Raw genomic sequence first — 72089 nt, 5'->3', positions numbered from 1 at the left:
AAAATCTTGTGTTTGCACTTAACAACCCTAGTTGGTAACCAAGTAACCCAGTGTAAGTATCTGTCTGGTGACGAAAACTTTAAAGCACTTTTTGTAAGTCGCTCTGGATAAGAGTGTCTTCCAAATGCCCAAACGTAAATGTAAACACAATCTACTGTGAAGGCACCTTACAAAGGACTTTATCTTGTTTGCTTTACTACAGGGGCACCATAGAGGGCATTTTAGCATATTTACTCCACTGTGGGGCCACTATTGTGTTTGCTGTAATGTGGGAGCTCCTGAGAGGGCACTTTATTGTGTTTGCTCCATTATAGGGCCACCTCAGAGAGAAATTTATCCTGTTTTCCTCTACTGTGGGGTACCTCAGAGATCACATTATCATACAGTGCCTTACAAAAGTTTTCATACCTGTTGAATTTTTCCACGTTTTGTCATGTTACAACCACAAACTCAAATGCAGTTTTTGAGATTTTATATTCAAGTTCAAGTAGGCTTTATTGTCACTTCAACCATATACAGTTAGTACGCAGTGAAACGAAACAACGATCCTCCAGGACGAAGGTGCTACATGCAACATAAATTTACAACATAAATTAACAGAAAAGCTAAAACTAGCTAAATAAGAGGCCTAGTTAGCTGGCTAGCGGAGACAAGACAGATTGACCTGACAACATAAATTTTTTTAACAACATAAATTTAACAACATAAATTAACAAAGACTAACTAGCTAACCCAGAGAGGAAGAATATACTTTTTTTTTTTACAGACAACATAAAGTGCACATGCAAATGTGCAAACAAGAGCAGCAAAGTGACGGTGTGACAAACACAACATGACATAATACTTTGTGGTGTCGAGGTGGTGAGCTGAGGTAGTGCAGAACCAGTAAATGTTTCTTAAAGAAGCAGCAAGAATTAGGAAGTTAGTGCAAAAAGTAATCCAGTAATGAATATTGTACAAAGAAGAGCATTTACAGGTTGGTTTGTACAATAGTTTGGTAGTGTAGGTCAGTGTGTTTGCGCTTGTGTTGATTAGAGGTAGTTGAGTTAAGCTGAGTGATAATGTGTGTGTGTGTGTGTGTGTTGTGTGAGTGTATGTGTGTTTATGAGTCCAGTCCCTTTTTGTTGGGAAGACGGATGGCTTGTGGAAAAAGCTGTTGCACAGTCTGGATGTGTGTGCCCGAATGCTTTGGTACCTTTTTCCAGAGGGCAGGAGTATGAAGTGTGTGTGAGAGGGGTGTGTCCGATCAACCACAATGCTGGTGGCTTTGCGGATGCAGCGTGTAGTGTAGATGTCTTCAATAGAGGGGAGAGAGACCTCGATGATCTTCTCTGCTGTCCTAACTATCCGCTGTAGGGTCTTGCGATCTGATTCTCATGACCAATGATTCTCAATGGCACTATTCTCAAACCAGATGTTGGAGCCATTAATTGTAACATTTCTTTGCCCACTGGGTGGCACTGTGACACTGTTTAATGGGAGCACCGGTGTAAGAGCCAGGTGTGTGTTTGGTAATTAGGAAGCACACAGTTTTTGACCGCACAACAGAGTAGCATGTGGAGGCAACAATTTGTAATACTGTGTCATTGGATATGGATTGAAAACATTGATGAATATTTTCAACAAGTGGATTTAAAACAATTGTTAATAGAGCACGAGTAAAGTAATACATATTATCGCATTGACATCGTTTTCATGGTCTCTGTTTGTACGCGTCAAAGAACTTCCTTTAATATTACCAACGAAGCGGCTTATTGGAAAGCCGTTACACCAGACATTGATGCAGCTGTTCAGGATGCTTGCTATAGAAGGTGGTCAGGATCGGTGATACACTTGATCTTAGCCAATAGGCAGAGAAGCGATGTAATGGACCAACATAAAATGCCATATAACTATGAAGTGGAAGGAAATGATGATTAAGGATACTTATTTACAAATAAAAATTTTAAACATGTACATTGTTATAATGTATGTTTATGCGGTCGTCACATATTTGTAGGTAGTCGGCATGTGAACTGATTTGACAGGTTATTTTCTGTTTGAATTGCTGTTTACCTTGTTTCACCTGGAGAAAAAATGTGTGTGCTGTAAAACTGGAACTGTTGAACTGAGTTGAGCCAAATGTGGAAAATGTTTGTTTTTCTCATCATTTTTCTGGTTAAAAAGGAATATTTTGAAGCACATATTTTGAAGTACATTTTAATGTCAAATTAATAATGTATTTACACAGACTAGAATCATAGTTCTCCAAAGATGCTGTAATGTTGATGATGAAGATAATAAAGAGCAGCTGGGCTACAGTGACAAGTACCTGATAATAAAAGTACCGAGGTGAATGATGATGAAGATCCAGAGCCACCTGATATAAAAGACAGTCTGAGGCAATTTGTACTTTGTATGCATTTATTTTCATCCACCTTGCTAAAAAAGTGGTTGAACTAGGTGTTTATTTTGTAGTTTATCATCATAATGGTTAGATATATTTTCTGTTTGTAATAATTTTATCACAAATAAAATTAATAAATACATTTCTGTAGACATAATTGTGTTTTCTTATTATTGGCAATGATCAAAATATTTTAATTTAATTTACAACTTTTTCATTATCTACTGAACCATCAATGAGCCAACGCTGGGCCAACGTATTCACTTCCTTTGGCCCAACATTGGCCCTTCAGCAGTGGATCTAATTTAAATTCCAACTTTGCCATTACTTCATGAACAAACATTGGGCCAAACTTGTAATTATCTACTGAACCAACGTTGTGCCAATCTGTCTTTGGCCCCACCAATAAGCCAACAGGCCAAAGGACAAAATAACATTGGGCCAACCACTGATGCCAACATCGGCCCAACTTATGCACTGCTGTTTGCCCAGTGTTGGTTCTTCAGCAGTGTGCTATCTGGATGGTAGTCTCCTGGGATAGGCTCCAGGCTTGCCACGACCCTGTTCAGGATATCTGGCATAGAGAATGAGTAGATCAATGAATAACCTTTCTCTCAATATAATATCAGGCCAATATAATATGGTGCTGCTCTGTAGTCTGGCACAGAACTGTTTGCAAACATATTGAAGCATTTGGAAAGATTATAAAGAAACAAGAGATCCTATGGTCAACAATACCCACTGTACAGGCTGAAATTTTGCACCCAGTTTTGTTAAAAGACTTTTATTGCATGTCAGAGTGTTGGAATTCTTTGTTGCAAAATGCAGCCACACTTAAGAACATTTTACTCATATTAATTTACATATGTTTACCTTAGCTGGTTAACACAATCAAATTCAAATTTTATTTGTCACGTACACAGTCATACACAGTACGATATGCAGTGAAATGCTTTTTCGACTACCAGTGACCTTAAAATAAAAACTTAAACATAAGAATAAATATAAATAAAAGGTAATACGGTAGAAAATAAAGTTAACTGGTAAAATATACTGTACAAGTAAAAATAAAGACATATTGCAGTAAAATAAATATTGCAGAAAAATGAAATTAACTGTGCTACCTAAAATAAAATAAGAATAAAAATATACTGTACAAATAAGAACAAAATATATATAATATAGAAATATGAAAGAAGAAAATAGAGATTTGTCCATAAGTAATTAAAAAAATGGCTGAGGTGTGCAAATATGCATAAAGTGACTGACTTCTTAAAGTGTCTTATTATTAAAGTGATTTGTGCAATGGTCCATAATGAAAGTATAAAGTATATAGTGCAAAAATTGTGCATGAATGTGTACATACTGTCCATGAATGCCCACTGTTGGATGTAAAAGAGATGATATTAGTGCTGTATTGTGTTGTGGTTGAGAGACTTTATGGCCTGCGGGAATAAGCTCCTCCTCAATCTCTCTGTATTGGTCTTCAGGGAGCGGAATCTTCCCAGACCGCAACAGAGGGAACAGTCCATTGTTGGGATGGCTGAGGTCCTTAACCATCTTCCTGGCCTTAGTCCAGCACCGTTTTCTGTAGATCAAGTGCAGGTCAGGGAGCTCGGTGCGGATGATTCGTTCAGCTGAACGCACCTCCCTTTGTAGAGCTCGTCTGTCCTGCATGGTGCTGTTCCCGAATCAGGTTGTGATGTTTCCCGTCAGGATGCTCTCTATATTTACATTTAGGCATTTGGCAGACGTTCTTATCCAGAGCGACTTACAAAAAGTGCTTTAATGTTAACATAATTGGATACATACTTACACTGGGTTAACTAGGTTAATAACTAAGTGCCATTAGTCCAACACAACTAAGAAGAGGGTTTTTTTTTTTTCGGGGGGGAGGGGGGGGGAGAGGTTAGTCCAAGTACTGGAGAAACAGATGCGTCCTGAGTCGTCGTCGTTTAAAGATAGTCAAAGTCTCTGATGTACGGACATCTAGAGGAAGTTCATTCCACCACCTAGGTGCCAGAACAGAAAAGAGCCTGGATGAATGCCGCCCTCGATCCCTGAGAGATGGTGGGATGAGGCGAGCAGTGCTGGAGGATCGGAGGTAACGTGGTGCAGTGCGTGGTGTAATTAGCGCAGAGATGTAAGTGGGTGCTGGGCCATTTTTAGCTTTGTAGGCAAGCATCAGTGTTTTGAATTTGATGCGGGCAGCTACAGGAAGCCAGTGCAGGGAGCGGAAGAGTGGGGTGGTGTGGGAGAACTTGGGGAGGTTAAAAACGAGACGTGCTGCTGCATTCTGGATCAGTTGCAGAGGACAAATCGTGGACAGAGGCAGGCCTGCCAGGAGTGAGTTGCAGTAGTCCAGTCTTGAAATAACAAGGGACTGAACAAGCACCTGAGTAGCCTGTGAAGAAAGAAATGGGCGAATTCTTCTGATATTGTAAAGAAGAAATCGACAAGAGCGAGTAAGGTTAGCGATGTGTGGGGAAAATGACAAATGATTGTCCACGGTTACCCCAAGATTGCGGGCGGTGGCTGAAGGAGTGATTTGGTTGTTGTCCAGGGATATCACAAGGTCTTGTCCTGGAGATGAGTCACAAGGGATAAACAACAGTTCGGTTTTACTGAGATTGAGCTTCAGCTGATGAGCAGCCATCCAAAATGAGATGTCTGCCAGACATGCTGAGATCCGGGTGGAAACCTGAGTGTCAGAGGGAGGAAAGGAGAGAACAAGTTGGGTGTCGTCTGCATAACAGTGGTATGAGAATCCATGCGATGATATGACCTTACCAAGAGACCGGGTATAGAGGGAGAACAGAAGAGGACCAAGTACTGAGCCCTGCGGGACACCAGTAGAGAGTCTACGTGGGGCAGATGTAGATCCCCTCCATGTTACCTTATATGACCTATCTTTTAGGTAAGAAGCAAACCATTGCGACGCTGTTCCACAAATTCCAATGCTTGTAAGAATAGATAATAGAATCTTGTGGTTCACCGTGTCAAATGCAGCTGACAGGTCCAGGAGGATGAGGACAGATGACAGTTTAGCAGATCTAGCAGCATGGAGCTTCTCAGTGACTGACAGAAGGGCAGTCTCTGTGGAATGTGCCACTTTGAATCCAGATTGGTTTGGGTCATTAAGGTTGTTCTGTGAGAGATAAAGAGACTTTTGATTATAAACGGCTCTTTCAAGAATTTTGGAAATAAAAGAGAGCAGTGATACCGGGCGATAGTTGTTAACTTCTGATGGGTCCAGGCAGGGTTTCTTGAGGATAGGAATAACACTCGCCTTCTTAAAAGCGGCGGGAACATGACCAGATGATATGGATTGGTTGATGATGGGTGTGGTGAAGGGAAGGAGGTCCCGTGAGATGGCCTGGAGCATTGTGGAAGGGATAGGGTCTAATGAACAGGTGGTGGGGTTAGATGACGAGATGATCTGTTGAATCTCATCAGATGACAGGTTGGAAAATTCTGCCAAAGGAGGGAAGGAAAGGTCCTGAGGTTCTGCCGTAGGAGCTTGTTTAAGAGCGAAGGACTGGCGGATTGCTGCAATCTTCCCATCGTAGAATGTGGCAAAATCGTCAGCAGTCAGAGAGGAAGGGGCAGGAGGAGTCGGTGGGTTGAGTAGTGAGGAGAAGATGTTGTGGAGTTTGCCAGGATCATGTGCAGAGGCTTCCAACTTTTGTCTGAAGAAGGTAGTTACCTCGCAGAAGTCACATCACATGAGAATTTGGAAAGAAGAGTCTGGTAAGAGAGGAGAAGGAGTCTGGGTCTGGGAGGAATGATAGGGTGTATGAAGACACAGAGGAAGGGGAGACAGAGTGAAGGTTTTTGTGGGTAAAAGAGACATTTTGGTGGTTAGGTTTACATAGAATGGGAAGGGTTATGGTGAAGGATACCAGGTAATGATCAGATTTATGAAGAGGAATAGTAGTGATATCTGTGACTGGGGAAGGGCGGCAGAAAACAAGGTCGAGAGAATTTCCTGCCTTGTGTGTAGGAGGGCAGCTGTTTAGAGTTAAAGAGAAGGAGTTAAGGAGAGGGAGAAGGAAAGAGGATTGGAGTTTATCAGATGGAAGGTTGAAATCTCCTAGAACAGTGAGAGGAGTGTTAGCAAAAGGAAAAAGACTAAGAAGTATGTCCATTTCATCTAGAAAGTTTCCTAGAGAGCCAGGAGGACGGTAAATAACTAAGATGTGGAGGTTAATTGGAGAGGTTACCTTAACTGCATGAAATTCAAATGATGAAAAACTGAGATGAGACAGGGTGATAGGCAAGAAGGACCATCTCTTGGACAACAGGAGACCCGTACCACCACCTCTGCCAGTTTCTCGTGGAGTGTGAGAGAATACATAGGCAGAGGATAGGGCAGCCGGTGTAGCTGAGTTCTGTGGAGATATCCAGGTCTCAGTTAGTGCTAGAAAGTCAAAAGAGTAATGGGTAGCTAGGGCAGAGATAAAGTCTGCTTTCTTTACAGCAGATTGGCAGTTCCAGAGCCCACCTACCACCAGTGCAGGACAATGAGACAGTACTGGAGGGTAGATGAGGTTTCTGGGAGATCTGCCTCTGCTGTGTGAGTAAAAGCATCTTGGTCTGTGAGAACTGACAGAGATAGGTTGAAGACACATGCTAGACTGAGGTAACTGTCTATAAAAACTTGTAACTTCTTGGTAAACAAGAGTTTAAGTCAATTCTCTGTGCACTACCTTTGTTGCAGGATATTCTTATAAACCGCTTATAAAGCGGAGACACCTTCAATATATGTAGCTAAGCCCTGCCCACAATTCACACCTTAAGGAAGCCTGAAACTACTCTTGATTAAATACCTGAGAACAAATTGCTTTAGACCTACTTCAATCACACTGCAATCAACACTACCAAACAGCAAAAACTAGGTACAGTATACAGTATGAACTAATTGTGTTTTTAAAAACAGTACAAAAGTTAAAAACCTACCTTACCAGTGGAGAAGAATCCAATTTAGAAAACTAAAGCACACTAAAGTTTGAGCTAGATCCACCTTCAATATATGTAGCTAAGCCCTGCCCACAATTCACACCTTAAGGAAGCCTGAAACTACTCTTGATTAATTACCTGAGAACAAATTGCTTTAGACCTACTTCAATCACACTGCAATCAACACTACCAAACAGCAAAAACTAGGTACAGTATACAGTATGAACTAATTGTGTTTTCAAAAACAGTACAAAAGTTAAAAACCTACCTTACCAGTGGAGAAGAATCCAATTTAGAAAACTAAAGCACACTTTAGTGATCCAGCTCTCTATGGTGCAGGAGTAGAAATTCCTTAGCACCTTGGAGGGCAGTCTAATGTCTCTCAAGCATCTGAGGTAGCAGAGACGCTGCCGGGCCTTTTTTACCACTTTGTTGATGTGACAGGACCATGACAGGTCCTGCGTGATGTGAACACCGAGGTATCGAAAGCTGTCCACTCTCTCCACTGGGCTGCTGTTGATGACAGGGGTCTGGTAGTTCCTCTCCTGCTTTGTACAAAAGTCCACAATCAGCTCCTTTGTCTTGCTGACGTTTAGGAGGAGATTGTTCCTCTGGCACCATTTCTCCAGATTTCCTATCACCTCTAGGTAGGCCGACTCATCGTTGTTGGCGATCAGGCCCACCACGACAGTGTCATCAGCAAACTTGATGACGGCGGTGGAGTTGGTAGTCACCACGCAGTCGTGGGTGTACAAAGAGTACAGCAGGGGGCTCAGAACACAGCCCTGGGGTGCTCCAGTGCTGAGAGTGAGGGAGGCTAAGACATGGATGCCCATCCTTACTGCCTGTGGTCTGCCAGTTAGGAAGTTGGAGATCCACTGACACATAGATGAGCTGAGTCCCAGGTGCTCCAGCTTGGTGGTGAGTTTGGAGGGAATTATGGTATTAAATGCAGAGCTGTAGTCGATGAAGAGCATTTTCACATAATTCCCTTTCCTAGCGTCCAGGTGAGTGAGTGATGTGTGGAGGAGATGAGAGATGGCATCATCAGTAGAACGGTTGTGGCGGTATGCAAACTGTAGTGGGTCGAGTGTGTCTGGTGGTGAAGAAATTATGAAGTCTCTGACCAGGCGTTCAAAGCACTTCATCACTACTGAGGTGAGGGCTACAGGGCGATAGTCATTAAGAGAAGCAGGTTGAGGTTTCTTTGGGACAGGAACAATGATGGACTCTTTGAAGCATGTGGGGATCACTGACTGAGATAAAGAGAGGTTGAATATCTCAGTGAACACAGGTGCTAGCTGGTCTGCGCAGGCTCTGAGAATACGACCTGAGATGCCGTCTGGTCCTGCTGCTTTCCTGGTGTTCACTCTCTTGAAGGCTCTCCTCACGTCATGCTCGGTGATGATGAACGCGTTTCCGGTGCTGGCAGTGTCTTCCTGTCTGCAGCCGTTAGCGCCGCTAGCATTAGCATCGCTAGCGTCTTTAGCTGCAGCCCCGAAGCGAGCATAGAAAGTGTTCAGCTCGTCTGCCAGACTCGCGTCCGCGTTCGTCACACCGGTTGTTGGTGCTTTATAGTCCGTAATTGTCCTTAATCCCTGCCACAGGCTCCTAGAGTCACTCTGTTGGAGCTGTGACTCTAGTTTCCTCCCGTAGCGCTGCTTCGCCTCTTTCACCGCCTTCCGGACGCTGTATGACACAGCCTTGTACGGTTCCATGTCCCCGGACGCGAGTCTCGTGTTGTAGGCAGCGGTGCAAGATTTCAGAGCGTCGCGGATGGTTTTATCCACCCACGGCTTCTGGTTGGGAAACGTTTTAATAGTCTTTTTTTCCACGGTATCATCCGCTAGTTTTCCCGATTAATCCCACAACCGCTTGTAAACACGCTGACGTCATCATCGGAGCTGTTCCTGAACATGTCCCAGTCTGCGTCATCGAGTGCAACCTGTAACGCGGCCACCGATTGGTCCGTCCAGCGCGCGACCTCCCTCTGAACCGGAACTTCCTGTTTCAGCCTTTGTTTGTATTTTGGCATGAGGAAGATGGCGGCGTGGTCGGATTTACCAAACGGTGGGCAAGATTGTGCCTTGTAGCCGTCCTTGACCTTAACAATTATCCAGTGTCCTTTCGCCGCTGGTGGGGCAGGTGATATGCTGATAAAAGTTCGGCGCTGAGCGTTTGAGGTTGGCACTGTTAAAGTCCCCCGCTACAATAAGCGCAGCGTCCCGGTGCTGTGTTTGGTGCTGTGTGAGTGCCTCATGCTGCTCGCATAAGGCAGTGTCCGTGTCTGCTTGTGGTGGAATATAAACGGCGCTGATTATGACCGATGTAAACTCCCGAGGTATATAAAAAGGACGACACATGATGGAGTTCCAGATTTGGTGTGCAGGAGCGTGTGAGAGGAACAACGTTCGCGCTGTTGCACCAGCTGCTGTTTACCATTAAACACACGCCGCCTCCCCTTGACTTCCCCAAGTCCCGTGTCCTGTCCATGCGGTGAACCGAGAAGAACTCGGCCGGCTGGATGGTGTGGTCCGGCACCGCTGGGTTCAGCCATGTCTCGGTGAAGCAGAGGAGATTGCAGTCCCGAATGTCTCTCTGGAACTTTATCCTGGCCCTGAGGTCATCGAGCTTGTTTTCCAGTGACTGGACATTGGCGAGCAGGATGCTAGGCAGAGGTGTGCGGTGTGCACGGGCTCTCAGCCTGTTCCTGACGCCAGCTCGTTTCCCTCGGGGCTGCCGCTTCGCGTCGCGTCCATTGTTCTCCCTCAGGATCTCACTTGGCCAGCTCGGATCCGGAGTACATTGTATACCAATAGAAACAAGAGTGTCTCTATCATAACTAATGTACTCCATGGTGATGATTTAGCCGGTTTAAAGTTACTGAAAGATATCTTAAAAAATGAAAACAAAGTAAAATAGGTCGGAGCAGTCGTGACGGCAGCTGACCTCACCGGCACCATCTTGGATCCCTGCCTTCACTATCTTCTGCTGCAGGTTGAATTACTGCTTCACACGCTCATCGGATAGTCTCATTTTCTGATTCGCACTTTTAAGTCAGAATGTAAAACAACATGTCCATTTAAAATAACCAGGGGACAAATATTTCGAACAATCACTCTTAGGGTTGGGTACCGAAAACCGGTGCCAATACCTCACCAGTACCTATATATCCAATATGTACCGAACTGAAACAGAACGCAAATTTCGGTGCCACTTAAAACTTTACAAAACATTGTTGCAGTAATGTTACTGTCCATTTTATTTTTGTACTGTAGATTAAGTATATTAGATTAGATTAAAAATTAAAAGTGGAAATCATCAGGAAATAAGAGACCATCCGAGATGCACGTGAATGCAGCAACTAACGTTACACTCGCTCTGATGGCACCAGGTGGTCTACCGCTATCTTAGCTTGCTAAAATAAACAGCTTTAGTTAAAATGCCTAAAACTAAACGGTCGAAAGTGTGGCTATATTTCACAAAAAAGGATTCCGACACCGCAGTGTGCAGCAAATGTTTCACAGCAGTTGCGTGTAAAGGGGGAAACACGTCAAATCTTATAAAACATTTGCGGGCACACGGTATAAACTTAAAAGTAGAGGGATGCACCATGTTTTACAGCTGGCACTATCACACCGATAGGACAACCCCATCCTTAGTCATACCAACCAAAGCAAAAAGGAGTCCACAGATTATGATGACGACAGCAGCCTTTAGTAGTAGGCTAATTTAATGTTAATTGCAAAATGCAAATCTTGCATTCATGCTAACAAGTAGTCAAACGATTTGTAAAATACTAATACAACATGGATTCTGTTTATAATTATGGCTTTTTAGCTAGTACTAGTAGTACTACAACAGTGACCCCATTGACTATTGCAAAGAAGGCTAATTTGACTAAGGAGAAAGTGGAGGAACTTCACAGGGCTGTGACCAAATTTGTGGTCAAGGGACTGCATTCTTTTTCCACTGTGGAATACCCATGTTTATATATATATATATATACTGTAACTGGCAGACCACAGGCAGTAATAATGGGCAGACATGTATCAGTGTTCCTCACCCTCAGCATTGAAGCACTCAGGGTTGTGTTCTGAGACCCTGCTGTACTCATTGTACACCTACAACTGCATAGCTACTACCAACTCTACCACCATCATTAAGTTTCCTGACAACACCATCGTGATGGGCATGATCTCTTACAACGACGAGATGGCCTACCTGGAGGTTATTATTGATTAACAATCTGGAGATCTAGTGCCAGAGTAACTAATTACCTGACTAGCTGAGACAAAAGAGATTAACATTATATATTAACAGAAACTGTCTAAGTCCTATACAGAAAAGATAACATACAGTGCACATGCAATGTGCAAACAAACGCGACAACATGACAACATAATACGAACATGCCTAGGAACTCCTGCACCATAAAAAGCATCCTGATGGGAAATATCACAACCTGGTTTGGGACCAGATCCATGCAGGACAGAAAAGTTTTACAGAGAGAACCTGTGGTCATGTGGAAGGACTTCAGCCACCGCAACAATAGACTATTCCCTCTGTTGCAGTCAGGAAAGTGTTTCCACTGCCTGAATGCCAACACAGAGACTGGGGAGGAGCTTCTTCCCACAGGCTATACAGACTCTCAATCACAACACCACATACTGTAGGACTTAACACTCTGATCTGCTTTCTCACAAATAATCTAACTAGCCATCAAGTTGCTCATCACACATTACATATGACACATTTGCACATTTTGCACACCACAGAACTCTACATTCTCTACATACTCTATATTCCACTTTAACTCTTCTATATTTTATTATATTTTATTACATTTCTATATTCCTATTTTTATTCTACTATTTTAGATTTTATTATACGTACATAATGTAAATTTAAAGTTAAAGTTTTTTTCCCATAATTTTTCCAAATTTGTAAGATTCTCTTATTTCTCTTATTTCATACTGAAACTTTCCTTTTTTAATTTTTAGGTCATCAGCAGTCATATAAGCATTTCACTTCATATCATACTGTGTATGACTGTGTATGCGACAAAATTTTAATTTGAATGTTTTGTCGTCAATGTCAGTGCACTTAAATTAGAGTTTTATAAAGGTTATGTAGATAATATAGTTTTATAATATAGTTTTATGCACATTAATCTGACAATAAATGTGGCACAGACACTTTTTTTGATGCACACCCCCAGTCTGTTTTCTAGCTATGCTAGCATTTCACATGATAAAATCTAATGGCTTACTGTGTTATTTACTTTGCTTAAATTCAAGGCAAATAAGAAACACCTACATATAATTTAAATTCAAAATTTGTACTCCAATTTTAGTCAGGCCTGTATGGTAGAATGGCCAGAGAGTCTCATCAGACCTGAGAATTTTGTTTCTCATGGTCTAAGAGTCCTTCAGGTGCCTTTTGGCAAACTCCAGACAGGCTGCCATGTGACTTTTACTAAGAAGTGGCTTCTTTCTGGTCACTTTTCCATATAGGCCTGATTAATTGATTGCTGCAGAGATGGTTGTCCTTCTGGAAGTTTTTCCTCTCTCCCTCCATGGAACACTACTCCCTCCGATTACCCGTCGCACCATGCCGGTTAACCTAAGGGCATCCGGGAACCACTCTAAAGAGTTTTCTCTTCTGGTCATGGATAAGGCTCAGTGCCGGCTGGTGCTCGGGCACCCATGGCTGGTTTGCCACAACCTCCACGAAGACTGGAGAAACAATACAATCCTCGAATGGAGTCCTTTCTGACTGGCCTCTTGCCTGAAATCTGCTCTTTTTCCCACCATAACTTTAAGAAATTCATGATCTCTCAAAGGTTCCACCTGATAACATTGATCTCAAGATTGTGTTCAGCACGTCCCGTGCCATCTCTCTTCCCCCTCATCGTCCCTACGATTGCGCTATCGACCTCCTGCCTGGCACAGCCCCACCACGGGGTCGCCTCTTCTCACTTTCACAAAACGAGAGGAAGGCCATCAATATTCATCAATACCTTTGCTTTCGTGTACCTAGATGATATCCTTATCTTCTCACACTCCTTGGAGGAACATAGGGCACATCCGCCAGATACTCTAGAGGCTGCTCGAGAATCAACTGTTTGTCAAGGCGGAGAAGTATGAGTTCCACAGCAACACAGTGTTCTTCCTGGGCTTCATTGTCGCCCCATCTAGGATTCAGATGGACCCCGCCAAACTGAAGGCAGTGACCCACTGGTCTGCTCCAACAACACGCAAGAAACTCCAGTGTTTCCTGGGGTTTGCCAAATTCTATAGGCGATTTATTTGGGTCTATAGTTCCGCACTCATCTCTCTGACTTCATTCATTTGGTCAGAGCAAGTGGTTAGGGCTTTTCTAGGTTTAAAGAGGCGATTCACCTCAGCCCCTGTTCTACTTCTGCCAGACCCTTCCCTTCAGTTTGTGGTCGAAGTGGACGCCTCCGACTCAGGCATCGGGGCAGTCCTATTACAACGGTCACCCAAAGATATTGCGCTGAAACTATGCCAGGTAATACTAGAGTCAGACACATCACCATGTAGCCAGATGTCAGTAAAACATGTCAGACTGCACTCGCAGAAGATGTTTTCAGCCCTTACTAAATGTTTCAGTACATCCAACTTTTTTCCAGCGATCTAACGTTGCCCATGATAAGAGTAGGAGATACGCCTTGTACTTCCTCATTCTTTCTGGGTGCTCTTCTTGCCTTTCATCCTCTTTACATCCAGCTTTGTCTTCTCTGCATTTTTTTTATACAAGAAGAAAAAAATTTTTCCAACTGCATCAACACGGATGCCTCTGGACTAACAAGACTGTTTCTTGTTGCTAATTTATGTGCCTTAAACACATCAAAAAATATACAGAAAGGAGACAAGAACTGCTGAAAAAAAAATGTAATTGAGATTTGTAATTGCTGTGTCCTTAAATCCTATGTATTTAAATTTCATAATCTAATAATTTCATCTGCCATTTACAGTAAAAATACTGTAAATTCTATGAAATCCTACCACTTATTCTCGTAATTCATTAAACAGAATTTCAGATTAACTGATTTAGATGAAGAGACATTAAAAGTAACTGCATTCATACCTTTTACTTAAAAAACAAAAAACATGTGAAACTCAAAAGACTGACCCTATTTGAGCATATGTTGATGAGAGATATTTTGATGGGAGACAAAGAATTAACATATTATGTTGATATATTTTGTCATAGTCTCACTTTTGAAACCCATTCCATTAAAAACTACAATATTATTAGGAGTAGTAGCATTATTTTTAGTTTTGAATAAATTGTTTCAGAATATATATAATAGGGTTTAAATGTTATAATATTCATTATGAATAATAAAAAATATATAAAATAAATAAATAGATAATTAATACATGTTAAGCAATGACATGACTTGCAAATGTTACATGCTTTATAAATGCAATTTATTTTAATTTAATTTTAATAAACATCAATAACCTAGAAACATTATTTTTCCCTTCTTCATTTATTTACTAGAAGGCAAAGTAGATTGTAATTAGTTAATTGAGGTATTAGGTACAAATGTAAGCTTTTCAGAGCTGATATTTTAGAAATGTGAAGAATAATTATGTGGACCTTCAGTTGCATTGAGAAGGCTTAGATCAGAATGTCTTGTGAAGTATTTTCTTTAATTCACTCTGTGCATATGCAGATCAGAGCTAGCTTTACTCACATGTGCCAACATTACATCGTTGCCTGAATGTTTTTCCACTTTAAATAAATAATAGGCACAAATCAAGTAATGAACTCTTAGCTAACCTGCACACTAAATATTTGGGATAAATGCTTGGACTGTGAATTTGTTGCTACTGTAGATAAAAAAAAATAGGAAAAATTTAAAAACTAAAAAACCTTTTAGGAAGGAGAATTGGATCGGCCAAAAAAAAGTTGCTACACATGGTACAATGTTGAAAAAGTTGTAAAAGTAGAAATAATTTAAATTATTTTGTTGTGCTATAGTTTAAAAAATATTTATGTTTGGTTACACAGTTTTTACATAATTGTCATTGACATAATCTTTCCAAATATTTGCATAATCATTGGAATATTTTAAAAGTGGTTATGCACAAGCTTTCCAACCACAGTGATGCAGGTATTTTATACATGTATACATTTTATCAATTTCACTAATTCTTGCCTTATTTCTTTGGTTCTCAGTCCATAAATTATTGGGTTAAAACAGCTTGGAAAAAGTAAATACATTGTGCTAAAAAATACACGGCTGCTTGGAGAGAAATCATTTTTTACTCTATATAACATAAAAGAAATTAGGGCAAAAAATAGTGTAAAAGTGATAACAATTATATGAGTAATACAAGTATTAAGAGCCTTCAGATGGGCCTTACCAGATTTTAGAACAGAGATAAATATTATTATGTAAGACATAGCAATGAAAACAAAATCTAAGGCTGGTATGAGAAAAGCTGTCAAAAGTCCTAAAAAGTTGTTCATAGAAATATCTCCACATGCCAACTGAACCAATGCCATATGTTCACAAAAACAATGGTCTATCACATTTTCAGCACAGTAAGGTAGTCTTGCTGCCAAACAAACTACTGTGGTAATTAAGACTCCATTTCTGATTAATGGAATGCTGATTAACTTTAAAAAGTTACATATTTCCATATACTTGTGATAAAAAAGTGGCCTGCAAATAGCAAAGTAACGATCCAGTGCCATTGCCAACAATAAAGTAGACTGGAATGTTCCAGAATAATGAATGCAAAACATTTGTATTAAACAGCCAAAAAGAGAAATACCATTCCAATCAAATAAAAAGCTTAACAACATATGTGGTACAAATAGTATTGGTGAACACAAGTCCACAGCTGCCATAAGACCAATTAGCACAAACATGGGAGAGTGCAAAGCTCTCTTTGATATTATAAGATACAAAAGAATAGAGTTTCCAAAAACTGACAGCAGAAACATAAGAAAATATGGAATAAATAGTACATGTCTCCATTCCTCCAAACCATAAAAACATTTCAGTTTAAAAAAATTTAAGGATATGTTTTGTACAAAGAGATTGTGCATTGTGGTCAACTTTTAAATTCATGCAAAATACTATTTTGCAATTGTTTGGGTATTTTCCTCAGTTTGTCAATTTACCCATACTACTATATCAGGTTTTAATACAAAATGTTTAATCAATCATGGTGTTATTTTCCATTTACAAATACAGTTTGAAAGTTGTTATTATATATTTACTGTATATATACACCATACATCAGGAACAACATTAACACCACTGCCAGGTGAATTGAATAACATTATCAATTTTATACCAGTAAACTAGTGACTAGTTGTCCCTGGAACCCAATGGTTTCCCAATGGAACCCAAAGGTTTCATTGTCTGGTCCAATCACACAGAAAAGCCGATATAGGACAAATTGGGGGAAAAAAAAAAAAGAGTTAATGCTGGCCATGATAAAAAGGTATCAAAACTACCAATGCATAGCAGCCTGCCACATGTGGGGCTTAGTGGCATGCATAGTGTTTAGTATTGTTGATCTAGCCTCCAAATTTCCCAGATCTGAGCATCCATGGAATGCGCCAGACAAACAAGTCCAATCCATGAAGGCTCAACCCTGCAACCCACAGCACCCATATGGATAGGATATGCTGCTAAAGTCCAGGTGCCAGAAACCAGAGCATACCCCCAGAGGTCTTATGTCCCAAGGAGCCAAAGCTACCCAGGGAAACCTACATAATATTGACCTTAATGCTTTGCCTTTTAATGTTATGGTTTATTGTTGTACTGTAGATATAGTACATATAAATATGTACATATTTGAATGAAATCAAAATGTTGTGTAGAAGGCATATTATAAGCAGTTTTGCGCCAGATTATTAAAACTGGAGATGTTACTTTAAAGAACCACCTGGAAAAAAAGTCTGACTTCTCTTTGTGACCTCTTGTTTGTCATTTGAGTGTCCTGAACCACTTAATCTAAAACTTTAATACAATTTAATAATCTCTAATAACCATGGTCACATCTGTCACCTTCCAACAAAACATGCCATGCTGATAACATTATCTCTTTTTATGATGTAAAGCAGCTGGAAACATGACCCAGTCAAAAGAGGAAACCCAGATGGCTTTCACCGACCCGACCTCAAATGGTGCAAATCAGCAAGCAAGTTTAATAAAAAAGAGACAGTATACGACATCAGCAAACAAGGAAAGAAACAGTTTTACATCTCCAAGTCAAATAATGTAAATCTGCAAAGCAACTTCCTTGCACAAGAGAGAAGCAGTTACACATTCCCACTCAAAATTTAGCAAGCAGCCCCCTTGAATGAGGAAGAAGCCAGTTTCACAACCGCCTTGCTGACCCCCGGAATGCATTTCCTGCTTCACCTCCTGGCCCATGAACAAAGAACATACAAGACTTCACTTATAATGCTAACCAGTTAAAGTATGCCAGTAGGGCAAATATAAAATTATATGTATGTGTTCACATATTATGTTTGATGCCTGTATGTTGTATTTAACATGTTTATCCTAATCTTAGGAAGGGTAACCAACAGGTATAACCCTTTCTATAGATAAGGGTATGAATGAGTATGCAAAATATGGGATGTTTGGTATCGAATGAAAGCTTGTATTCAAAGAGCATTGATGTGCATGAAACATTTGTCATATGAACGAGACTCATGTTAATACACTTTACTAAAAATCCACGGAGGTGTGCTCCCATGTGACAGGAGGAACCATAGGTTAATGTATGCACGAAAAGAAGGAACCATGCAAGTCATGGATATGCCCACAACCACCTCTGACTGTGACAAACAGCTGTGGGATGGATTTACCTTGCTGAAAATCGGTGCTCGCTTCATAACTAAACAATAAAATTAAACCCAAGGATCTGCTCTTGTGACTTTCTCAGTTCTAGTAAACATTGCTAAAGAAACTCCATTAACTTTTACCCTGTAAACTGTTTGTGTGTATGTGTGTGTGTGTGTGCGTGTTTAAGTAGCGCAGTTTCATGTAACGTAGATTAGTTTAATAAATTCTTGTTTCGTTATAAAAAACTGTTGCCGTGGTCATGTATTTTAAAGTCTAAACATTTGCCCAGATCTTATGTTACCTTGCTCATGATTGGTAAATACCAGATTTTGTATTATTATCGTCGGCTGCGGGATTAACCCGAATTGTTAAAAATTCGATTCACCTCTAACCCAGAGCTGAAAACCCTACAATGGAATAGGTGTTACAGTGGTGTGCTATGGAGAGCCACACCACGAGATGTTTATAAGAGCCCTGACGCAAGCCTTCAGAGGGGGTCAATTGATCAGGAGATTAAAAAAGTGCTTATCACACGTATGGGAAGACCTCGCCATTTGGAGATAGCGTGGGATTATTAATTAAGGAACTTTAAAGGAAACAGAAGAAAACTGAAAACACAAAATAAACAGAGCTCCGCCGTCTAAGCGAGAAAGGACAGGGCTTTGAAAACTAAAATAAAAACTATATTCTCTCTGGGCGTTTGCCCTCACCGAGGCTTTATTTAAGAGAGAGGGGTTTGTTTCTTTTTTGTACTTTTATACTTAACCAAAGAGCCCGCGCTTAAAGCACAGCACCCCACACCCTTTGTCTCTCTCTGTTTCACTGGAGTCTTAGGAAGACAGAGACTGGGTTTTTGTCTGTCTGTCTATCTTTTTCTTTCTTTCTTATTCTCTTTTCTTTTCTTTGGCCCTGAAACGGTACTGGTGCTACCTAAATGATCAAACGAAGTGCAGAGGTATCAGGACCCTTAAATAAACACATCGCCAGGTGCAGCGCATTCACGCTGATTGCCTTGCAAAAGTAGATATTCCTAGGATGATGTAGAAATTCAAGGACTGTTATGAAGAAATATGGAAAAAGTGTTCTTTGTGAAAATAGACTATATGATAATAGAATGAACAGTGAAATCATAATGTTTGTATATAAGGAAATTGTATAGTCATAAATACAGGCTACTTTATGCAAAATTTCTGTTATAGGCTAATGTCTTAAGGTTAATTAAAACAGCCAAAAGTTGAAAGTGATTCTCTACTTTTGAAGCATCCAATTTCTATGCAGCAGTTAGTATATTTAAGTTCTCACATTTATTTACCATACCAATTTTATTACTTGTAATCAATTTCAGATTGGTAGGAGCAAAATGGCTCCCCTTTTACCAATTTCCATGATTGCAGGACAGTCTATTTATTTTGCACTTTTGGATGGTATGTAGCCAACAATCAAAGAAAGATGGAAGGAAGTAAAACAATTTCTTCTTTTCTCTATTTTATTTTAAACATTTTCTTTCTTGATTTTTTTACATTGGCACAACATTTCAATACACCTCTTACAAATTGTACTTATCTCAAATAGTACAGAAAGAAATTTTAAACAGACAAAGAAATAAAAAAAAAATCTGTCTTTTTTTTAGTGAGAAGCATAACATCTTTAATGAGGTTGAATGGTGTGGTGGATTTTTTTGTTTCCAGTTGAGCAAAATTAGCCCACTTGCTAAGAGTACCACAGTTTCAAGCATTGTACGCTGGCTCTCAGTCAGCGCCACTTTATTACTATTTAGTGTTTAGCATTTATCTAGCCTCCAAATTTCCCAGATCTGAGCATCCATGGAATGCGCCAGACAAACAAGTCCAATCCATGAAGTCCCAACCCTGCAACCCACAGCACCCATATGGATAGGATATGCTGCTAAAGTCCAGGTGCCAGAAACCAGAGCATACCCCCAGAGGTCTTATGTCCCAAGGAGCCAAAGCTACCCAGGGAAACCTACATAATATTGACCTTAATGCTTTGCCTTTTAATGTTATGGTTTATTGTTGTACTGTAGATATAGTACATATAAATATGTACATATTTGAATGAAATCAAAATGTTGTGTAGAATTGATATTATAAGCAGTTTTGCACCAGATTATGTCATAGCATTTCACGCTTTTTTAAAAGCATATGGTGTTTCTTCCCCACAAGGTGGGCAACTCTCACAACTCTCCAACTCTACAACTCTCATAAGCTCTGAAAAAGCTAAAACAAAACTTGAGATGTTACTTTAAAGAACCACCTGGGAAAAAAAAGTCTGACTGCTCTTTGTGACCTCTTGTTTGTCATTTGAGTGTCCTGAACCACTTAATCTGAAACTTTAATACAATTTAATAATCTCTAATAACCATGGTCACATCTGTCACCTTCCAGCAAAACATGCCATGCTGATAACATTATCTCTTTTTATGATGTACTACCAACACCAAAAAATAGCTAGTATTGGGTCTGGATCCAATGGTTTTCCTCAACACCATCCCACTGCTTTTCTGTACTATCTATTTCAAGGTCTTTTTCCCATGCCTCTCTTAAATGTTCTAATGAAACGTCACATTCTAGCTGTGATAATTTATTATATATAATGGATATTCTTCCTTTAGTAAGGGACTTTTCGAGAACAGAGTCCATTTGTGTGGTTGGCGGCTCGTTAGGAAATGACAAAAAAATTATTTTGCGGGTTTGTAGATATTTAAAAAAGTGTGAGTTAGGTAGATCAAATATCTGCTGCAGCTGCTAAAATGATGGAAAACAATTATTAATATATAGGTTTTAGAAATCTGTCACGTGACGTAACTTCCTATTTTCCTATCGTTGCCGCGAAAGTTTCGTGTTTGTATTATATTGCTTTTTCGTTTATACAATAATAATATTAATCACATATAAATAGTATGAAGATGTAAATGGTTTTTACATCTTCATACTATTTGGCTTCGCCTTTTTTCCTTTTTGGAGAACGTGCGAGTTTCTTCTTTTAAGAAAAACAAACAGAATTCAGCTCAAAACAACTAAACTCTGACTAAGGTACAGATCTGGCCATTAAAAACGCACGTGTCGAGAAAAGGGATCCTGCGACTTGCCGCGGCTGCACGCGGCAAGCTGTGAAAATGCTTTTCATTACTTGTAAGGGGCAGTCGTGTTTCAGTCTGAAGTATTGTGTGTTTACTAAAGCTGAAAACGTGTTATCTCTCTTAGGCACCCATTTACAGCAAGCGACAGAGCTCATAAACGTGTCGAGCTCAAACTGTAAATACTGATATGTATTTATTCTTCATTTTCTTCTCTCCTTCTATGATGATACTTCGTTAACTATGCTTTCTTCATTCAGTATTATTATTATTAGTAGTAGTAGTAGTGGTGGTACTAGTAGTGCTCCGAATTTATTATTGTTATTATTCTTATTATTATTGTAACGCACCCGTGCGTGTGTGCAAAAAGCCTAAAACAATATCGTTTTATTGTGTTTATGTGCTTTAAATATACACTGAATAATAAACACTGCCTTTTGCAAAGTGAAAGTGAGTTGCGCTTTTTGATTAAATGGCTGATAAACGTGTGAGCAGATATGAGCAGATTTATCGATAAAACTACAGACATAAAATGAAACAAACACAAAAATATGCGCTACACGCTGAATACAATGCGACAGCAAGCAGAATCCCTGGGCTTTGACTGCGCTTTGTCCATTCATTAGTACTGAAGTACTACACTAAAAAATGCTTGCTTTCTATTGCGTTATATTCCTGCCACCATTCTGTGCGCGGGGTTTGACATTTTGAGAGCAGACAAAGCACTCTATGCGCGTGCTGTGTCCCCACTGTGCTTAACAGCTCGATTCTGCGCGTGCAGATTCTTCCCTGCTCGCTCAACATGTTTAACATTTATTTTCTGTGCGCGCTCAACTCTCGCTGTACGCTCTGATCAACAGAGGGAAGTGTGTGTCCACGCGCGCGTCTCATACTGTACTGTGGGTGTGTATGCATGGAGAGTTTGTGTTTGTGACGTTATCTTCTCCTTCAAACATGCTTCCAACCAACCAACCAACCCTGGCCTCCAAACTCAGAAGCTACGTGTCATAGCCGATAACTGCTCATTTGATCTGCTGGTTACGGCGGGGCGTCGACTGTTGATCAGTGTATTCATAGCAAAAGCAACGCAACTAGTCGATGTAGTCTAACAATGAGCTATATGAATAATTAGATAAGTAAATAAAAACACACAATGGACAAACAAAACTGGTATATACTAATACTTCATTGAATAAAAAATAAATACTATAATATTTGTTTATAATATTTATAAATAAATACACCTTTTTACAATGCTTTCCTTAAGACAATGACCATGTTAAAAGCACTATACAAATTATAGTATGCGTTATGCGGTCGATATTGTCAGCTGAGGAGAGGGAACAGCCAATCAGAAGAAGTGTGTGGATGTCTGTGATTGGTTGGTTTTGTGGCAGTTTTGTAACACTGGACAAAGTTGAGCGAGCGTACAGCCAAAGTCAAGCGCGCACAGAAAATAAATATCTCTCTTAGGCACCCATTGACAGCTGAGAGCTGCAATGAAGTGGTCGAGCTTGCTGGTTTTCTTCAGATGCCAAGGCTGCTTGAACCTTGTTTTTTTTACCTTATGGTGCGGTCCGTCCCACAGCTGTTTGTCACAGTCAGAGGTGGTTGTGGGCATATCCATGCCTTGCATGGTTCCTTCTTTTCGTGCATACATTAACCTATGGTTTCTCCTGTCACGTGGGAGGACACCTCCGTGGATTTTTAGTAATTAAGATAAAGTGTATTAACATAAATCCCGTTCATATGACAAACGTTTCATGCACATCAATGCTCTTTGAATACAAGCTTTTATTCGATACCAAACATCCCATATTTTGCATACTCATTCATACCTTTATCCATAGAAAGGGTTATACCTGTTGGTTACCCTTCCTAAGTTTAGGATAAACATGTTAAATACAACATACAGGCATCAAACATAATATGTGAACACATACATATAATTTTATATTTGCCCTACTGGCATACTTTAACTGGTTAGCATTATAAGTGAAGTCTTGTATGTCTATGCCTAAAATAGATAGGTTTAAATAAATATATTATTGATAACCTATAAACAGATTCCCTCTTGGCTCTTGACGAAGGCGGTCGCATCTGCTCTCCCTCCCTTATCTCTCCCCGCTTGCTTCTCTTGTCTGTCTTGTGAATATATTCAGAGACTCTCCTCGCCTTGCTCTTGAAAATTAAAAAGGAATATGGATTTGATCAACTGGTCTCTGAATGCAATTGACACGATCTTCTCGACGAGAAGTGTGGGTTCTGGGGAACCTACTTGTCCTGCTGGGACGTTTGCTGCTGGATACACGATGGACAGTTGGGAGAAGTGGCGCATTGTGTGCCTGGCCGCACTGTCTCTGGAGGATGTTGAAGATATCTACCTATTCGGAACTCTGATAACTGGGATTCTGCTGATTGGATTAGGTGGGATACTTGGATATCGAAAAATCTTAAAAGCAGTCAGTCTCAACCCCAAGAGACTGGCTGGCTGGGAAATAGTGGTGACGAGAGCTGTCAGTAATCAGACTGTGGTTCTGGACCGCAAATTGGATAACATTTTGGAGAGACTAGCAGCTATGCAACGTGATTTGGACAGACCTGCAGACCAGTGATGGACATTAAATATCTGTGAAATTGGCAGATATTGTTCGAAACCTGGAAAATATGATTTTCTTTTTCGGCTGCCCCTTTTTTCTTCCAGCTACTGCATTCAAGGCCGTGGCTGGAGTCATAACAAACTCCCCGAAGACCAAGATAACGAGACGCTCTGGAATCCTACTCCCTCCCCCTTCAAGGACACCTGGCGCAGACTATTACGGGATGTTACAGGCTTACAAACTGATACGCACGCACTCACGCACACACATAACAGCTACAGATAGACACTCTACCTTCCCCATATCCAACGCCTTCGTGTGCTTATTCCCTTCAGTGTGGGCAGGCGGAATCGGGACCAGCGCTCTCTAGCTGCAGGGACTGGAGCTGTTTGCCTACATTGGACATTTCCTATCCCCTGTACCCTAATCGTTGCAATGTTTATGTCTTGTGTTTACATGTTTTTATGTGCTTGTTGCTGAGGTATTTTTGTACCCCTGATCGCACACTGCCCTTTTCGAAGGACAGTCTGGGAGGGGATTTTTTACCCTCGTATCCTAATGTATCTATTTCTTATCTTCTATGATGGCGCTGTTTAGGTGGCTGCCGTCGCGACTCTGTGGTCGCACAAAATCATTTCACTGCATATTGTACTCTGTATGATTGTGTATGTGAGAAATAAATTTGAATTTGATAACAACTGAATCAGACTTAATTTTATACCTTTCTTTTTATTTACTGTATGGACAGTCGTATTATGCTTTCTCTATGTTATTTATCTCTTTATATATTCTCTAATTATGACTTGAATAAATTGGCTCACATTGGAGCACGCTGGCATGTTGGAAAAGCCAGCGTTTATCTATCGAGTAGCCTATATAAGTGCAAGCCGCGGCCGATAAATGAATTTTAGATGGATTTTAAAGCAACTTTTTTAGGCCTAAATATAAATTTTAATTAATGGCCAGGTGTATTACGAAGTTGTTCTTTGCACAGTGTATCTGCACAGAGGGAAGTGTGCAAAAAACGGTGTTTATGCAGTAAACCCATGGGTAAAAACCATGATTTAAAAATTTAATTAAACACTATAAGTGCCATTTTAATTAAAATCCAACATTTTAATGGTTAGTGATTTTATGCATGGGCGTCAACTTGCATGTTCTGTAATATTCCATTGTCATTCATATTGACATTGTTTTAGAGCTCTTTACTAAAGCATTCTCTAATTAGTTAGTAAGTAAGTAAGTAAGTAAGTAAGCAAATAAAAGAGAAATGAATAAATAGCTTTAAATGGTACTACAGCGTAGTAAAAGTACCCTAGCATGAGTTTATATATAATGAAAATATTATGTATAAAGAAAATCTAATTTAGATATTTGTGTTTAATTAAATTCTTAACATTTTGATGGTTAGTGTTTGTTGCAGACATTTACACTATTTTTGGGGAAGAGCTTGGCTTTTACAGGCTACTTTACACTGATCAACAGTCAACGCCCCGCCGTAACCAGCAGATCAAATGAGCAGTTATCGGCTATGACACGTAGCTTCTGAGTTTGAAGGCCAGGGTTGGTTGGTTGATTGGAAGCATGTTTGAAGGAGAAGATAACGTCACAAACACAAACTCTCCATGCATACACACCCACAGTACAGTATGAGACGCGCGCGTGGACACGTGGACATTCCCTCTGTGCAGATACACTGTGCAAAGAACAACTTCGTAATACACCTGGCCATTAATTAAAATGAATATTTAGGCCTAAAAAAGTTGCTTTAAAATCCATCTAAAATTCATTTACACTATACACGATAGATTAATGCTAGCTTTTCCAACATGCCAGCGTGCTGCAATGTGAGCCAATTTATTCAAGTCATAATTAGAGAATATATAAAGAGATAAATAACATAGAGAAAGCATAATACGACTTTCCATACAGTAATTAAAAAAAAGATATAAAATTAAGTCTGATTCAATTATCATTAATCTATCTATTTAAACCTATCTATTTTAGGCATAGACATCCGCTCTGTCTTGTTAATTCTTTGCTTTGAAGAACTATACTCAACAAGAATATAGAGAATAAGAATCATATTTATAATAAGATAATTAATTAAATAATAAAATTATATCAAATAAGAACTTTATCTAAAAGCCAGACCGACCAAATTTCTCATTCACTGCTGAAGTAGTTAAATATTCTTATACTGTAGATACGTCGGTTACAATTAAAAAGTACAATCGCAAATAAACTACAAACTGCATGTAATGTTGTAAAATATAAATAAAACAGTATTGGACACAAATATATGATATTGTATTATATAAAATGAAAAAGCTCAATGAGTGCTGAAATGTAAAGCAAACACAATTATAAATGTATTGTGTATATTTAACTTTATTCAGCCGTGCAAAAAGACGAATACAATAAATACAAAAGTAAATAATCTTTAATGAAGTTAGCCTAATACAATATTGTTTCCAATGCTGAAGCAAACATGATTCTGTTTAAATCTATTTTCTGAATATATTGCAACAGCGCTCTACGAGGTGACACCCAGACTTCTCAGTAACTGCAACTCCTCTTTTCACCTTTAATTCATGATAGGTGTGAAGTTATCAAACCGGTTTCGCTAATGGGGGAATTCGCAGAAATGGCGGGTTTAAAACAATTTAACAAGACCGAGCAGACGTCTCTTCCTAAAATGTATTTTGCCAGCAAAACATAAAAATATTCTTTATTTAATAAAACTGTATTGCTACAAAATTGTGTATTTTCCTTATTTAATATCGCTTCCGGAACATCGTTGTCTAAACGTTGTATGGAAAACAATGAAACCTAAGCACAAACAGAAAGGACGAATAAAGGAATGTACGAAACATTAACACCTTTACCGTGTTCAAATGAATAAAGAGTTACTGCATTATGTTTTAAGACATCCTTAATTCACATTTTTTTTTACTAATATTGTTAGGGGGTGAGGTGTGGAGATCCGCACCAAGAGATGTTTTACTGATTATAATAGCCCTGATGCAGGGCTTTAGATGAGGTCAGTAAAATAGGAGTTGTTGTGAGAGCTTATGACAGACATGGGAAGACATTTCCGTTTGGAGATAGCGTGGGAATGGTATTCCATTTAATACTTTTAGAACGCCTTTCTAACATTGCGTACAAGGCACACTGCGATAATAGTTCACCTCCTTACAGGCAGGTGACAAATCTGTTCAGATATGTGGTTATCAGTTTAAAATCTTTGCTATCACTATAGAAGTTCCCCAGGGCTTTGCCCTGCTCTCAATCCTGTTTATTACTTACCTTTTTCCCTTAGAAAATATTTTCTGACATTATGATGTCTGTAGGTGCATGTTATTCACAAGTTCTGACGCGTGTCTTTAGTTACACAGTGTCACTGACGACATCAGACGTTTCGTTGATTTCTTTGTCTCTTGTTTATTTTCAACATCAAAAACAACGGTTGTTACAGTTTCTTGCATAAATCCACTGTAGTCACGACAAGTCGCTTGCTGTGTTCTGTAGCTTCGATAGATTACAGTTACAACAACTTATTTTACTGTATTCCTTTTAGCTTACTGTCTCACGGTCAAAAGCTTGTGTGCTCCACACCTTTCTGTATCCTTCCGTGTCTTAACAACAACTACAACTAACGTGCGTGATAGACATGGAACTGCATAACTGTGGGATGATGTCACAGAACAACACATGAAATGATGTCACAATACAAATTATATGTATGATACTTAATGCTTAATGCTTAACTAATAAACTGAAATAAGATAAACATAACAACAAATCACAAGAATGAAATATGGCCCTTACATTTCCAGCCCCTAATTGACAGGCAGGAAGACTGACAATTACACACATTTTTTGTTTTGTTGTTTTTTCTTTTTTTTTTTTACAATTGGGCCACAACATTTACTATTGGATTAAAATTTGAATTAACTTTCTTAACACTTTAGAATTAACTTTCTTAACACGTTAGACATTTGTTAACGGTTTAACTTAAGGTATTCATATCGCTGCGTACCAAATGAAAGGAACATGACTACTTTATAAGGTAATTAACAGTCCATTTCACATATCAGGCACAGCTTATCGATGGGTCTTTCCAGGGTACTGGTTTTAGTTTTGACCAGTACACGTCTCACAAGTCCTTTTTTATCAGGGAACACTTTCGTGATCCGTCCGACGACCCATGAATTTCTTGGAGAAGACTCATCAATTATTAGAACTACGTCTCCAATCGAGAGCAAGGGCAAGTATTCACGCACCCATCGCTTCCAGAATAGGTCGGCAAGGTACTGAATTTGCTTCCACTTGCGACGTGCGTAAATGTCCTCTTTTTTGAAAAGACCAGGAGGCAAGTTTGGCTGTTTTTTCATTAGCAGCAGGTGGTTAGGTGTCAGGGGCTCCAGGTCTGTGGGATCGTCTGTAGCGGTGGTAAGGGGACGGTCATTTATTATAGCTTCCACCTCACACAGGAATGTGTGCAAGCTCTCATCGTTTAGTGTTTGTTCTTTTAGTACAGACCTCAAGTTTTTTTTTAACTGACCTTATCTGCCTTTCCCATATTCCACCGAAGTGAGACCCAGCAGGAGGATTAAATATCCATTGTATCCCCTTTTGCATGAGGACGCCTTCAATTTTTGACTGATTCCACTGTTGGATAGCTTTACGCAATTCAGTCTCAGCGCCTATGAGGTTTGTTCCATTATCACTTCTCATAACTGACACCTGGCCTCTTCTGCACATGAAGCGTCGAATAGCATTTAAGCAGGAGTCTGTATCTAATGACTGCGCGACTTCAATGTGCACGGCTCTTGTTGTCAGACAAGTAAACAATACGCCATATCTTTTAACATTACTTCTACCCCGTTTGACCTCGAAGGGTCCAAAATAGTCTACCCCTACGTTAGTGAACGGTGGGTGATCTGGTGTTATTCTATCGCGTGGCAGTTCTGACATTTTTTGTTCACTATTCTTCGCTCTGATCTTTCTGCATGTCACACAACTGGACAGAAACTTTCTCACAAGGGAATTTGCTGTCGGAATCCAGTATTTCTGCCGCAATTTTGAAAGCATATAATTCCTTCCACAATGTCCGACCTGTTCGTGAGTGTTTCTTAAGATTAGGGTTGTAATGTGTGAGTCTTTGGGTATAATGACAGGGTGTTTTGCATGCTCAGGCATTGCAGACCTACCAAGACGTCCTCCAACTCTTAGCACTCCATCCTGCAGTACTGGATCTAGTTTGGAGAGACAACTGTTTCCTTTTACGGAAGCATTACCCTTTTGTAACATGGAAATTTCGTCCTTGTATTTTTGGTTTTGAACAAACTTAATGACTTCGTTTTCTGCCCTTGTTAAGTCCTTAATTGTTAGAGACTTATGGTTTTCTGTTATTGAGTTGTTTGCCTGTCCCTTAATCCTTTTTGTTCTCTGTTTAAGCATATCTTTAACGCAAAGAATCCAGGCAACGGATCTTTTTAACTTATACCAGTCAGAGTGATAGTTAATCAGTTTACTCACGGCATCTGTGCTCTCTGTAGTTTTTACGAGATTCGCTGAGGCTGAGTGTTTAATCTCAATGTCATCCTCTTTCGTCGACAGATCGTGAATGTTTTCAGGCCATTTACTCTCTGGTGTTTTAAGAAAGGGGGGACCATGGATCCAATTGTTGTTTTTCATGAATTTTTCACAGGAAACTCCTCTGGAAGCAGCGTCAGCTGGGTTTTTCGAAGTGTTGACGTACCTCCACTGCTGTGGCTTGGTTGACTCTCGTATGATGGAGATTCTAATATATGAGACAACTCCATATCCCGTTTCACTTGCATCTGAGAAGTGGTGAAGTTGTGCTGTAGTTGTGACTCCAAAGTCAACTGGTTTTACGCATCTTGCTACACTAAACTCAGACAATTGATGCAACTCGTGTAGCCAGGCCCTCCATTGTTTTATAAATTGTTCGGGAATGTCATCGTCCCAAGCGAGTCTCTCTTTACATAACTGCTGCATTAAGATCTTAGCTGGCAGTATGACTGGTGCAAGGAAGCCTAAGGGGTCATAAATTGAACTAGTGACTGACAAGATTCCTCTTCTAGTCACAGGCCGCTCTTTTAAACTAATCTTGAACTTGAGCGTGTCTGAATTAATACAACACAGCACCCCTGGAGCCCTCTCAACAGGAAGTACGTCTTTACTCAAATCTAAGTCCCTCATGTCTTTAATTCTCTCACCCTCAGGGATGGAAGCTAGCAATGTACGACTATTACTTGCCCACTTGGTGAGGTGAAACCCTCCGCTTGCGCACAGTTTGGTGAGATTACTATATAGCGCAACTGCTTGACTATGACTAGAGACTGACTTCAAGCAGTCGTCTACATAAAAGTTTTTAAGTACTGTGTTGACTGCCTCGGCAGATGCATTGCTGCGGTTTTCTTCTGCTGTTTTCCTAAGGGCGAAGTTAGCTACACTTGGAGATGATTTTGCACCAAACAAATGAACAACCATTTTATACTCAACCAAGTCCTGACTCATGTCTCCATTCGGCCACCACAGGAAACGCAACAAGTCTGTGTCCTTTTCCGGAACTCTGACCTGATAGTACATGGCTTCCACATCTGCCATTATGGCAACTTCTTCTTGTCTAAAGCGTGCGAGCACCCCAATGAGTGAGTTTGTCAGGTCGGGTCCCTGCAGAAGCTCGCTGTTTAATGATATTCCCTGATAGCTGGCAGCACAGTCAAAGACTACCCTTAGCTTTTTCTTTTGAGGATGGTACACACCATGGTGAGGTATGTACCACACTTGCCCGTCTTGTCGACTTGGGTGGGGTGTGGGGACCTTGACTGCGTGACCCTTTTCAAACATGTCGTTCATGAAGTTTAGATACTCTTTGTGAAAGGAGCGGTTATGCTTAAACTTCCGTTTGAGGTTCAGTGCGCGCTGCATGGCTGCGCTTCGGTTATTGGGCATTTGAATAGCTGCTTTCTTAAATGGGAGACCGATGTAGAAGTGATTATCGGTAAATTGCAGGGAGTTAGTTACAGAGTCTAAAAACTGATAGTCCTCTTGTGACAACTCAGCTTTGTCATCACAATTCCGTTCAGGAAAGTCATGGTTGTACTGTTGTATCAGCATTTGTTCTACACTTTCGATGGAGACTCTGTTGACTGCAACGCTCACTTGCTCATTGTCACGTGTGCCTTCCTCGACCGACTCTCGAAGAGGTCCATTTATGGTCCATCCGAGAGCAGTCTTTACTGCATATGGCCCATTGTGCCTGCTGTTAATTACTCGCCATGGTTCTAGGAGCCTGTGCTCTTTGTTGCCTATGAGAATTTCAACTCCAGCATTAATGTAAGGCAGTTTTACTTCGCTGAGGTATGGCCACTTATCAATGTCGTGCTGTTGTGGAATATTTTCCACTGAGACTGGGATACTCTTTTGTGTGAACACTTTGGGGAGTTCAACAAAGGTGTTTTCTTCCAGACTGCTAACCTCTAGGTCAGTAAGCACGTAACTTTCTACTTGTTTTCTCGCGTTCATGGTGCTTAACATGATGTCAATTTTTTTACCTTGTACGTTTAATCGCCTTGCTAATGACTCTGTACAAAAGGTAGCAGAGCTACCTGGGTCCATAAAGGCGTATACCTTTACTGTCTTGTTGCCTTTCTTGGACTTTATTTTAACAGGTACTATGGAGAGAATACAGTCATCTCCAGCCCCGATACACGCACTCGTTTCATGACTCGCTGCAACAGACAATGTTTGAACTGGTTCGGTTTCGTCAGCCTTTGCGATCGCTTGAGCTGTGTCTTTTGCTGCAATGTGTAGCATGCGAGGATGTTTCTTTGAGCACAACTGACAGGTAATTTTCTTCGTGCAGTCTTTGCTTAAATGTCCTTTTACTAAACAGCCAAAGCAGAATCTTTTTTTTTTTTAGAAAGTCCAATTTGACCTTGTATGTCTCATTGTTAAACTTGTGGCATTCGTCTAGGGTGTGATCTTGCTCACAGGATGCACAAGGTTTAGTGAAGGCACTAATAACTAATGCACCACTACTCTTTACTGTGATTGAGTCTCTATGATTTTTACCAACCTGTTTTACGCCGGTCGCAAAGCTGCTGCCCCTCTTTTCTTCAATTTTTTGCTTGAATCCTGGAGAGGATTTGCTGCTGTGTTTTTTACCACTAGTCGAAACGTTCAGGTCTCCAAAGAGTGGGTTGGACATTACCTTTGCTTCTCGTTCTACGAATTTCATCAGCTGCACGAACTTAGCTCTTTCCTGATTGCGCTCCTCGTACTTGTATACGTGGCTTCTCCATTTTTCACGCAATTTGTAGGGCAGTTTTGAGGCAACACCTCTTAAGTTGGTAGCATTGTCTAGCTCATCCATGTAATCGATGCTTGACATGGTATTGTAACATTCTACTAGGAACAGGGAGAAAGTTTTTAGCGACTTTCCGTCCTCTGACTTTATTTCCGGCCAGTTGAGTGCCTTTTGCATCAGCGTTGTAGCGATTATTTGTCTATTTCCGAAATTGTCATGTAACAGTTTCATAGCCTCTGCGTAGCCACGATGTTCTGGCATGAGCAGGCAGCTTCTCACTAGGTCCTTAGGCTGTCCTTCAGTATACTGCTCGAGAAAGAACAGCCTTTCATGATTGCTATCAGTGTTGGTTTCGATGGCATGTTTAAAGGCTCTTACGAAGGACGTGAACTCAAGAGGGTCACCATAGAATGGAGGAACGTTGCGCGGAGGTAAGGAATGTTGCCTCTGACTCTTTGCAAACATTTCTGTAAGATCTGTCTGAAGTGGCATCCTACCCTGAGGCTCCACTATGTCAGTGTTGTAAAGTGAGTGTTCGTTACCTTGGGTGGGCCGTTCCATTTGGGTGCTTGACATTATGGGTTTGGCACTCACTGGCATGCTTAAGTGGGTTGCTCGGAGGCGTGATGGCAGCTCAAGGTTTTCCGTTGCCGAACTGTGGTTGCAGTGGTCGTTTTGCTCTGGTTCCGGGGGGCATGCACCACTCGTTTCGACGACCACGCTCCGTCTGGCAGGATGTTGTTTTTTGCGGTTCTGGTAAGAATTTAGTTCAGCATCGGCCATTGCAAGCGCCGTTTCCATTTCCAGCCTTTCCTTTTGTGCCTTTAATTGTGCTTGTTTAGCCTTTAGTTGTGCTTTCAATTGCTCTTCCTCAATCTTTAATCGTGCTTTCAATTGCTCTTCCTCAGCCTTTAATTGTGCTTCCTCCAGCTCCAGTGCCTGCCGATCTCTCAAAGTTGCTGCTTTAGCCAGCAAAGCTGCTCTGTTGGCTTCTGCCTTTTTTAGTCGAGCTTCGGATGCTGCTGACGTTAAGGACCTCTTGGATGCCGCTGACGTTACGCTTCCGTGCCTTTGGGGGGCGGGCGTCTTACGCTCCGCCATTGACACACTGTCGTTTGGCGAAACTCCATCGTCAACTGTTTGGGACAACTTAAAGCGATTACTAGTGTCCGCGATCCACGACTCCACTCTTATCATGAATTCTGTGCAGCGCGTTAATCTAGGGTGATACCAGTGCTGCTGATCGGTTTCACGCTCTTCATCCTTTGCGCACGATCGCACTGTTACATTACTTTCAATAAGGTCATTTAGCAGCGCTTTGTATTGGCGGCGCTTGGCTTTTACGTCATGCAAATTACAAGCATTGTCCATAAGCGCCTCTAGTTTATTGTATAATACAGTCAACTGACTCCACTTGCCTTCTCTGGCGCTCTTCAGTTCGTCGAGCACCATCACCTGCTCAGTTTCGGTGATAGCGGCGTTGTCCTCGCCGTGTGACATGGTGAAGTTTAAGGCAGGCAAGTCCTCTTCTCGCTTTCGGTTGATGCGCGTTTTTGAAGTCGCACGCGCGCTCTTTACAATCTTAAATCACTTATCTTCATTTCTGCGGCGGAGCCAAGCTTTTGAATTTAATGTAGGTGCATGTTATTCACAAGTTCTGACGCGTGTCTTTAGTTACACAGTGTCACTGACGACATCAGACGTTTCGTTGATTTCTTTGTCTCTTGTTTATTTTCAACATCAAAAACAACGGTTGTTACAGTTTCTTGCATAAATCCACTGTAGTCACGACAAGTCGCTTGCTGTGTTCTGTAGCTTCGATAGATTACAGTTACAACAACTTATTTTACTGTATTCCTTTTAGCTTACTGTCTCACGGTCAAAAGCTTGTGTGCTCCACACCTTTCTGTATCCTTCCGTGTCTTAACAACAACTACAACTAACGTGCGTGATAGACATGGAACTGCATAACTGTGGGATGATGTCACAGAACAACACATGAAATGATGTCACAATACAAATTATATGTATGATACTTAATGCTTAATGCTTAACTAATAAACTGAAATAAGATAATAAAAATATTCTTTATTTAATAAAACTGAATTGCTACAAAATTGTGTATTTTCCTTATTTAATATCGCTTCCGGAACATCGTTGTCTAAACGTTGTATGGAAAACAATGAAACCTAAGCACAAACAGAAAGGACGAATAAAGGAATGTACGAAACATTAACACCTTTACCGTGTTCAAATGAATAAAGAGTTACTGCATTATGTTTTAAGACATCCTTAATTCACATTTTTTTTTACTAATATTGTTAGGGGGTGAGGTGTGGAGATCCGCACCAAGAGATGTTTTACTGATTATAATAGCCCTGATGCAGGGCTTTAGATGAGGTCAGTAAAATAGGAGTTGTTGTGAGAGCTTATGACAGACATGGGAAGACATTTCCGTTTGGAGATAGCGTGGGAATGGTATTCCATTTAATACTTTTAGAACGCCTTTCTAACATTGCGTACAAGGCACACTGCGATAATAGTTCACCTCCTTACAGGCAGGTGACAAATCTGTTCAGATATGTGGTTATCAGTTTAAAATCTTTGCTATCACTATAGAAGTTCCCCAGGGCTTTGCCCTGCTCTCAATCCTGTTTATTACTTACCTTTTTCCCTTAGAAAATATTTTCTGACATTATGATGTCTGTAGGTGCATGTTATTCACAAGTTCTGACGCGTGTCTTTAGTTACACAGTGTCACTGACGACATCAGACGTTTCGTTGATTTCTTTGTCTCTTGTTTATTTTCAACATCAAAAACAACGGTTGTTACAGTTTCTTGCATAAATCCACTGTAGTCACGACAAGTCGCTTGCTGTGTTCTGTAGCTTCGATAGATTACAGTTACAACAACTTATTTTACTGTATTCCTTTTAGCTTACTGTCTCACGGTCAAAAGCTTGTGTGCTCCACACCTTTCTGTATCCTTCCGTGTCTTAACAACAACTACAACTAACGTGCGTGATAGACATGGAACTGCATAACTGTGGGATGATGTCACAGAACAACACATGAAATGATGTCACAATACAAATTATATGTATGATACTTAATGCTTAATGCTTAACTAATAAACTGAAATAAGATAAACATAACAACAAATCACAAGAATGAAATATGGCCCTTACAATGTCCATTTCCACTTCTATGCTGACGATACCTAGCTTTATATGAGTGTTAAGCCCCCAGGTATTTTCCTCTAGTGACACTGCCTATCTCCGGGATATCAGTAATGTCTAATAACTGTCTCAAATTAAATGCCAATATGAAAAAGAGATGCTGGTTGACTGTGTCTTGCGCTGTTCCAACAAAATAAACTTGTTGTAATTTTAAATTGCATACACAGACAGTATTTCCTGCTCTCCCTTTTTTTCATTTGTGCAACTAGTCCTGGGCCTGTATTCACAAAGCTTCTTATGCCCAAAAGTTGCTCCTGATAAAATTCTAAGAAAATTCTTAGAATTATTGTTATGATGGGACGGGGATTAATCAATTAGGGCAAGCACCTTGCAGTGCTAAGGAAATGGTGCTTTTACACTGCTTTGTAACTCAACTAAAGAATGGGGAGTGTCTTGTGAACCATGAGGGTCTAAACCTAAATATAAATGCTCCCCTTTCTTTTGCGAAAGGAAAAATGTTTATTTATTTATTTATTTATTCTTTATCCAGACCTTTATTTCTTTATCTCTAATGAGATATATTGTTTATCTTTTAGGCCTCTTTTCAGTTTTCTCTTTTTAAAAATATTTTCATCTTGCTTTTTAGTTTTCACCTTTCTCGTTTCTTTCCCAGACCTGGTGCTCTGTAATTGTTCGCACATAGTGTGCTGGTTTTTGGGAGTGTAAATAACTTGCCAGACAGATGTAGTGCTTTTGCTCTGATTAAAAACATGGTAAGCTTGTCTATCAACCACGGCTGTCTGCTGCTCTGCCTGCCTTTAAATCTGCGTAGTTGTCCACAGATTTGCCCTTTGCATGGGTGGCTGTGTTACAATTATGACACTTTCTTAGAATTTCCCCTTAAATTTGGGACTAAATCTTAGTAAAAATGAAAATGATTCACGAAACATCTTAGCCCTAAAAACTTCTACTGTAAAAATTGTTAAGAGTAGAGAGGAGGATTTTTTAAAGACTTAATTTCTATAGCAGAGGACAAAATAGAGGAAAGAAGAAATATTCTCAAAATAGAGGAAAGAAGACTTCTGCTTCCGCCCGCATGGAGTGAGCAGCAGAAAAAGGGAGCTCCTCTTATAAATAAACAATTATAGCTCAACAGACCAATAAACCATTTTACCATTTCAGTAAAGAATTGTAGTTAAAGGGGTCATCCAGACACATTTTTCATTAAATATTAATATGATCTTTAGGTTCCTAATGAAAAGTTTGTAATATATTTAAGAAAGCAGCTATTCAAATGCCCAATAACCGAAGCGCAGCCATGCAGCGCGCACTGAACCTCAAACGGAAGTTTAAGCATAACCGCTCCCTTCACAAAGAGTATTTAAACTTCATGAACGACATGTTTGAAAAGGGTCATGCAGTCAAGGTCCCCACACCTCATCTAAGTCGACAAGATGGGCAAGTGTGGTACATACCTCACCATGGTGTATACCATCCTCAAAAGAAAAAGCTAAGGGTAGTCTTTGACTGTGCTGCCAGCTATCAGGGAATATCATTAAATAGCGAGCTTCTGCAGGGACCCGACCTGACAAACTCACTCATTGGGGTGCTCGCACGCTTTAGACAAGAAGAAGTTGCCATGATGGCAGACGTGGAAGTCATGTACTATCAGGTTAGAGTTCCGGAAAAGGACACAGACTTGTTGCGTTTCCTGTGGTGGCCGAATGGAGACGTGAGTCAGGACTTGGTTGAGTATAAAATGGTTGTTCATTTGTTTGGTGCAAAATCATCTCCAAGTGTAGCTAACTTCGCCCTTAGGAAAACAGCAGAAGAAAACCGCAGCAATGCATCTGCCGAGGCAGTCAACACAGTACTTAAAAACTTTTATGTAGACGACTGCTTGACGTCTGTCTCTAGTCATAGTCAAGCAGTTGCGCTATATAGTAATCTCACCAAACTTTGCGCAAGTGGAGGGTTTCACCTCACCAAGTGGGCAAGTAATAGTCGTACATTGCTAGCTTCCATCCCTGAGAGTGAGAGAATTAAAGACATGAGGGACTTAGATTTGAGTAAAGACGCACTCCCTGTTGAGAGAGCTCTAGGGGTGCTGTGGTGTATTAATTCAGACACGCTCAAGTTTAAGATTAGTTTAAAAGAGCGGCCTGTGACTAGAAGAGGAATCTTGTCAGTCACTAGTTCAATTTATGACCCCTTAGGCTTCCTTGCACCAGTCATACTGCCAGCTAAGATCTTAATGCAGCAGTTATGTAAAGAGAGACTCGCTTGGGACGATGACATTCCCGAACAATTTATAAAAAGATGGAGGGCCTGGCTACACGAGTTGCATCAATTGTCTGAGTTTAGTGTAGCAAGATGCGTAAAACCAGTTGACTTTGGAGTCACAAATACAGCACAACTTCACCACTTCTCAGATGCAAGTGAAATGGGATATGGAGTTGTCTCGTATATTAGGTTAGTAAATGCTGATGGACTCACACACTGTGCATTCATGATGGGGAATTCTCGTGTAGCGCCCTTGAAACAAACTACTATCCCCCGAATGGAATTGACAGCGGCAGTGGTCGCCGTAAACAACGACAAAATGTTGAAAGGTCAACTGGAAATAGAACTGCTGGACTCTGTGTTTTGGACCGACAGCACAACTGTCTTGAGATACATTGTTAATGAAAAACTTCGCTTTAAAACCTTCGCTAACAGAATCTCCATCATACGAGAGTCAACCAAGCCACAGCAGTGGAGGTACGTCAACACTTAAAAAAAACCCCAGCTGACGCTGCTTCCAGAGGAGTTTCCTGTGAAAAATTCATGAAAAACAACAATTCGATCCATGGTCCCCCCTTTCTTAAAACACCAGAGAGTAAATGCAAATCGACGAAAGAGGATGACATTGAGATTAAACACTCAGCCTCAGTGAATCTCGTGAAAACTACAGAAAGCACAGATGCCGTGAGTAAACTGATTAACTATAAGCTAAAAAGATCCGTTGCCTGGATTCTTTGCGTTAAAGACATGCTTAAACAGAGAACAAAAAGGATTAAGGGACAGGCAAACAACTCAATGACAGAAAACCATAAGTCTCTAACAATTAAGGACTTAACAATGGCAGAAAACGAAGTCATTAAGTTCGTTCAAAACCAAAAATTCAAAGACGAAATTTCCATGTTACAAAAGGGTAATGCATCCGTAAAAAGAAACAGTTGTCTTTTCAAACTAGATCCAGTACTGCAGGACGGAGTGCTAAGAGTTGGAGGACGTCTTGGTAGGTCTGCAATGCCTGAGCATGCAAAACACCCTGTCATTATACCCAAAGACTCACACATTACAACTCTAATCTTCAGAAACACTCACGAACAGGTCGGACATTGTGGAAGGAATTATATGCTTTCAAAATTGCGGCAGAAATACTGGATTCCGACAGCAAATTTCCTTGTGAGAAAGTTTCTGTCCAGTTGTGTGACATGCAGAAAGATCAGAGCGAAGAATAGTGAACAAAAAATGTCAGAACTACCACGCGATAGAATAACACCAGATCACCTACCGTTCACTAACGTAGGGGTAGACTATTTTGGACCCTTCGAGGTCAAACGGGGTAGAAGTAATGTTAAAAGATATGGCGTATTGTTTACTTGTCTGACAACAAGAGCCGTGCACAGTGAAGTCGCGCAGTCATTAGATGCAGACTCCTGCTTAAATGCTATTCGACGCTTCATGTGCAGAAGAGGCCAGGTGTCAGTTATGAGAAGTGATAATGGAACAAACTTCATAGGCGCTGAGACTGAATTGCGTAAAGCTATCCAACAGTGGAATCAGTCAAAAATTGTAATCGTCCTCATGCAAAAGGGGATACAATGGATATTTAATCCCCCTGCTGGGTCTCACTTTAGTGGAATATGGGAAAGGCAGATAAGGTCAGTTAAAAAAATCTTGGTCTGTACTAAAAGAACAAACATTAAATGATGAGAGCTTGCACACATTCCTGTGTGAGGTGGAAGCTATAATGAATGACCGTCCCCTTACCACCGCTACAGACGATCCCACAGACCTGGAGCCCCTGACACCTAACCACCTGCTGCTGATGAAAAAACAGCCAAACTTGCCTGCTGGACTTTTCAAAAAGGAGGACATTTACGCACGTCGCAAGTGGAAGCAAATTCAGTACCTTGCCGACCTATTCTGGAAGCGATTGGTGCGTGAATACTTGCCCTTGCTTTAGGAGCGCCAAAAATGGTCTCAGGTGAGAAAAAACCTCACGATCGGAGACGTAGTTCTAATAATTGATGAGTCTTTTCCAAGAAAGTCATGGGTCATCGGACGGATCACGAAAGTGTTCCCTGATAAAAAAGGACTTGTGAGACGTGTACTGGTCAAAACTAAAACCAGCACCCTGGAAAGACCCATCGATAAGCTGTGTCTGATATGTGAAATGGACTGTTAATTACGTTATAAAGTAGTCATGTTCCTTTCATTTGGTACGCAGCGATATGAATACCTTAAGTTAAACCGTTAACAAATGTTTAAAGTGTTAAGAAAGTTAATTCAAGTTTTAATCCAATAGTAAATGTTGTGGCCCAATTGTAAAAAAAACAAAAAACAACAAAACAAAAAATGTGTGTAATTGTCAGTCTTCCTGCCTGTCAATTAGGGGCTGGAAATGTAAGGGCCATATTTCATTCTTGTGATTTGTTGTTATGTTTACCTTATTTCAGTTTATTAGTTAAGCATTAAGCATTAAGTATCATACTTATAATTTGTATTGTGACATAATTTCATGAGTTGTTCTGTGACATCCCACAGTTATGCAGTTTCATGTCTATCACGCACGTTAGTTGTTAGTTGTTATTAAGACACGGAAGGATACAGAAAGGTGTGGAGCACACAAGCTTTTGACCGTGAGACAGTAAGCTAAAAGGAATACAGTAAAATAAGTTGTTGTAACTGTAATCTATCGAAGCTACAGAACACAGCAAGCGACTTGTCGTGACTACAGTGGATTTATGCAAGAAACTGTAACAACCGTTGTTTTTGATGTTGAAAATAAACAAGAGACAAAGAAATCAACGAAATGTCTGATGTTGTCAGTGACACTGTGTAACAAAAGACACGCGTCAGAACTTGTGAATAACATGCACCTACACTCTCTTCACCTCTAGAAGATTTCTTACAAATTCCTCTTTTAGAATGACTCCTACTCCATTTATTTTCCTATCCACACCATAGTAAAACAATTTGACCCCCCCCCCCCCCCTCGTGGTTGCATTTTTGTCAGCACTGTAAATCAAGAAAATAATGATGTACTTCACTTTGTCCTTGTACATGCCACACTATTTACAGTGCATAGACTCTGATTTAACTGACTCTTTAAAGTACCACACTGTCCCTTAAATTCCAATCCTTACATCTTATTATGACGGCACTTTTAAACTGCAGTGCTATCATAATAACCTGTAATAATAATAATAACCTAGTAATAAACAGTAAAAATGCTGTATTTTTTTTATTCCTGTACTGCCCCTTTGTGCAGAACACCCCCCTTCATCTCACTGCATTATTATTATTAAAATTACTAAACTACATAACGTTACTTAGTGGGAAATGAGTGAAACCCCAAGTGCAGATGTTAACCTTAATTTTTTAATATATGTTTATTTGTATATAAATAATAAATAAATAAACCCAAACATAACTTTTAGTTTTTGAATTACATAACCAGTCATAGGGTTTTGTATATGGTTATCATTCATTTCACTAGTATATTTAAGCTGAATCAACTTAAATTTCACTGTTTTGTTTCGGCTAGCCCTGATTCAAATTCTCATTCTCAAAACAACTTGGGCAAGACAAGTCTAGGTTGGATGGTGGACAATATCAATATATCAACAGTTGCTCTTTTTGACATGTATTGTCTACTTGTCTAGGTTTACATTGTACATACATTTATGCATGCATACATAAAATATAGCATCTTGTTTTTTTTTTTTCAATGGGTATTTAACGTATTACAAAAAATTATACTTAAATAACCACCATATAATACACATTATTAAATTACATTATTAAGACATAAGGTGGTTCATAAATTTTAAAAAATGTTCTCTTATTTCTTTGGTTCGTACTCCATAAATAATTGGGTTGAAACAACTTGGAAAAAGCAAGTACATTGTGCTCAAAAAGACACGGTTGGAGGAAGAAAAGTTATTTCTTATTCTGTATGAGATAAAAGCAATTAAGGCAAATGTAGCTGTAACTATCATGACAATCATATGTGTTATACAAGTGTTAATAGCTTTGACACTACCTTTGCCAGTTTTTAAAACATAAGACAGTATTATTGAATATGATAATATAACCAATAAACCATCAATAATTGTTATAAGGAAAATAGCTAAAAGTCCCAATAAATTGTTGATTGAAATATCTCCACAAGCCAGCTGAACTACTGCCATGTGTTCACAAAAACAGTGATCTATCTCATTTGTTACACAGAAAGATAAATTTCCAGCCCAAGACACTATCATTACAATTAAGAGTACATTTCTGATAACAGGTAACATAATAAACTTAAGACAATTGGGAATTTTCATGTATGTGTGGTAATAAAGAGGTCGACATATAGCAAAGAACCGATCTAGAGCCATCCAAAGCAGTATAGTAGACTGAAAAGTACCAACTACATAAAGGAAAAACATTTGCGCCAAACAGCCCAACAGGGAAATTCCATTCCAGTTGAATATGAAACTAATCAGCATATTTGGTACAAAAACTATTGGTAAACACAAGTCTACAATCGCCATAAGACCAATTAGCACACACATAGGTGAGTGCAAAGCCCTCTGGGAAATAATTAAATATATAAGAATAGAATTTGAAATCATAGACAATAGAAACATAAGTAGATAGGGAATGGACAGAATGGGCCGCCATTCTCCCAAAGCAAGAAATCCATTTAATTTAAAAGTTGTAAATGAAATATTTTGTGCTGGAGCCACCATTAGTTGTTATCTATGACTTGATTCAAAGAAAAAAACAATGTTATTTCTCTAGTTTATCACAGGGTTACCAGAAATGCCTAGTGAGCCAGAAGTTGAACATAATCCCTCTAATGTGCAAGATCATATTCTTTTTGTCAGAAATGTTATTAATAAATTTCTTCTCCTTATCTTATAGTTGCTTAACATGTATCCTGATTACTTATGGTTCTATAACAAAAGCTGGCTCCTTGTTGCTGTCTCTATATAGACCCTGTGCTCCCTTGTGATTATATTTAATTATTTTTTTTATCTCAACCACCAGGCACAGTAAGAGAAATTAATTCATATATTTTTTTAAAACACCACACTGCTTAAAAACTATAACCTATGGCCCAAGATTTTATCCCAAATACAGTATGAGAGACCTCAGATTCAGATTAAAGCTGAGTAGTTCCAGAGGAATTTATTTACAAAAATAAACAACAATAAATAATGATCAAATAAACATGTAGAAAAGAATAAAAATTCTCACAGCCAAAAGACAAGCGATTATATAATGTTAAGTATGCTGTTTTTCTTTATTATTTTATGTTCTTTTGTTGGTTTATTTACATAGATTAAATATTGTTTAAAAGACAGTTCAAGTTTAAGTAAAAAGTACATTATTATTATTATTATTATTATTATTATTATTATTATTATCATCATCATCAATAAGCATTATTTATATGTTTGAAATAGATAGATAGATAAGATACTTCATCTTTTGAAGTAAAGATAAAACTAATTAACCTGCACTTTGAAAAGAATCATGGGTAAAGTAAGACAAGAGAGGAGAGGAGGAGGGTGGGGGCTACCATGTAGGATGACTTTCACACACACGCACACACGCTTGTGTGTATTTGTAAAAGTCCCCGACCCTCCTCCTCTCCCCAACACTCATGCACATGCACAAACACACTAACAGAATCGCTGCTCTGTCGGAAAACGTGTTTAACATGAAACCTCTCTAATGACACTTGCTTTTGCCTACTTTTAAGGATTTCGGGGAAATAGGACATTTAACAAATTTATCTCCTGCACTGTTAGTCTTTTTAAGTTTTTTTTTCTTCCCGAGGGCCAATGTTCCAGTAGTTACTGAAGATTAGTTACTATACTTGCACACACAATTTTTAAAAACGCGCACACATGGTCAAAATGTTATAATACAATGATAAAACAGTACATTCATGCACAGATGTTGACTATGAGTTACACACTGAGACCGAACATGGGAGACGATTAACAACAATCCTGCAGCCCGCAGATTGTGCACGAAAAGAGAAGAAATATTGGCTTAGTTATGATCATGTGATGCTCGGCAGATAAAGACCATGCATACTACTCGTATATCAAGCCCTTGCTCTCTTATTAAATAAATATTTATTTAAAAAATAGCTTGTCTTGCAGAACAATTGCGAACCAATTTACTCACAATCCAAGGTTCCACTGTAAAAAGTCAATTATTAGAATAAGTATGAAACGTGTGACGGAATATATATATATATATACCTGCACGGCACTAGGACCCGGAAGTAATGCGGTCACGCAACAGAAAGTATAAGAGGAGTAAACAAACCACAGCACATCGCTCAGTCATTGAGTTCGCCCATGCCACCTCGGATGCGTTCACTGATTCGTGAGTACTCACTTTCTTGGGTTTGCTTTCGTATTATGTGTGTGTTTATAGGACGCGGGTTAGATTTTGTCTTTGCCTTGCTCCTCATTTGTGAGAGTTCTTAGACTAAATATCGTGATTATCCTGCCTATTTGTGTCACTCCGCGTTTGGGTTTACCTTTTACGCTACAAAGGGCTAACTTCTAAAGCTACGTCTTCTGGTCTCCTCAGGTTAGTTCTTAAAAGAATGACTGAGCCTACTGTGGTCAGCCTACATGATCATGCGCGCCTATGCGATATAGTGGACCAGCATGCCATGCTCATCAATAAGCTAAACAAAGGGATCGCTACTTTGCGTCAAAGCGTTTAAGACCTCGTGGCCTTGCAGATCTCCGCGCGGCTGTTGCTAGCACGGCTAGCCGGCCCCCTGTCGCAGCGGCCACAGACACAGTGGTACAGACATCCTGGGGAGACGCCGCACTCCAGACATCCTACTACAAAGGACTGGCTTCACGCATTAAGGACGAACTAGCCGGACGAGAGCTCCCTGCCGCACTCGTGCTCCGCATTGACCAGCGCCTCCTCTCTCGTCCGAAGCCAGCCCCGAGGACCCTGCCACCTGCTCCTACCTACGCCCATGCTCCACCTCCACCACCGACCACCTTCATTCCCGCCATCCCTAAACATATCGGATCTCCACCTCCTGCCGTGTTTAAACACCGGAGCCGGGAACCTATGAAATTAGGGCGCGCCTACCTGACCGTGGCAGAACGAGAACGCCGGTTTCGAGAGGGTTTGTGTGCCTACTGTGCGTCAGCGGCCCACCACCGGGCTAACTGCCCCTGCGCAGGGTAACGCGCAGCCCCGTTGAGCAGGGGGAGAGACTCACCGGGCACTATCCACCTCTCCACAATTCTGGTGCCGCAGGAAAGTTAATTGACTCCACCTATGCCAAAGAAATGGGAGTAAAGATCGAGGTGTTATCCAAGCCAATTTACGTCGCATCAGTCGACGGTCGGCCCCTTTCTTCCACGAACAGCTGCAGTTTTACCTCACCTCACCCCCATCTCATTACCTCCTGTCATACTTGGCTATCCCTGGCTGCTACAGCACGACCCTCTCATTTCATGGACACAAAACCGGATCCTCCAGTGGGGGCTGACCTGCACCGAACTTTGCCTATAGGCACAGGCTGAGACATGTTCCAAGGCCGAGGCCCCCGACGTCGACACCGATGCCATGCCACCTGAATATCGAGACCTGGCTAAAAACTTCTGCTGGAGAAGAACCACCCACCTATCACCTCATCGTCCATACGAACTGGCAATAGAACTTCAGCCAGGTTCTATCCCAACCCTTCAAACCCCCCCCCCCCCCCCCCTTCCAGCGGCCACCTCTACTCCCTGTCGGCCACCGAGACGCAAGTTATGGAGAAGTACGTCGCCAATGCCCTGGACGCACATCGCTCTGGATTTCATCATAGGTCTGCCGGTTTCCGACGAAAAAAAAAAACCCCATCCTTACCATCGTTGACCGGTTCTCCAAGGCAGTGCACCTGGTGGCCCTCACCGGACTCCCATCGGCTAAAACCACCGCTGAGCTGATAATAAAACACGTAGTCTGCCTGCATGGGTTCCCCAAGGACATCGTCTTAGACAGGGGCCCCAGTTCATCGCCCGGTTCTGGAAGGCCTTCTGCCGTCTGATCAATTCCACCAGCAGTCTGTCATCTGGATATTATCCCCAGACAAATGGTCAGACAGAACGGATCAACCAACAACTGGAGTGCTACCTAAGGTGTTTTGTTGCTGACCGCCAGCGCTCCTGGGCCCGCTACCACATATGGGCTGAACTATTTCACAATCTTCACGCTTCCTCTGCCACCAACCTAAGCCCATTTGAGGTGTGCTATGGTTTCCAACCTCCGATGTTTGCCCATCAAGAACCGGAGGTTGAACAGTTGGTCCGTAGGTGTCGATGGCTCTGGAATCAAGCCAACCTCACCATCCAGAACGATAATGATTGTTACATCACTCAGCACCGCCGTCAACATCCTCCGGGACGTTTGTACAAAGTAGATGACAGGGTATGGCTATCTACAAAGAACCTACATTAGCACGGAAATTTTACCTCGCTTCATCGGACCATACCGCATCACCCTAAGATAAACTTTGTTACCTACCAGCTTCAGCTGCCTGCGGCGCTCTGGATTCACTCTATATTCCACACATTTTAACTTAAACCCTTCATCACCTCTCCAATGATTACACCCACCACCCCTGCTCCTCCACCCCGCATCATCGACAGTGGTCGATGTGCGTCGGATCCTCGATTCACGAGGAACGGTCTTGGATTCCAGCCCGTAGTAGTATAAGAGGAGTAAACAAACCACAGCACATCGCTCAGTCATTAAGTTCGCCCATGCCGCCTCGGATGTGTTCACCGTTTCGTGAGTACGTCTCGGGTAACTTTGCTGTAACCCTGTTCCATGAAAAGGCGGGAACGAGATGCTGCATGAAAACGCTATGGGAACATTTTTTCGTGTTGCTGGTTGTGAAGCATGTGTGTATCAAACACACCAAATTTTGGCTTATATAACCTCGGTCGGGTGACGTGATCTGATGAGACGCACCTGCAGGTTATAAATAAGAGTGAACCGGAAACATTCCTCAGATTTATTTGTCTGAACGGACGTCCGGTCACGTAGGCAGTGCGGCATTGAGATGCAGCATCTCATTCCCGCCTTTTCAGGGAACAGAGTTACAGCAAAGTAACCCGAAACATTCCCTTTTAAAGGCTGTGTGAAAACGCTATGGGAACGAGAGTAACAACACTGCCGCACTGCAAGTGTCTGGACCCCAAGGTTGTGTAGCATGTGCGCACAAGGCCAAGAAGGTCTCAGAACTATATCTGGGAAGCTGACTCAAGGACCCATGAGCCCGGAGTGGCTTGAACATCCAGATTATAAAATCAATATTTTATTAAACTCTTGAATGAGCCCTGATTCCTAGAGGCGAAGTGAGCCCACACGCCTCATAGAAGAGGGCAATAGCATCTCTCACCCAGTGTAGTGGCGGCCGCCCCCTGGTTGCGGCCCCAAAACATATAAAAGCTGCTCTGACTTACGCCACTGGCTGATGCGGTGGACGTAAATCTGAAGAGCACGTACTGGACACAGTAAGTGAAGTCTCTCCTGCTCAGAAGCTGTAAAGGCGGAGGACAGAAGGCTTCAAAAATAATAGGGTGCAGGGGGAGAATGGATCTTTCGGAAGATAGTTCAGTGAGGAGGCAAAATGGCCCTGACTAGCCTAGGGGCAAAGTCTAGGCAAAATGGGGAGACTGACAGATCTCCAATCCTCTTAGAGAGGTAACGACCATTAGAAAAACCATCTTAATGGTCAGAAACCTGAGGCACTGACTCTAGTGGTTCAAAGGGGGGTGTCAATTGGACCTCCGAGCACGATAGATAAAACCCACAAAAGGGACCGTGGCTCTAGTGGGTGGCCTCAACCGTTTAGCTCCACGAATGAAATGGTTAACTAAAAGGGTGTTTTCCCACAGTAACCCCATCAATCAGGACGTAGCAGGCTGAAATAGTTACGTACATCTTGAGAGTACTAGGGCACAAGCCAGAGGACAACTTTTCCTGCAATAACTTCAGCACTGAAACAATTCGGCAGTGGGCTGGGTCTACCTGCTTTGTCATGCACCAACTTTCAAATACCATCCATTTGATGGCATAAGCTCTTCTAGGGGAGGGAGCACTTGCACTTAGAATAGTCTTAATTATGCTGGCTGGAAGACCAGCTTGACTTAGTTGGTCCTGTTCAGGGGCCGAACATGAAGGTTCCAAAGCTCGGGCCGGGGATGAAATATTTTCCCCTGCGCCTGAGACAGAAGATCCCACCTCATTGGAATCACCCATAGTGAGCCGTTGAGGAGGGATACTAGATCCGAGAACCACACTCTGGTCGGCCAACAGGGCGCTATCATTAAGAGGCGCAAATGCTGTTGATGGACCTTCGCCAAGATTCCCGGGAGCAGAGCTATCAGAAAAAAATGCATAAAGGCGTAATCTGGGCCACGTATGGGCCAATCAGAACTGGAGAAACAGACGAGTCTTGAGTCGTCGTTTAAAGATAGTCAAAGTCTCTGATGTACGGACATCTAGAGGAAGTTCATTCCACCACCTAGGTGCTAGAACAGAAAAGAGCCTGGATGAATGCCGCCCTCGATCGCTGAGAGATGGTGGGACGAGGCGAGCAGTACTGGAGGCACTGGAGTGCTTGTTGAAATAACAAGGGACTGAACAAGCACCTGAGTAGCCTGTAAAGAAAGAAATAGGCAAATTCTTCTGATATTGTAAAGAAGAAATCGACAAGAGCGAGTAAGGTTAGCGATGTGTGGGGAAAATGACAAATGATTGTCCACGGTTACCCCAAGATTGCGGGCAGGGATATCACAATGTCTTGACCTGGGGATGAGTCACAAGGGATAAACAACAGTTCGGTTTTACTGAGATTGAGCTTCAGCTGATAAGCAGCCATCCAGAATGAGATGTCTGCCAGACATGCTGAGATCCGGGTGGAAACCTGAGTGTCAGAGGGAGGAAAGGAGAGAACAAGTTGGGTGTCATCTGCATAACAGTGGTATGAGAATCCATGCGATGATATAACCTTACCAAGAGACCGGGTATAGAGGGAGAACAGAAGAGGACCAAGTGCTGAGCCCTGCGGGACACCAGTAGAGAGTCTACGTGGGGCAGATGTAGATCCCCTCCATGTTACCTCATATGACCTATCTTCAAGGTAAGAAGCAAACCATTGCCACGCTGTTCCACAAATTTCAAGGCTTGTAAGAATAGATAATAGAAGCTTGTGGTTCACCATGTCAAATGCAACTGACAGGTCCAGGAGGATGAGGACAGATGACAGTTTAGCAGATCTAGCAGCATGGAGCTTCTCAGTGACTGACAGAAGGGCAGTCTCTGTGGAATGTGCCACTTTGAATCCAGATTGGTTTGGATCATTAAGGTTGTTCTGTGAGAGATAAAGAGACATTTGATTATAAACAGCTCTTTTAAGAATTTTGGAAATAAAAGAGAGCAGTGATACCGGGCGATAGTTGTTAACTTCTGATGGGTCCAGGCAGGGTTTCTTGAGGATGGGAATAACCCTCGACTTCTTAAAAGCGGCAGGAACATGACCAGATGATATGGAATGGTTGATGATGGCTGTGGTGAAGGGAAGGAGGTCCCGTGAGATGGCCTGGAGCATTGTGGAAGGGATTGGGTCTAATGAACAGGTGGTGGGGTTAGATGACGAGATGATCTGTTGAATCTCATCAGATGACAGGTTGGAGAATTCTGCTAAAGGAGGGAAGGAAAGGTCCTGAGATTCTGCCGTAGGAGTTGGGTTGAGAGTGAATGACTGGCGAATTGCTGCAATCTTCCCATCGTAGAATGTGGCAAAATCGTCAGCAGTCAGAGAGGAAGGGGCAGGAGGAGTCGGTGGGTTGAGTAGTGAGGAGATGTTGTAGAGTTTGCCAGGATCATGTGCAGAGGCTTCCAACTTTTGTCTGAAGAAGGTAGTTTTGGCAGAAGTCACGTCACATGAGAATTTGGAAAGAAGAGTCTGGTAAGAGATGAGATCTGCATCAAGTTGCGATTTCTTCCATCTTCTCTCCGCAGTTCTTAATTCTCTCCTGTTGTTGCGCAGTACATCAGATAGCCAAGGAGCAGGACAAGACATCTTCCTTGGTTTAAATGACAGCGGGCAAAGGAGATCTATGGATGAGGAGAGAGAGGAAAGGAAAGTTTCAGTCGCAGTCTCTAGTGGTAAAGAGGAGAAGGAGTCTGGGTCTGGGAGGAATGATAGGGTGTATGAAGACACAGAGGAAGGGGAGACAGAGTGAAGGTTTTTGCGGGTAAGAGAGACATTTTGGTGGTTAGGTTTACATAGAATAGGAAGGGTTATGGTGAAGGATACCAGGTAATGATCAGATTTTTGAAGAGGAATAGTAGTGATATCTGTGACTGGGGAAGGGCGGCAGAAAACAAGGTCGAGAGAATTCCCTGCCTTGTGTGAAGGAGGGCAGCTGTTTAGAGTTAAAGGGAAGGAGTTAAGGAGAGGGAGAAGGAAAGAGGATTGGAGTTTATCAATAAAGGTTGAAATCTCCTAGAACAGTGAGAGGAGTGTTAGCAGAAGGAAAAAGACTAAGAAGTATGTCCATTTCATCTAGAAAGTTTCCTAGAGAGCCAGGAGGATGGTAAATAACTAAGATGTGGAGGTTAACTGGAGAGGTTACCTTAACTGCATGAAATTTAAATGATTAAAAACTGAGATATGAGAGGGTGATAGGCGAGAAGGACCATCTCTTGGACAACAGGAGACCCGTACCACCACCTCTGCCAGTTTCTCGTGGAGTGTACATAGGCAGAGGATAGGGCAGCCGGTGTAGCTGAGTTCTGAGGAGATATCCAGGTCTCAGTTAGTGCCAGAAAGTCAAAAGAGTAATGAGTAGCTAGGGCAGAGATAAAGTCTGCTTTCTTTACAGCAGATGGCAGTTCCAGAGCCCACCTACCACCAGTGCAGGGCAATGAGACAGTACTGGAGGGTAGATGAGGTTTCTGGGAGATCTGCCTCTGCTGTGTGAGTAAAAGCATCTTGGTCTGTGAGAACTGACAGAGATAGGTTGAAGACACATGCTAGACTGAGGTAACTGTCTATAAAAACTTGTAACTTCTTGGTAAACAAGAGTTTGAGTCAATTCTCTGTGCACTACCTTTGTTGCAGGATATTCTTATAAACCGCTTATAAAGCGGAGATACCTTCAATATATGTAGCTAAGTCCTGCCCACAATTCACACCTTAAGGAAGCCTGAAACTACTCTTGATTAATTACCTGACAACAAATTGCTTTAGACCTACTTCAATCACACTGCAATCAACACTACCAAACAGCAAAAACTATGAACTAATTGTGTTTTCAAAAACAGTACAAAAGTTAAAAACCTACCTTACCAGTGGAGAAGAATCCTATTAAGAAAACTAAAGCACACTAAGACGAACTTAGAGTGGGACCCAAAGTCAGAGACCGGGGTCTGAACCACATAGAAAGGTTACAAAGCCCCTGGTGCGTAACCCTTTTTTGGGGATTGGCCCTAGAGTGAAATCCCCTGGTTCTTAGCCACAACTGAAATGCTCTCATGTGCAGAGGCCCAAAGGTGTCATCGTGGATACAGCTGCTATGAGAGCTAAGATTTCTGAAAGTGTGAACAGTCTCTTTCTGGTCTAGCATGATTTCCTTGGAGGTGTTGAGAAATGGATTCGACACGAGCGGGAGACAGCTGTGCCCACTTACGATCGAATCCCATGTGCCACCCAAATGTTGTCCTCTGAACAGGAAAGAGCACACTTTTTGTGGCGTTGGGTCTCAATCCTAAGAAACAAAGATAAGCTAGAACGACATGCTGATGTCGAAGCGCTAGCTACTGAGACTGGGCCAGCCAGTCATCTATGTAATTCAAAGTACGGATGCCGTGGAGTCATAAGAGCCAGAACTACATCCATGCATTTTGTGTATGTGCAGGTGAGAGAGCTAGACCAAATGGAAGGACCCGATTTTGGTAAGCTTCACCCTCGAAAGCGAACCTCAGGAACCTCCTGTGTTGTGGCAATATTTCTATATGAAAATATGCGTCTTTCAGATCGATTGTCACAAATCAATCGCTTGGTAGGATTTGAGAGCAATCATTTTGACAGCCAACATTTTTAAGCTGTATTTATTTATTTTTAGAAAGCGGTTCAGCCGTCCCTAAAATTGGACGCAGCCCCCCGTTCCTCTTGAGCAGATGCGCACTTTCCGGTTTCACGAAAGTGGAGACCACGCCGTTGAAACGCGGAGATGTGAGAACTGAATCCTGTAGCTTCTTTCCACAGTGCTTAGTACCTATCGAGATATACTTTGCACTAGCTTCCATGCTGCAAGTTTCTCCGAAAGGGGCACAATTCTTAGCACTTCAGCTGCATTGGGGTGGGGGGTGGGGGATGTTAGTGGTTCGGCATCCTGGAGTACAGCAGGATATAACCGAAGAACTAACGTGCTGCTGGAGGCCGGTATTGTCCGAAACACCAAAAGGCGGCGGAGACTAAACACCAACCCCCTGGGGGTGCTAGGGAGGGCACCTTCTATATGAAAAAATTTCCCCCCCCCCTTCCCGGGGTCACCCCCATGGTCCTGGTGTATAAGCTTCAGGACTACTTCTTAGAAAAGAAGACAGTGCGGCGATCTGATCTCTTAGAGGCGGCCTGTGAGGGGCGGTGAGCCATACCCCAGTCCTTATGGGGGGGGTACCCAGCTGCTAGCGCTCTCTTTCTGTGCCTCTCGTCTGGCAAGAATCAGATCTGGTTGAGACTGGGTGGCCGACGGCCTCGACTCTTGAGCACGGCATGGGAGAAATTTCCCAAAACCCTGTTTATACAGCCTAGCCTCTCGAAACCTAGTTCGGAATTACCAGCATCGCCGAATAGGCCAGAAGGTGAGACAGGGGCATCAAGGAGGAATGTTCGATCCTTATCATTGATGCCTGTCAAATTTAGCCATAGGTGCCTTTCAGGCCATAGAACGGCCGATAGCGCGGGCTTTTGTTTAGTCGCACAAAGGGACAAATCAGTAGTCCGGCATAATTCTGTGAATGCTTTATTATTCACAGTGCCGCTCTTGCTCAAATCCTTCAGCAGATTAGCCTGGTACGCCTGCAAGACCGCCATGGTGTGCAAAGAAGCGCCGGCCTGACCTGCTGCTTGGAACGCCTTTCCTACCAGGGTAGAAGAAGTTCTTAGCGGGAAATGTTGGCTTCTTTAATGAGGATGATGTTCCAGGAGAGAGATAGCCCGCGAGCGTCTCTTCTATCTGAGGCATCACCATATAACCTCCTGCATTTGCATCAACGATGTTCGCATAAAACGAAGTTGGTCGTACAAAAATACAGGATGAATAAGGTTTACTCCAAGAACGAGTTAATTCGTTGTGGAGGTCTTCAAAAAAAAAGGGAGAGAGCGGCGTTGTGGCTCTACCTCCTGGCCACCCGACAGAAATCTGTCGTTTAATTTTGACCGTTTAGTGTGAGATTGCTCCTGTGGCCAATCAATGTGCAGTCGCTCGACTTCACGTGTTATAACTTCAAGCAGCTCCTCGTACCCTCTATCATTCTTTGAGGAGCGTTCTGAGGTAGCTACTTCCATTTCCACAGAAGCAAGAGAACGAGTCTCTTCTACACACTCACGAGAAGCACCGGAGTGCGCTTGTGAAGTGCAAGGAGAGACTTCGCGATCGGGGGAGAGGGCGAAAGAAAGAAGAGACTCTGTCTCGCGTGCCTGGGCCAGATTGGCTTGTGATCCCCAGGAGTGCAGCGCGGCTCGTGGTTCTCTAAAGAATGCGAAGCGCGCACAGAGCACCTTCATGGGAAAAAGATCACAGTTTTCGCACTCTCCTCTAAGCCCTTCGAGAGCGTGCTTCTCACCCAAACATTCAAAGCAGAAAGTGTGTGGATCGCCCTCCGAAAGGAAATTTTCGCATGGAGGGGGACATCTTACTCTAAACTCTAAAGTTTATACACTTTTTTTTTATACACTCTGCTTTTAATTTGTTTATATATTAGTATACTTGTGACAACCAGCAAAGCCACAATGTCGGTGAAGACAAAGATCTAAGGAATGTTTCCAGGTCACTCCAATTTATAACCTGCAGGTGCGTCTCATCAGATGACCTCACCCGACCGAGGTTATATAAGCCAAAATTTGGCGTGTTTGATACACACATGCTTCACAACCGGCAACACGAAAAGATGTTCCCATAGCGTTTTCACGCAGCATCGAGTGTAGCCTTTGAAAGGGACCTCACTTTCTTGGTTTTGCTTTCATATTAAGTGTGTGTTTATAGGACGCGGGTTAGATTGTGTCTTTCCCTTGATCCCCATTTGTGAGAGTCCTTAGACTAAATAGCGTGATTATCCTGCCTATTCGTGTCACTCCGCGTTTGGGTTTACCATTCATGCTACAAAGGGCTAACCGCTAAAGCTACGTCTTCTGGTCTCCTCAGGTTAGTTCTTAACACATGCTAGGGTACTTTTACTACTTTAAAGTACCATTTAAAGCTATTTATTCATTTATCTTTTATTTGCTTACTTACTTTCTAACTAGCGAATTATTTAGTAAAGAGCTCTAAAACAACAGGAATATGAATGACATTGGAATATTACAGAATGTGCAAGTTGATACTTATGCACCAATCACTAACGATTAAAATGTTGGATTTAATTTAAAATGTCACTTGCATATATACTGTGTATTTGTGTTTAAACTAACTTTCAAAAATCACTGGAAAAGGGAGGAAATGAAGACATTTTATTTCTGTTTTTTGCATTAAGTTTAATCATGCAGTACTTTAATGTGTGATTAAAGAAACCGAAATAACACAGAATTTTAACCCAGCATAAACAACCCAACGATGTATTTATAGAATTAAACGACAGATAGCCCACGGATTCTGCGTGCTGATGCATTGTATTGAGCGAGTATCATATATTTTTGTGTTTGTTGCATTTCATGTCTGTAGTTTTATCGATAAATCTGCTCATATCTTTGCACGCTTTTATCACAAAAATACGGGATGAATAAGGTTTACTCCAAGAACGAGTTAATTCGTTGTGGAGGTCGTCAAAAAAAGGGAGAAAGCGGCGTTGTGGCTCTACCTCCTGGCCACCCGACAGAAAACTGTCGTTAAACCTTTGATTGGGCAAAAAGCCACATACGCAACTCACTTTCATTTTGCAAAAGGCAGTGTTTATTGTTTAGTGTATATTTACAGCACATAAACAATAAAACAATATTGTTTAAGGGTAACATATACATTTTTGTATGCATAACAATAATAATAAGTATAATAACAATAATAAATTCGGAGCACTACTACTACTAATAATAATAGTGAATGGAGAAAGCACAGTCAAAAAAGTATCATCATTGAAGGAGAGAAGAAAATTAAGAATAAATACATATCAGTATTTACAGTTTGAGCTCGACAAGTTTATGAGCTCTGTCACTTACTGTCAAAGGTTGTCTAAGAGAAATAACAAATTTTTGGCTTCAGTATACACACAATACTGTCATATTGATCCCTCAGAGGTATGAAGATAGAAATATTTTGGCCCTATAGTCTGCAAAACCACAGATGAGCCTCTTAAAAATCAGTACCAACATCCCTCTGAGGCAGTTTCACACAGATAATTATCTTAACCCATGTGACTTTGACAGACTGACGCCAAATCTGTGACGCCACACTACTCTGACTTAGGAAGTTGTTCAGATAAAAGTAGACAACCTTTTACAACTTCAAGTCATGTGGTTATGGTTTCTATAAATTCTTTTTTTTTTTATGTTTCACAAGTGCTATGCTTTGATAAGCAACAATAAAACTATTAGAATTAAATGTGAAAGCAGGTCACTGTTTTTATATTAGGGTGCTTAACAGCATTTTATTAATGTTCAAATCTAACAAAAATTATCAAAAGACAAACAGTAATTTGGGTAACAACAATTTTTTTAAGGCATTTAATATAAAACATAACCCATTAATGTTTTCTGTAAAAGTTTTTTTTAAACATTATAGATACATGAACATTAATAACTACATTGAAGTGTTGGGAGTTACTCAAATAATTACTAACTTCTGTTTAGAAATGTACAGTAGAATTCACTACAAAAATAGTAAACTTAGTTAAACACTTTAAAATAACAAACAACAAAAACAAGTGCATCGTATTTATCACAACAACTGTAACTGAAGAGTAAAGAGACAAAAAAATCCTACTTGTTCTGAAATACTTACTGTAGGTATGTTGTAAAAAATACCCTATTCCAGAAAAATAAAATTCATAATAACGCGTCCATAATTGAAACCCAAATACTAGAATGCTTGTTTCAGTATTATGTAACACTTATTATTATATAGTAATTATAATATAAATAAAATATATTATATAATAAACTGTTATATAATGAACTGTCCTTGTTCAAGTAAAGTGTTATTACTGTATATTATCATTTGAGCTGAAACCAATAATAGAAAACTATATTTGTTTCTATTTATGAACATAAAAAAAAGATTTTAGTCAAATTGTGAGAACGTAAAATAATCCTAATTCATTCCAAACCATATGTTGTCGGATTATATCTTATTCTGTTAAATTAATGCAGTTTGGTCAAATTTATTTTGCCCTATATCAATTTAAATTTAAAAGACCCTCCATCAAATGTATCAAACATTATATTTAGATATTGATGTGCAAATAAAATTCCCCAAATGTAATTATTCAGTAAAGAAAAACACTATTTGTAAACCTTATTTCACTTAGATAAGAAATCAAATAATGTGAAACACCATTATCATAATATTAAAAGTAGTCCAATAGTATTTATTAATCCAAAAATTGGGATGTCCCAGTCAACATTATGTTTGGAGTCCTAAAACCTAGGGAAAAGAAAAGCAAATGCATATGAATATAAACACACTTGGGTAAAAATTGGTCAAAGTAAAAATAGATAAATAATGAATGAATGTAAATGTACCGTGCACCTGAAACTTACTTCTAAATACTGTCCATTACCCACACATTGGCATCAAGTACACTTGTAAAATCTTCAGCAAGCTCAAGGTATGATCCGTAGTTGTTTGGCACTTCTAACACACAACCACATGTGTGTGCCTGGGGGCTTTTGGTTAAGGTGCTCTTTGGCTCAGTGAAGCGAACATGGATGGACTATAATACAAGTAGATCAGCACCTGTAAAGGTTTGCAAAAATTGTTAATTCAGAGGACAGCCTTTGCTACCTACACAATACCTTTACTTTGCAAATTCGGTCATGCTGTATGCTGTCTCTGCTCCTGTTTTTTTAGTAACAGCAAAGATGCAGCTTTGAAACAGTGACACAGACGGCAGTGTCAGAAGTAATAAATTAAACTCCACAGATTCATACATTCCCACTATATAATGCAAAATCAAAGAAAAACAAGCTGCATTTATTGAGTTCAGGGCATCATTATAAGTATATAAATCCAATTATATTCATATATATACTATATATACTTAATTACACAATATACATATTAAATTATTTGAGTGTACATCACTGTCACGAACGGGGTGTAGTGGCAGGTGTTGAACGCCGTGGGCGGAAGAAGCAGGCATAGAGGCAGAGGGGTTGTGTAATCAAAAAAAAGAGTCTTTTAATGATGGTTAAACTCATAGTATAAATAAAGACACAAACTAAGGAACAAACAAACTCAAACAATACTTAACTCTGTGCTAACAGGGGCTCTCTGGCAAGACACAGACTGGAGGACAAACACACGTCCTGCGGCGAGACACAGGCAGGAGAAGGACAAAGACATAACAGGACACACAAACTATGCGTGGAGCTGAAACTGGACACTAGAGGGAGACACTAGAGAGAAGGGGAGACACGTAGAGACTAGAAACGAGAGACCAAGAGAGAGACGGGACGGGGGCTAAAGACATGGCAATCAACTAGGCATGGCTTTTAGCTAAACATGGTTAAGCTGTGCTTAACCATGGCAGTTAGCTACACATACACCTAGCTAAGCATCTCTTTAGCCCCAACATGCACCAAGCTACACTTACCTAATAGCTTAACACACACTAGGGAATGGGGGCACAGAAACTCAGACAGAGGATACCCAGTGGCTAGGCGAGGCGGCCCTCCAAGACTAAGCGAGGCGGCACTAACAAGCTAGTCGGTACTCCAAAGCTAGGCTCTCTGGGACACTAGGGGGATAGGAAACACAGGACAGCTAGAGACACAAAGGGGCTATGGCTAGAAGCATGCTAGTTACTGTAACTCAACATAGATTTTAGCTAAACACGCTCCTAGCCAAACACACACCTAACTACTTACCTGACTCTAGCTAAACACACAAGAACACAGGAGGACAACAACCACAGTACTTACATACATTTGGACTGAATCAGCTCCACTAACACAGACACACAAAACATACACAGAAACATTGCCAATAAGAGAGCCCAAGTCAACACAACTAAAATCAAAATAAACTAAACAAAGAACAAAAACAAACTAAAACTAAATGCCCACACAAGTGACAGTGGTGATACCAAAAATGCTCGACCCAGTTTCCCAGTCTAAACAGCTATTTATAGAGATGGATTGATGGCTACCTCGGTTCAGGTGTGCACTCGCATCACCTGACCGAGGTGCCTGCTGGGAAACTGAGTCAGCCAACAAAAAACTACAAAATGAAAAACAGTGACCTCTAGTGGCGGACCCTTACAATCACCGTTTCTTGGCATTTTTTGTCATACGCAGGACTTTATTACAGTGTATTCACATGTTTCACACTAATCAGGGGTACATGCAGCAAACTAACAGGTGGCATTGAGGCTTTCAGAAATTGACTACTTACTTTTTACCTTGGTAAAAGGTTGAGTAAAATTCTGCCTACCCTTAATTATTTCTTTACATTTTACTTCCTTCTCTGCAAACTAAACTGTCTGATGAGCACGATGCTTTTACACAACTGATGTTGATTTAATCATTTCGCTTTTCCACCATTTAAAACTACAACACCCACTGCAACCTACTTTGAAAGCATGTGACATCACTCTTTAAGAGCAGCAAACTAGGCTGCATGTTATAGTGGGTATTGTAGTTTAAATTGTTTATTGTTTAAAATAGTAAAAACATGAAATGCTGAAATCAGTGGCAGTTGTGTGAAAGCTTAATGCACACAGACAAAATTTATAGACGTGCGACTCGGATGCAGAATGTCATCCTGATCAGACTGCTCAAATCACAACTGTTTAAAGCCCTATAATACAGCTATGCAAGACTGTCATAATCTGATTAAAATGACTTCAAAAAGAAAGTAAAACTGGAGAGAGAGAATGAGAGCTTTTTGCTTGCAAGGGAGGGGGTAAATAATTTAAATAAATAAAAAAAAATAATAATTTAAGTAAAATTTCACCCTACTCCTACCTCCAACAATAAAAAGCAAGTGGAGACAATTTGTAAAAGCATCAATACCATGTGTCAGTTTGCCGCACGTACCTCAAAAGAGGTGGGAGAAATGGAGGTACACTGTGGTAATGAAGTGAGGCCCAAAAAAACATTTGTGTACACTGTCACGAACGGGTGTATTGGTGGATGTTGATCGCCGTGGGCGGAGAGAGCAGGCATAAAGGCAGAGGGATAGTTTAACAAAAGAGTCTTTTAATAAGGGTTGTCACAGAAATAATAAAGACACAAAAACAAAGGAACAAACAACTCAAACAATACTTAATAGCATTGGGTTAAACATGGGCTCTCTGACAGGACACAGACAAAGGGACACCAACAGGCACTAATGCCTGTTACACTACGTTTAAGATTGGTAGCGAAACACCGGCTGAAGGGTGCCTAACACATCCTGTGGCAAAACACAGGCAGACGGACAAAACACGCGACAGGACACACAAACTACGCGGGGAGCTGAAACAGAACACCACAAGGTTAGAAGGGAGACACGAGAGAGAGAGGCGAGAAGGGAGACACGAGAGAGAGAGGGGCGAAAAAGGAGACACGGAGAGGCGAGACTAAAGCTAAAGACATGGCAATCAGCTTGACATGGCTTTTAGATAAACATGGTTAAGGGCACCTCACCTAGCTAAGCATGTCTTTAGCCCAACATGCACTAAGCTACACCTAATAGCTCAACACATACTAGGGAATTGGGGCACAGAAACACAGAGACTAAGGATACCCAGTGGCTAGGCTAGGGGACACTTAAAGGCTAGGCTCACTGGGAAACTAGGGAGGCAGGAAATACAGAAAGGCTAGAGACACAAAGGGGCTATGGCTAGAAGCATGCTAGTTAGCTAATCTAGAAGGCGGGATCAGGCTGTCTGCAAACACGCTTGCTTTGCCCCAGTAATCCAGAGCACAGCAGCGAAACAGTGGAGCCGGTGTCCACGAGCGTGCGTAGTAAGACGCTGTCCAGCACACAGTTGACGTAAATTCCAGCGCGATGTCCTACACGTCCCGAACGGAAGTTGAATCCACCAGTTGGGGAGCAAGAACAGTTGTGGGAGGCGGCTTCCCCTTAGCGCCCCCCGGCGCTAGTTTAGCGGCTGCTGAAGTACGCTGTCCCTCAGGCCTGAGAATGTTGCAACGGTAGTCTCGAGGTCCCATGCCTCGGCATCGCCGCGAAACCTCTGAGACTTGCTCGTCGTCTAGCTGCGCTCAGCCTCGCGCAGCGCCTCAGAAAGGGAAGCTGGTGCTGCTAACCTGATGTGCTCGCGGAGCTGCGGCGGTCGGAGTCCCTGGACAAATGCGCGACAAGCTAGCTCTTCCCGCTTGTCTTGCTCGAACTTCGGATAGCCCCGGCGCGCGAGACATCTTTAATACGTGGCGAACGCCCCCAGTGGCTCGGAAGCGCGTTGCTCGCGGACCGCTAGCTTCTCGCACGCTGCCTCCTAACAGTCACCCGCGCCGAACCGGAAGAGGAGCGACTCCCATAGCTTTGCCCAGTCCTTCCGCTTATCGGTCCGGAGGTCTTCCAGCGCCCAGAGTGAGTCGCCCTCTAGCGAGAGAGCCTTATTTTCGGTGAGGACCAGCCCGCGAAGTCGGCGGCTAGCTCTACTTGGGCAAGGAATGTGTGGGGTTAACGGCGTTGTTGTAGGAAGGAAGGCGTAGCTGCAGATCGCTTCACTGGTGGACGCCGCACGGAGCTATAGCTTGCTCCAGCGCTTGCGCAACTTTAAACCAATTTCAGCGTGGTCCAGAACCAGTAGAAGTAAACAACAGCCTTTTGAAAAATGAGATTGCAGAATATCATAGTATGTGTGTGTGTGTGTGTGTTCGGAGGACACCATAACATGGTGTTATAATGTGTCCTCATTGGGGTCTCGACTTGACTCCAGTTTTTCATCGTAACGGATTTTGACAGATTTTAAACAATATTTGAGAGATATGGTTATTTTGTTTATGTAGAAAATGTTTCATATCTTTGAGTTCCTCTCATTAAAAATGGGCGCAAAAACAAAAGTGTTGCGTTTATATTTTTGTTCAGTGTATATATATATATATATATATATATATATATATATATATACTGGTCACGCAAGACTGCGTTATTCATTTGACATTTCCTTTCTCACGCTGTCAAACTTCTCATCATGCAGTCGTGTTTTCCCACGCAGTCATCGCTCCTAACACGCCCCCGCACCGCCCTGCCTGCACACCGGTTTTTCATCTGGCGCTGATTACATCCAGCTTATAAGGAAGCGCAGCGCGTTGTCTCGCCGCTGGATTATTGTGTGTTTTCGCCGCGGTTTTCTCGCGTTCAGTTCAGGATTCTTTTTACATTACCGACCTCGCTTTGTTTCTTGTTTTTGCCTCTCATCTCACGTCTGGATTTATTACTACTCTTGGATTTAACGGCTTTAAACTTTTGCTTTCATTTTCCCGACTACGGCCCAGCTTCGTGACTCGGCACTGAAGGATTTCAAGGCTCAGACCCACGCTCACTCAGCTACGGCTTATCCTCACGTCTCAGCGTTGACGCTACGCAGATGGATTTCACGGCTCAGACACACGCTCACCCGACTACGGCTTATCCTCACGTCTCGGCATCGACACTACGCATACGGATTTCACAGTTCCAAGTTTGCGCACCTGCTGACACAGCCACACCCGTACGAAGCTTGACCAAAGCCACTCGCGTGATGCTTCTGCACCTGCTCCTGGATCCCTCCACCAAGCCCAAGAGTCTCTCCTTCCTGACAGAATAATCCAGCCAACATGGATCCAGCAGGTTTGGACAGAATGAGACAAGCACTGGAGAACCAAGGCGCGCTCCTTGGAAAACACCAGGAGGAGCTCGCCACCACCAGGCAGACGCTAGCTGATGTCACGGCCCGCGTGCAGCACCTCCAGATGCCTACAGCTCAAGGCATAACCACAGAGCCCCCGCGAGGCCTACGTGATCACGCTCCTCACTGGGAGACTCAGCTAGTCGAGCTAGTCACCCACGAACAAGGACGAGCTAGTCACCTGCGAACTTCTTTCTGACCTCCACAAACTTATGGATCTCGCGGGGAGGATTGACTCACGTCTTCGTTCTAGACGCCCTACCTGAAGGTCACCCCCGCTAGGAGATCAGCTCCTCCCAAAGCACTTTGCCAATCTTCTCCCCCATCTCCCCATCCCCAGCCTGTTTCTACTGCGGTAGTTCCGCTCACATCCTCCGGAACTGCTCGGTAAAAGGAAACGCCCTCTAGTCAGACTGGGAGCCCTAAATGACGTTCCTCCTGAAAGACTCCCAGAACATCACCCCCTGCTGTCTGTAATGCTAATCGTGAATGGCCAAGCCCACTCCATTCAGGCTCTCGACCTTATCAGCGCCGCTACTGTCAGGGCTCTCAGGATTCCCTGCACACCCCTGAGCACTCCACTGGCAGTCCAGGCCTTAGATGGGAGCTCCCTCCCTTTCATCACGCTCAGAATGCTTCCGCTCACTCTAAGGTCGTCCGGAAATCATTCTGAGGAGATCTTTTTGTTTGTGATAAGGAAATTTCATGCCGCCCTGGTCCTGGGCATCCCCTGGTTAACTCTCCATGGCCCCCAGATAGACTGTACCAAGCTGGTCATCACAGGTTGGAGCCCCTCCTGTGCCACATCATGCCTCTGCTCCGCACACCACGCAATCCTCACCCCAGCCAAACCTGAGGAGACTCTGGATATTTTCAATGTCCCCACTGAGTATCATGGTCTCAAGCAGGTCTCCAGCAAGACCCGGGCCATGTCGCTTCCAACACATCGACCATGTGACTGCCCTATTGACCTTCTCCCAGGTTCATCACCCCAGAAGGGTCGCTTATACTCGCTAACCCACCAAGAGAGAGGTGTCATGGACACCTACATCACAGAAGTCCTCGCCGCTGGTATCATCCACCTGTCCTTCTCTCCAGCAGGGGGCAGGATTTTTTTTTTGTGAAAAAGAAAGATGGGTCCCTACGCCCCTGTATCGATTATAGGGGCCTCAACGAGATCACCGTAAAGAACCAGTACCCACTTTCACTCATGACCACCGCCTTTGAACTTCTTCAGGGGGCTGGCATCTTCACCAAGTTAGATCTACAGAACGCTTATCACCTGGTCCGCATCAGGAAGGGGGACAAATGGAAGACAGACTTCAACCCCCCTCTATGGGCCGTCCTTGGTCCCATATTGCCGTTGACTTCGTCACTGGCCTGCCCTCGTCCGATGGCAACACCTGCATTATGACTATAGTCAAGGAGACTGCGGAGCAGTTAGTCCTTCACGTATTTCGCCTCCATGGCCTTCCAACAGACGTCGTCTCGGATCGAGGTTTCCAGTTCACCTCTCGCTTTTGGGGCGCGTTCTGTAGACTTGTCGGGGCGACCCCAAGTCTGTCGTCTGGGTTTTATCCTCAGTCTAATAGACAAACCGAGCAAATGAACCAAGCACTAGAGGTTTCCCTCTGCTGTATGACTACTCTGGACTCGACCACCTGAATCAAATTTCTCCCTTGGGTCGAGTTGCCCACAACTCTCTGACCTCTTCGTCGACAGGCTTGACCCCGTTCCAGTGCTGCTTAGGCTACCAACCTCCACTCTTCCCAGCCCAGGAACTAGAAGTGGAGAGTCCATCAGCCCAACACTTCGTCCGCTGCTGCAAGCAAACGTGGCTACGCGCTAGACGAACTCTGCTACAAGGCGGAACGCCACCACACCGAGGCCCCCAGATACCAGGTAGGAGATCGAGTCATGCTCGCCACGAAGGACATTCCCTTAAATACTCTTTCACGCAAGCTCTCCCCCCAGTTCAACGGACCCTTCACTATCACCAGGATAATTAACCCGTGTGCAGTCCGACTTCTACTCCCCTCGTCCATGCGGCGGATTCACCCCACGATTCGCGTTTTCCTACGACGCATCATAAATTGTCCACCTCTCGTCTCACGTCTGGATTTATTGCTACTCTTGGATTTAACGGCTTTGAACTTTCGCTTTCGTTTTCTCGACTACGGCCCAGCTTCGCGACTCGGCACTGACACCACGCTGACGGATTTCACTGCTTAGACCCACGTTAATGCTTACTCGACTACGGCTTATCCTCACGTCTCAGCATTGACGCTACGCAGACAGATTTCATGGCTCAGACCCACGCTCACGCTCACCCGACTACGGCTTATCCTTACGTCTCGGCATCGACGATACGCATACGGATTTCACGGCTCCGAGTTCACGCATCTGCTGCCACAGCCACGTACGTACAAAGCTCGACCAAAGCCACTCACGTGCTGCTTCTGCACGTGCTTTTGGATCCCTCCACCAAGCCCAAGAGTCTCTCCTTTCTGATGCACACACATATATATATATATATATATATATATATATATATATATATATATATATATATTTTCGTGTTTAATTAAATTCTTAAATCATCGTGTTCACCCATGGGTTTACTGCATAAACACCAGAACCAAAGGTCTAGGGACAAAACGGAGAAGTTTCTTTTTTTAATTTAAATTTTTTTTTGCATTGAGTTTAATTATGGAGCACTTTTACTATTCATAGCAAAAGCCACCCAACAGTGTGATTAAAGTACCTGAAATAACAGAATTTTGACCCAGCATAAACAACCCAACAATGTGTTTACAGAAACCCAGCATTTTTTAGTGTACTACTACAGTACTAATGAATTGAGAAAGTGCAGTCAAAGCCCGGGGATTCTGCGTGCTGTCGCGTTGTATTCAGAGGGTAGTACATATTTTTTTTTTTTTTTTTCATTTCATGTCTGTTGTTTTATCGATAAATCTGCTCATATCTGCACACGCGTTTATCAGCCTTTTGATCAAAATGCTGCATGCGCAACTCACTTTTACTTTGCACAAGACGGTGTTTATTGGTTAGTGTATATTTAAAGCGCATTAACACAATAAAACAAGAATGTTTTAGGCTAACATATCATATATCTTTGTAGTCTTTTTGCACACACGCGCGGGTGCATTACAATAATAATAAGAATAATATCAATAATAAATTCGGTGCACTACTACTACTAATAATAATAATACTGAATGGAGAAAGCACAGTCAAGCGCAGTTACACATGATATAATCTAAAGGCTAGACATTAAGGTATACATTTACTTTGCCTAAATTTGCAAATGCAAATAAGAAATAAGTGATAATATATTGCGGCTGTGTGACACATCCTGTACTTTGCATTTGAGACTTTTTGGTGGGGGCTGTTGATGTTTTTATAAGGTTTTCTTGTCTTTGAACTACACAAAGCAGTGTCTTCCCACCTTGAAGTTTTTCCAGCATACTGTATCAGATTGATGGACATGAATCTTCATCTGTAAAATTTTAAAGGGCAACAGTTTTTTCAGTAACAGTTTTTTTTTTTAAGTTTTGTTCTTGCTTTTAATATTATTTTGAAATAGTTGAAACAGTAATAGTTAGAATAGTAAAATAAATAAAGGCAATGTTTCATGTCATGTGGGTGTTATAAGATTTGTATCAGCTGTGGCAGCTGGCACCCCTTAAAATAGATGCAGGATTATTTTTTATAGTCTAAATAAAAATGCTTTTATAAACGTGGGCAACGGTTGTTTACTTTCTCATGTTTAATCTCCTAAATAGTCTAATTAGCACTTAACCACAGGCATGCAAGTATTCCAGAGCGCAGAGGAATTTTGTTGTACTAAATAATATTTATGCAAGGATTAGGGAGTTGTTCTTTTAGTGTGTGCTTTACAATGTCAGACAACATTTAAATGCAAATAATTCACCCCTTCCCAGGTGTGAATCAGCTGTTCTCACCTATACATTCGGCTATAGTGGTGAAGGTGATCATGTCATCTCATCGTCTTTGCAGCAGTAGATGCGCCTATAATTAATTTTTCATATGATTTACATAGTCTAAAATTTGTATTACATTACTTTATATCAAAGCAGACATTTCACTTTCTATAAGTATAAATTTTTTTCATGTTTGTCAGGCAAGTATACACTGAGTTTTGGTTCATCTTTTGACGATAACATTATTTATTAGTCCGGCTACCACAAGTTTGTTTACGCTCTTTCACACCGGTTATCTCCGTTTCTATACACCATGTTGGTTGGGTCTCTGCCCCTGTGTGCAGGTGAGGAGACACTCGAGCTGCACTCGGTGGACTTGGAGCTGGAGGCCGTGGAGAAGCTGATCCGCGACCTACAGGTGAAGTTGGCCCGGCTACAGCAGCGGAAAGCCATGCTGGAATCGTCGCGGACCGACGCTCACCTGTCCCAGGTAAATTCTCAGCGGGAAAATTCTCCTACAACCTCAACCCCGCGTGCTTCTCTGCCCAGGTCCAACGCACCGAGGACGCAGCCCGCCCAGCTTTCCTTCACCCCGGCGCCGGGATACCACGAGGCCTGGATACTGCAGCAGCGGAAGACGCGCGCCAAGCCCCGGGCGAGGACCTCTCCTCCTCCGCCACCACCAGTCTTCGAAATCTCGACCCGAAACCGCTTCGCTCCTCTCCGCGAGACGGCACACGACGCGCTGGTCATCGGAGACTCCATCGTCCGGCACGTGCGTGCTACCACGGCTAAAGGTAAGGCGTACACTCGCTGTTTACCTGGTGCACGTGTTGTTGATGTTGCTGCACAGGTGCCTGCGGCCCTGAGGAAGAACATTCCAGCTGTGGTTCTTCATGCTGGTACGAACGACATCAGGCTGAGGCAGACGGAGATCCTAAAGCAGGACTTCAGGAGCCTGGTTGAGAAGGTCCGCAGCACATCACCCACGACAAAGATCATCGTATCTGGACCACTTCCGACATTTCAGAGAGGAATCGAGAGGTTCAGTAGATTATTTGCCTTTAATGAATGGTTACAATCTTGGTGTCAACAACAGAGATTACCCTTTGTTGATAACTGGAATGTTTTCTGGGAGCGTCCTAGGCTCTACCACACAGATGGCCTACACCCTAGCAGAGCTGGAGCAGCAGTCCTTTCAGACAACATCTCCAGGACATTACGAACCATCTGACTGGCGGTAAGTCATACCTCAGATTCTTTAGATATCACCCACAATACAACCCACCATACTAATAGATGCACACACATAGCTTGTACTATAGAAACTGTGTCTGTTCCCCAAATAGTGAGAAAAAAGAATAAATTCGTTAAATCCAGCCAAAACAATCTGGTAACCATTAAACCAGAAAAAAGCCAAATAAGCAATCGAAATCTACCTATAAAGTTTGGACTTCTCAACATTAGATCCCTTGCGCCTAAAGCACTTATTGTTAATGAAATGGTCTCGGATTATTGCCTTGATGCACTCTGCCTCACCGAAACCTGGCTTAAACCAAATGAATATATTAGTCTGAATGAGTCTACTCCGTCAGGATATTTTTATAAGCACGAGCCCCGTCTAACTGGTCGTGGTGGTGGTGTCGCCACTATCTACAATGATGTACTCACTGTTACTCAGAAAATGAGGACCAGGTTTAACTCATTTGAAGTGCTCGTCATTAATGTTGCACTTAATGAAATACATAATAAACCCGCGCTATATTTTACAATGGCCACCGTGTACAGACCCCCAGGGCCATATGCCGATTTTCTTAAAGAATTTGGACATCTGCTATCAGACCTAATTGTTAACTTAGACAAAGTGTTGATAGTAGGAGACTTTAACATTCATGTAGATGATGCTAACGACGCTTTAGCCCTCGCATTTATGGACTTATTATATTCCTTTGGGGTTAAACAAAATATAAATGAATCAACTCACCGCTGTAATCATACGCTAGATTTAATTATATCTCATGGTATAGATCTCTCTAATATAGAGATTTTACCTCAAAGTAATGATATAACAGATCATCACCTCCTGATATATACTCTACCCATAGAACAGATTAGCTGTGTCTCCCCACGTTATCGATTTGTTAGAAATATGAATCCGACTACTAAAGACAGATTCACGAGTAATCTGCCGGATCTGTCTCAAATTCTTATTAGACCCCAAAATGCAGACAATCTGGATGAAATAACTAGCAGCATGGGTACTATTTTTACCAGTACATTAGACACTGTTGCTCCCATCAGATTAAAAAAGGTCAGAGATAAAACACTTGCTCCTTGGTACAATAATCATACTCGCGCCCTAAAGAAAGCAACCCGTAACCTCGAGCGAAAATGGAGAAAAACTAAATTAGAAGTTTTTCGAATTGCGTTTAAAGGCAGTATGTGCAGCTATAGACAGGCTCTAAAAACTGCTAGGACCGAGCATCTTAGCCAACTGATAGCAAGAAACCAAAACAATCCCAAGTTCTTATTTAGTACAGTAGCCCGCCTAACAAAACCTAAGATGCCTGCAGAGAGTACTCCACAACATTTTAGTAGTGAAGATTTTATGGACTTCTTTAATGAAAAAAATCGATAGCATAAGGAAGAAAATAACGGAAGTTCAACCTCTAATAGCATCTTATGATCTAGTTCAGCCTAAAGTTTCACATTTAGTTTTTCAGTGCTTTACAGGTGTAGGACAGGAAGAGCTTTATAAACTTATCACCTTAGCTAATTCGGCAACATGCCTGTTAGATCCAATCCCAACCAGATTTTTGAAAGAAGTGATGCATACGGTTGGAGAGCCACTTTTAAACATTATTAATTCCTCATTATATCTAGGTCACGTCCCTAAACCGTTCAAGTTGGCAGTTATTAAGCCGCTTCTTAAAAAATCTAATTTGGACGCAAATTAAATAAATTATAGACCGATTTCAAACCTCCCCTTTATATCAAAAATATTAGAAAAAGTAGTATCAGCTCAAATATGCACATTTTTGCAGGAAAGCAATATCCTTGAAGAATTTCAATCAGGTTTCAGGCCCCATCATAGTACAGAAACTGCACTAGTTAAGATTGCAAACGACTTGTTTTTAGCTTCGGACCAAGGCTGCACCTCAATGCTTGCTTGATCTTAGTGCTGCATTCGACACTATAGATCATAATATTCTCATAGATCGCTTACAAAATCACATAGGTATTCAGGGACAGGCATTAAAATGGTTTAGATCCTACCTGTCTGATCGATACCATTTTGTAGATCTAAATGGAGAACTGTCTGGTGTAATGCCAGTGAAATATGGGGTCCCACAAGGGTCAGTTTTAGGACCTCTGCTGTTCTCAATATACATGCTTCCCTTGGGTAACATCATTAGAAGACATGGGATTAGTTTCCATTGTTATGCTGATGATACCCAATTATATATCTCAACAAAACCAGACGAAATACCTAAATTGTCTAGATTAACCGAATGTGTCCAGGACATAAAATAATTGGATGACCAATAACTTCCTTTTACTAAACTCAGACAAGACAGAGATATTACTCATTGGCCCAAAAACCAGCACACAACAGCTTTCACAATTCAGCCTGCGTTTAGAAGGATGTACGGTTACTACTAGCTCAACAGTAAAAGACCTGGGCGTAATAATAGACAGTAACTTGTCCTTTGAAAATCATATTTCCAATATCACAAAAACAGCCTTTTTCCATCTTAGAAATATCGCCAAACTTAGGAGCATCTTATCCGTATCTGATGCAGAAAAGCTAGTTCATGCATTCATGACCTCCAGACTGGACTATTTTAATGCATTACTAGGTGGTTGTCCTGCATCCTCAATAAACAAGCTTCAGTTAGTCCAAAATGCAGCCGCCAGGGTTCTCACCAGATCCAGAAAATATGATCATATAACCCCAATATTATCATCCCTGCACTGGCTACCTGTTTAGTTTAGAATTAATTACAAAATAGTATTACTTGCATACAAGGCTTTAAATGGTTTAGCTCCCACATACCTAACCAGTCTTCTGAAACGCTATAATCCACCACGCTCCTTAAGATCACAAAACTCCGGACTTCTTGTAATTCCCAGAATTTCAAAATCTACAAAAGGGGGTAGGGCCTTTTCATATTTAGCTCCAAAACTTTGGAATAGCCTTCCAGACAGTGTTCGGGGCTCAGAGACGGTTTCCCAGTTTAAAAGTAGACTCAAGACGCATCTCTTTAATCTGGCATACGTGTGACTCATCTCATAACCTCATAGTCCAGTACATCTATCCTGAATGGCAACTACGCTAATTCTCTCCATCTGTTCTGTACTTTTCTACCCATCCCGAGGCATCTGGAGATTGTACCAGCTTCAGTAGACAAAGGCAAACCCTGCGAGGATCCTGAGGCATCCAGAGAAGGACCAGCTCCAGCTGAATTCTGCCATATTATGGTTGGAGCTACACATCCTGCTCCTGTGCTCCCAGTGATCCAGATCCCATCTGCCCTCTGCATCTACTGACTCATCCCTATGTTGAACTGGACTTCATGTTAATTTAAAGAATTTCTGTTATATTGTACTGTACTTTCAACTGCATAACACACATGGTGTTATATCATCTCTATCTGTTATCACCCAAATGAGGATGGGTTCCCTGTTGAGTCTGGTTCCTCTCAAGGTTTCTTCCTATTACCATCTCAGGAAGTTTTTCCTTGCCACTGTCGCCGTCACCCTTGGCTTGCTCATCAGAGAAATTTCATTCATTTATCTCGTTATTATCTAGACACATTTTTCTCACACATACACAAATTATTATTATTATTATTATTTATTTTATTTATTTTTTTGTTGTTTTGTGAATTCTTTTTCATCTTTGTGAAGCTGCTTTGAGACAATGACCATTGTTAAAAGCGCTATATAAATAAAATTGAATTGAATTGAATTACAAAAAGCTAAATTTTGGTCTCATCTGACCACAGCAGTTTATCCCAATCTTTTTTTGTTCATTGGCAAATATGAACTGAATCTGTACACGTGTCTTCTTGAGGAAGGAAAGCCTTGCTGCGCTAAAGGATTTCAATCCATGCAGGCGTATTGTGTTACCAATGGTTTGTTTGGTGACTGTGCTCCCAACTGCCTTGAGATCATTCACAAGCTCCTTCTGTGTAGTCCTGGGCTGGTTCCTCATTTTTCTCATAATTATTTTTACTCCATGAGGTGAAATCTTGCATATAGGGCCGTTAATGGTTACTTTGTATTTCTACCATTTGTAAATGGTACCAAGCTTCTAGCTCATGGTCTTGTAGCCCATTCCAGGCTTGTGCAGGTCTAAACTTGCTTTCATAGCTCTTTGGTCTTGCTGATGGTGGTGAGGTTTAAATGGAAGATAGAGATTTTGTGGACAGGTGGCTTTTACACATACCACATTGTTGTTAGGAGCACCTTCTTAAATTAATATGTGTACCACAAGAGCACATAACCAGTCTATGAGAGGCAGAAATATTGTTGGTTGGTAGGGGCTCAAATACTTATTTCCCTTATCGAAATGCAACTTAATTTATAACATTTGTATTGTGTGCTTTTTCTGGATTTTTGGTTGATATTCTGTCTCAATCCTTTACCATAAATCTATGATAAAAATTATGGACCCTTCATTTCTTTGTAAGTGGGCAAACTTGGAAAAGCTGATCAAATACTTATTTCCCCCACTGTATGTTTTTATTTATTTTATTCCTTTTCTGTAAAAGGCATGTAACCAGAAATTATTTATGGCAGCAATTAAATCTGACTTTGTAAATTAGGGATGGCTTGAAACATAATGCAATAACTTGGTTTATTTATTTCTATTTTAAAATTAAATAACAAAATCATGGTTTATTACTATTCTTAGAATTCCTATTCTCTATATTCTTGTTGAATATAGTCCTTCTGTGCATGCAACACAATTTCACGATAGGTAAATTGAATATGTAACACCTATTTGACACCTGCTGTTCAGGACTCGTAGTGATGTGTCAGCTGTTCACATCTACAGATCTGGCCATTAAAAATGCACGTTTCGAGAAAAGGGATCCTGCAACTTGCTGCCACT

The 72089-nt window shown here is 41.5% G+C and overlaps 2 protein-coding genes across 2 annotated transcripts; both read right to left on the bottom strand.

Annotated features, from left to right (window-relative positions):
- Nucleotides 1–9742: 9742 nt before the first annotated feature.
- Nucleotides 9743–16441, bottom strand: LOC128533435 (olfactory receptor 52K1-like; the record flags this gene model as incomplete). Its single annotated transcript, XM_053507705.1, has 2 exons — nt 15519–16441; nt 9743–9767 (listed from the first exon to the last, which is right to left on the bottom strand). Coding segments are annotated over exons 1-2 (945 nt in total), but the record flags the coding sequence as incomplete, so codon positions are not given.
- A 25047-nt stretch (nt 16442–41488) lies between these two features.
- On the bottom strand, nt 41489–42424 carry LOC128533530 (olfactory receptor 52K1-like). Its single transcript, XM_053507814.1, has one exon. It carries the CDS (start codon nt 42422–42424, stop codon nt 41489–41491), a length of 936 nt encoding a protein of 311 aa, XP_053363789.1.
- Nucleotides 42425–72089: the final 29665 nt, after the last annotated feature.

The sequence above is a fragment of the Clarias gariepinus genome, chromosome 11, assembly GCF_024256425.1.
Source record: "Clarias gariepinus isolate MV-2021 ecotype Netherlands chromosome 11, CGAR_prim_01v2, whole genome shotgun sequence".
Lineage (NCBI taxonomy): Eukaryota > Metazoa > Chordata > Actinopteri > Siluriformes > Clariidae > Clarias > Clarias gariepinus.
The sequence above is the reverse complement of the archived record's forward strand: the minus strand, read 5'-3'. Positions and strand labels throughout refer to the sequence as shown.

Excerpts from the sequence above, each read along its gene's own strand:
- LOC128533530 (XM_053507814.1), bottom strand. The coding sequence starts at position 42,424 with ATGGTGGCTCCAGCACAAAATATTTCATTTACAACTTTTAAATTAAAT.